This window comes from Catharus ustulatus, chromosome 9, assembly GCF_009819885.2.
Source record: "Catharus ustulatus isolate bCatUst1 chromosome 9, bCatUst1.pri.v2, whole genome shotgun sequence".
Lineage (NCBI taxonomy): Eukaryota > Metazoa > Chordata > Aves > Passeriformes > Turdidae > Catharus > Catharus ustulatus.
In genome coordinates this window covers 13,246,604-13,317,046 of record NC_046229.1, presented here as the reverse complement: position 1 = coordinate 13,317,046, position 70,443 = coordinate 13,246,604, and the positions used below count along the sequence as shown (strand labels likewise).

At 39.1% G+C, this 70,443-nt stretch overlaps 1 protein-coding gene across 1 annotated transcript; it reads left to right on the top strand.

Moving 5' to 3' along the window:
* Positions 1 to 11,345: 11,345 nt before the first annotated feature.
* On the top strand, positions 11,346 to 54,428 carry LOC117000262 (vitellogenin-1-like). The gene is made up of 36 exons (XM_033067761.1): positions 11,346 to 11,385; positions 11,697 to 11,717; positions 11,951 to 12,102; positions 14,520 to 14,771; positions 16,915 to 17,076; positions 17,759 to 17,910; positions 20,618 to 20,768; positions 20,864 to 21,021; positions 21,122 to 21,287; positions 22,355 to 22,477; positions 24,030 to 24,248; positions 26,255 to 26,472; positions 26,552 to 26,649; positions 30,964 to 31,088; positions 31,173 to 31,274; positions 31,359 to 31,478; positions 31,731 to 31,920; positions 32,009 to 32,102; positions 32,215 to 32,400; positions 37,507 to 37,651; positions 39,154 to 39,373; positions 40,239 to 40,408; positions 41,064 to 41,484; positions 41,716 to 41,978; positions 42,065 to 42,121; positions 42,816 to 43,025; positions 44,049 to 44,255; positions 45,394 to 45,536; positions 46,081 to 46,219; positions 47,384 to 47,519; positions 48,218 to 48,404; positions 48,791 to 48,888; positions 49,461 to 49,555; positions 49,661 to 49,820; positions 51,003 to 51,164; positions 54,124 to 54,428. Exons 1-36 carry the CDS (start codon positions 11,346 to 11,348, stop codon positions 54,240 to 54,242), a joined length of 5,661 nt encoding a protein of 1,886 aa, XP_032923652.1. The 3' UTR covers positions 54,243 to 54,428.
* Positions 54,429 to 70,443: the final 16,015 nt, after the last annotated feature.

Below are 70,443 nucleotides of genomic sequence, written 5' to 3'. Positions count from 1 at the left end.
TGACTGGGAATGTTTTTCTAGCCAAACACTCTTCATACTTTCTATAGGATTGTCCTGATGCCAGAGCTAGTGCACCTTGAAATTTGAACATGACCTGGGATGTGAATATAAATGGAATAAAAATTTAATAAATATTTTGGAAACTGATACCAAAAAAAGTACAGGAAAACAAGAGATTTCTGACCTAATTTATGCAAATTTTTGTCAAATATAATTAAACCAAAGTCAAGAGAAAACTGTCTCATATCATCCTCTAATACTTCTGTAGCTCTCACAGTGCTTCAATGTGAACAATATAGAGGCCCAAACTGAGCCTCATCCTAACACCACTGATGTAACTCTGAATTACCAAGTTAGAGGCAACATTGTGCAGAAATCTCTGTGTTACTGAGGCCCCCAGTTAGGTGCCATAATGGTTTCTTTTGGCCTGTGAACCTTTGAAATTATTCTGCGTTTTAAAGACCCTTAAGCATGTAGAGGTCATTGCATTGGGTTACAATTGCAGCTGTAAAATGACCAGTAACAAACCAAACACATTTCTTTTCTCTTTTCTGAAGCATGCTTCTTATGCTGCAGACACTGCTTCTCTCACTCATTATAGTGAGATCCCTCATTGCCCAGCATTGTACTAACTCTGTCTGGTCTATTGTATTGTGATGACACTCCTTTGCCCATTGTATTAGGTTAGCACCTCCTTGGCTATAATAAGTATGAAAAAAAAATTCAAGGTTTGACTTGTCAAATGGAACTTTTCAGTGACTTATTAAAAGAACCCCTGCGGTATTACAAAATGCAGGTTTTCTGTCATCTAACCAAAAGATCCCTTTAGAAACCTTCATTTTTTTATATGTGTAAAGACAATTTCTTCCAGTGAAACTCTTTGATTCTTCCCCGAATGAAATCAAGTGTTTTAAAACTTTTTGAGTTGCCCCAAAGGCTCACTTCTATACTGTGGAATGTGAAAGACTGTGAGCCACTCACATAATCATCACAGAGACACTTTGCAATGTGCTCCTGGCAGCAATCGTTCATTACATACTGTACTGCAGGCTTTCATTAAAAAAAAAAAAAAAAAAAAGGCACCAAAACAAATGGAAGAAAAACAGGGAAGAGAAAACTGAGCTGTGTCTTTCTTAATCATAAGAACTGAAAGAAAACATAACTGGAGAGAAAGCAGTTGTCAGAGATTGCTAATGGGGTTATGATAAATTGTTGCTAGAGAGATCTTACCTAATGAAATGGAATGAGAAACAGAAATTGAGGAGAGATGGCATTCCTGTTAACCTCCTTCAAGCAGATACACCTCAAGTAGTATTGTCTCTGGTACTTTACAAGCAAACAGCAATGTTTGTAGGAGTGGAGCTCATAAGTCAGCATTCTACTCTGTCCTTACATCCCTGCCTAGAACACCTTCCTCCCACCACAGCACTTGAATTACCACCAGCAAATGAACCAGGTCCTTGGACTCTCTCCTTACATATTTGTTATTCCTCACTTTCCCTTTATCCCTTGTGCTATAAGGCTGAGGTGAGGTTGGGGTTTTTTGCCTTTTGGCACCTCTGTGGCAGCTGTTAACGTCCCTGGTAATCAACACAGCACACACACATGGAGTGAGACTCCACTTTGGTCTTTCTGGGGTTCTTCGGTTGGATTTGGGTTTGGTTGTTTGGTTTTTTTCTTATTCATTTGTTGTGCCTATGGTGAGCACAAGACCAGTTTTGTGTGCAGTCTGGGAAGACAGAGCATCCCACATCTTGTGTGAGCACCCAAAGGAGGGAAGGGAAGCAGCAAGGTCAGTGTCTAAATCTGTCAGAGCACCACAGGAGGAGACAGCAGCACCTAAAGGATGAATTAAATGGAGCTCCCATTCTCTCAGGAGTACAGGAGTTCTCATCTTTCTCTACTTTTACTCAGTCTTTCCTGAAGCCCCCATGAAGTAAAGAATATTAGTGAGAGGTTTAGAGAACTGCAGGGTGGGCTTTTGCAGAGAGCAAAAAGCCATCTGAGGAATATTGCTGCCCTCATTTGACTTTGAGGCAGTCACTGTGTCTATAATGCAACAAAGCAAGAGACAAGCTAAAAATGGTGGGAGATGTTAGAATTAATTTTCTAGATAAAAAAGAAAAGCTGAATGGAAAAAACAGAATTTATAAAATTCAGGGGTCTTCCAGAAGTGCAAGAATAAGTAAAAGAAAATATCTGAAGCTCTCTTATATTGTTCCAAAGGATCAGTGAAGGCATCAAAGAGAAAAATAAAGTTTTTCTTGGTTCCTTTTTTCTGCATTGTACACTTGCTCCTGGCTTCAGATAAGAAATTGAAGTAGACACCTTTTTCCAGTCTTCTAATCTGAACTATATTAAATAGACTCCAAAATGGAAAAGTAGAATTTTCTATATATCTCTATCTTTTTTATTATGTAGCTTCAAATTATTCTCATTTGTTTCCAGAGTAATTTTTACTGTGTATTTATCTAAACTGTTTAAATCCTCTCTATCGTCTTTCATATTCAAGGGCAAATCCAAACTATTTTTCCCCAAGACAGAGAGACAAAAATAAACTACTTAATACTGAGGTAATAACATGGACAAAATGTCACTCGTGTCTTTCAGTTTAAATCCCTTTTTCCCTCATGTTATTTCGATCTTCCTATTGAGGAGACCTAAGAGTCTCTCTGTAAAAACAATAGGTTTCCAATTAAGTCTCATTAGTAGGACAAAAACACCTGTTTTGGGTTAAAGATTCATAAGGCTCTAGAGCAAAATGAGTGACAGTGAGGGCAAAGTGCTCTGATGAGAAATCGAACAGCTCCTTCACTGAGAAGTCCATCGTCCCTTCCCGCTCCCCAGATCAATCTGGAGCTCTTGTCAGCATCTTGTGTGTCTCGTGCTTTTTAGCAAAATAAAAAATACCCTGACCCTTATCTCCTAGGGTCAGAGTGTACCCTCATGAAAAACCTGGCTGTTTTTCTGAACCTGCACTTCCACACAGCTGTCACAAATCTCCTCACACCTTGTGCCACCTTTCATGGCACACAGCTCAAGCCTGTTTCAGGGATATTCCTCCCACTGTTTCTGAAGAATCACACTGCCTCCTTTTGCCTTCAGTTGTGGTCCTTGCACCTTATTTCTTATAGCTGGAGGTCATCATCTCAGTCCAGGCCCATTTTAAAGAACTGTCCACAGGTCTAACTGTTCCTGCATGAGGAATTTTACCCATTAAACAGCAATGAAATCTTATTTGCTGTAACTTCAGGATGGAAAGGCAGACTGTTTCAAACTCATTGCTAAATTGCTCCTTGGAGTCAGAGAAAGGTATCTAGAAACTCCTATAATGGTCTTCATTTCAATGTGCTCTGAACCTGCTGCTCCAGTAATCTTCAGTGAAAAGGTTGGCTCACATTCCTGTGGTTCCATGTGTGCTATAGACAGTTCTATAATTTTAGAGCCTATTAACCACTAACTTACAAGTCTATGGTACTTACATTTTGTGAATGCTTTGTGAGGCTTAGGCTGATAGCCTATTTTCTCGGTTTGCCTTTTTTTGTGCCTTTTTTTCTTGTTTCCCAGGTGACTGGCCTGGCTTTTCAAACTGTACTGTGAGATTGGTTTCTTTTCCATGCTTCATTAAGACAGAACATTTGTTACCCTCTCTTCAGACATTGCCTAAGTCTTTGTACATGTACTTTTATCTTTTTCTATACATTTCCCAATACATTGAGTGAGTAGAAATTTACAGATGGAGCTGCTGATGTGCTTTCATGTAGAGCATATTTTCTTCTACAGCTGTATGTCTCATATTTTAATTTTCCTTTGCTGATACCAGCAGTTACTTTTATGCCTGGAAGACGAGCTGTTCCCACACTCCTCCATAGTTTCTCCTAGCAACATTTCTTTGTAGATTGGTTGGTGAGGAGAGCTGAAAGGTCGTAGGGCTGCTACCTTCCAGAAAGAAACTAAATTATTTAACATCACCATTTCTACCTAAAATGATAGCATTGTTTAACTCCAAGTTCAGCAGTGGCACTGCCATCATCTGCTCAAGCACATTGCTGCTACAGAAAACCCAGGAGCTGTCAAAAGAATCTAAACATGGGCAGATTTGAAAGAAATCTTTAATGCTTATAAATAATAGTTGTACTATGAAAGATAGCTGAGCTTTATAGACATGAAAATCTTCTGTTAAGAGTCTTGGCTGTGTTAACAGTCCCTTCTGCTGTGACTCTGTGTGAGGTGGCAGCCACTGGCACCTGCACTGAGGAGTAGATGTCTGTGATAGCTGGACCAAGAACACAAGCGGTATAAAATATTTGTATAATTAATTAGGAGTTAAAAATATCTGTGCTTAAATACACATATTTATTACACCAGATTCTGGTATATGCTGCATATATTTAGAAGTGCAGAGTGGAGTGGTAAAGTTAACATTAACTTCAAAAAACTCACAGATCTATTAGTCCAAATAGTTTTATTTGCTGTAGGAAAGATCTTAAATTGATCTTTAAATCAAGAGGAAGACAAATTTCTATTCACTTGTGTCACAGTGTCCAGAAATTCTGGGAAGATGAATAGGAATGCTTGAATCATTTACTAGATTGTACTTATGGTTCTTTGTGTTTTGCAGTGTAAGTCCTCAATTAGAGGGTTTATGCACTAATAATCAGTTCAAGAGAACTTAGTTGCCTGTTAGAAAGTCTCTAGAAAAACAAGAAGTTATTATCAACCAACATCTTCCTATATTAAAAATGGTAAAATACTAAATACACAGCTGGAGTAAACTGAACCAATTTCATTTAATTGCAGCTACATCCATTTATTCCAGAAGAAATTCAGCCAGTGAACTAATTGCAAATAAATTTTCAGGGGGGAAGGAAAGTCAGCAAGACAAAACTGCAGAAAATATCCATGGAACCTCTCTGGCTTCATTCCATTGCCTTCTCCAAAGTATTAAAAATTTATAAATAAGTCCAATTTAAGTTTTGAGATTGACATTATTTGTTATCAGTGCAAGTATTCCTTGAAAATTAAATTTAGAAGTTTGTCCCTCAGTTATTTTCCTTTGAAAACCATGAAAATAACAATCTTCCTAGTGTTCTTTCCAAAGCTGAGAAAAAGGAAATTAATTTAGGTATTATTATTAAAAAACAATTAAATAGTTAAAAATTTGGATGGTTTCTGAAATAAAGTTCTCATATAGCATTTTTAATGTTCTGAGAGGTGCCCATGCTAGAGCAGATTTTGAAGGCCTGTCCGTACTGAGAACTGTTTTACTCCTTGAGTGTTTGCACTGAAGTTACAGTGAATTCTCAAAGAGCAAATTAGTGTCAGCATTCACTAGATACAGCTCCAGTTAAACTCCATGAACAGATTGCATTAACTTCAGTGCAGGGTACAGAGAGCAGGGGCCTGCCTTTAACTTCTTCCTATATTTCTATTTAAAAGTCGTGAAAATAGAATTTGAGTAGTTACACATCAAGGCTGCACATGCCACACTGGAGAATAGAATTTTAGTGATATATGTTCCTCTTGCAGGAAAAGAGAGTCTTTATCATGAGTGTTAGATGTGTAAGACCAGTCAAATGGTTAAGAGATTTTCTGCAAGATGGGAGGAAATGCAGCTGTGTAAATGTGCAAGGCAGTGGCCTGGACCTGCATCCAGATCCGACTCCTCCTGGATATACCAATTTGTTCAGACTTAATTCTTTATACTAGGGGGATTAAATTAAATCTTTATGGTCTTAGCCAAAGGTGTGTTCAAGAGTTAGTTTGCCCTCTGATTTTTATGGGCAATGTTGAACCATAATGCTGCAGTCCTTGATAAGCAGGTATGAATATCAGTGTTCCATTTAATACTTTATCTGTAACTGGCTTATACAGAAAATATTATCATGATTAATGCATATTGTTGTGGGAATAACTTAGCGACTTTCTTTTACACTGATGAAACATAGTGCTCAATTTATTGCTGAACTAACTTTCACACTAACTTAAAAACAAAATAAGTTCTTATTTGAATGTGATTAGGCCTTTTATACTTTGGAAGTCATAGTCATTCATTAAATACTGGTAGGTGATTTTGCCTTTTTTTACCTATTTCATGAGGGTAAAGTCAATGCCTGTTGTTTAAACTGGCTGGGTATTATCTGCTCCTTCCTTAGGAATAATACACAGCTTATCTTATCTGACCCATGACCTAATGTCACAGTGACCCAGTGCTGTGACACTAAGGTTTTCACCTCATATATTCCACACCGAGAGTAAATTCATAGTGAGCTTCCTCCTGACAACATAAACCTGTCTTACTCTGGCAGTAGAAAGGGATGATCCAGACCCATCCTCTTCTTGCAGTGGTTCTGTGATATAAAGGAATATGTTACTAAGATGAAGGTCCATGAAAAAACAATCATTATACCTATGAATATTAACTTCTAAGAAAAAGTCAGTGCTTTCTCCTTCATTCTTAAAAAAAAAATGCACATTTTGGGTGGGACCACAATATAAGTAATAATTTTTAGAAATCATTACATATTTTTGCAACTCCATATATTGAAAATAAATAAATTCTCCTTTCTTAGGAGAATCTGAAGTTTTGCAGTGTAACACTTGGACTGTTGTAAAGAAAAAAGAATTTTCTTCTTTTTAAAATTCTTTCACCACTGCCTTGGGCATTGTTCCTCCAGGAATAGAAAGGCATCCTCATGCAGTATGGCAGAGGGTCATTTTTCAGAAAGTTGTTTTCTGAAGTGGCAGCTCTTTTGTGTGTTCACAGTGCCTCCTAAAAAAAGGGTTGTGATGCTGAGTAGGCTAAACCAGGTGCTCTCCCTCTTCCTGAGGTACATGGGGTGGTCTGGGCTCTCCCCACCTTCCTGCAGCAGTGCCCACACTTTATACAGTCACAGTCCATCACAATAAACATTACACAAATTACACTTGTAGCCAAGCACACACTGCCAGCAGCACCTGAGGGCACAGAGCTCCCTGTGTCCTGTCTGTGCTGTCACCATTGCACCCCCAAAGTGACTGAGCTGGACTCCTGGCACGGCTGAATTTCAGGGCTGCCTGGTTTCCTGTCAGCACCGGCCCCACAGGAGCTAATCACTCTGTGACCATGAAGTCTAAGGGTTAAGATAAACTTATTAGTTATCTTCTAGTGCAATGGAATTACATAGCAAACACCAGTCCTCAAATATGACGTGACTCAAACTTCAGATGCAAGCTGTCTAACATTTAACCCTACTGAATGGCTTGGGAAATAAAATAGCCTGAAAGGGGAGGGGAAATCCTGAAGCCACTGCATCAGTATGCTGGCTGATGAGCCAATGATGATAGCCACAGAGGTGGACTGTCAAGCTTCAGGATGTGTTTTCCATATTTGAATACAAATAAAAACCTTTGAGCTTCTTAGTAAAACTAAGTGGTATCGAAACAATCTGTTTTCAGATTGAGAATGTCAGAGTTAGACTGCACATTCCTCTTTTTAATTTCATTCTTTTATCTGGAAATGACAGGCAATGCATGCTTGGCCTTAGGAAAAGTCTCACCAGCTACTTCACAAAATGCACCAAAATGTGGCTTTATTTTAGCAGCATATATTAGCAAAAATCAAATTTATCAAAATAAAACTCTACAGCTATTCTATAAATCTAGACCAACAGTATCTTTTGAACCATGCATACATCAAAAGCTAGACAACACATAAATGGCATTTCTACCTGTTTTAGTTTTCAAACTTTGTATCCAATTCTCCGTCATCACTCCATCGGTGGTGTGCCAGCATCAAACTGGGAAAACACTTAAAAAAAAAAAAAAAACAGCAAAAAAAAACCAACCAAAAGAAATACCCCTTTTAAAGCAATCTAATGGAAAAAAATCCTTTTGTGAGTGTACTAGAATCAGCATATGGCAATTTAAGCCAACCTAGAACACATTCTTATTCATTAGATGATGTCTCTGGAGAGAATATCAAACATAATCTGGGAGGCTATGCCACAGTTACAAATGCTGGATATTTTGAGCAAAAAATTCAAGGAGTGAATGTTAAATATGAAATAGGTGTGAAGCTTCCTTTTAAAAATCTTTGGAAATGAGGAAAACTGAAGGCTAAAAATCTCTTCACCAACTGATTGTATCTATTTTAACCGGCTATGGTTGCCTGGGAGCTGTTTGGCTAATCTCTGCTTTGTCATTAGGCTATACATTAGCAGGATGGAAATGGCACCACTGCACCATAATTCAGCAATGTGAATACAGAGCTAGGAGTGTGCAGAGCTATCAGTGGCACTACAACAGCAGATAATAAGACTCTGTTACTCAAGCAGAATGTGTTATGTAAAGACAATTGCTGTGTAGAAGCAATAGCTCTAATCAGGTTAATTAGGCTGTATTCATGTTTCATTTATGGTGCAAGTGCCCTGTAAAATCAAAGCACTCTACCTCCTCTTACTGTACTCCTTACACAGCCATCACATTCTCTGTAACACTCATCACCATATATTTTCTTCTTTAAAAGAAAAACATCCCAAGATACTTCCCATTGCTTTTTAACAATTCCTTATCTTCATTGTTTATTCCTAAAAGAAGAAAAAAAGGAAAATATACAGGTTTTGTATAAAACCTCTGCCCACATTAAATTTTCTTCCTCTGCAACCAAATTAGGCACTTGGAAATTGGTTGTGGAGGGCCTGTTTGATTGTGGATTATTTATTTTTAATGGGTTTTCTTGCTCACTAACATGACCTGTTGAATGTCTAAGAAAAATTGTATTGCCTTTAAAAAGCGTGGCTCTTACCTTTCCTCCTTTTATCCATTTCCTTAAAATGAAAGATCTCCTGTTTATTCCCTCAGAACTAGCTGGAATGATGTGCCTACTTTGAAGGAAGGATTTAGAGCTCAGTGCTGTGACCCTCACACTCTAGCTGTGTCTCCTCTCTACTTACTGCGTTTGTTCAGTAGTTCCTTTAAAGTAATAATGGGTACAACAATTCTGAGATCACTTTCCTTTCTCCACCAAGAAAACAAGCCTGGGTAGAGAGGAGTTATTAAAAAGAGAGAGTACATTCTCTAAATGAAGAGAAAATGGCAGCCTGCACCATCTTAATTATTATAGTTGTTATTTTAGCAATCAGGTATCCACCTGCTGATTGTAAGCTTAGATTCAGTGTTCTTCATTAGAAAAAAGAAATGCAGTGTTTTCACTACCCATTTAGAACAAATTTATTCATGCTACACCTTAATTATAAAACCTTTTATTAAACTTGGAAAATGCTATGGTTCTGCTTTAATATGTATGTGTCCCTCACACAGTATTTCAATGAGCTATTGGTAACAATGTTTAAATAAATATTCTTTCTCATACAGTTCTGTATATATCTAACTTTATCTTATACATTCAGCCCTGTGCAATGGAGGTAGTTGAGCTCAATACGATAGCACAATATTACTGCAGAGGTCAAGCTGTGGCATTGATGAGCAGTGTCACAAAAGCAGGGTGATCAAAGCAGGAGTTTTGCATGTTATCACTTACACTATTAATTTGCTGCTGCGTATTTACTTCCATTCTGGCTGCAAAAAACGTAACTGTTTGTGAGGAATTTCTGACTACATCTCACAGCACCAAAGTGTGCTGCTGGATTTCACAGGGCTCACAAACATGGTGTGTCTTGTCATAGCTCACAGGACTTAGTCCCCTAGGAGAAAACATCAAGGAGAATCTGTGTGCACTTAATTTTTCATCACCTGAGCTCACATTGAACCAAAACCATAATTATTAATCTCTTTTAATGGTTCATATGTCTACTGTATATTTAAATATTTTACTAGACAGTTTTCATTTCAGGGAAGGTCTGACTACCCATACAATTCTGTATCACTCCCTTCATGAAGGAAAGCTGTGATGTTAAAATCCTCGAGGTTTCAGGAGGTCTCTGAAGTGAAGGAGCCCTCACTTGCCTCTTGTGGAGCAGTGATGGAGTAGAGGGACCATGCAACTGCATCCCTGACTCCAGCTCAGGTGCTCTGGCACCACAATAATGAAGTTCATTATTCCTCAGTCAGATGGCATCACTCCAAGTAAATGAAGCAATAATGTAAAGGACTGTTTGATGGGGTCTGCAGCAAATGTGTCTCAGGACCCAGGTCTAGGTTTCATCCTTCTCCTCCCTGATGGATAGCACCAGCAGAGAATCCTTGTTCCCCTCCTGAAGGATAAGGTCTGGCTGCTTGACTTAGTGCAGTATTAGTGCAGTATATGTGTTGCAGCTTCCACAGCCTCACAGAAATACCAGGTATGCATTCCTGAGCTCTCCCTCCTGCCCCCTCAGTAACCTTTGTACGCAGGTGCTTTTTTAAATGATATTTAATTTATCATTTGAACAAAAGACAAGCTTAAATTCAAAGTAAATGTTAAACACTTGCAAAAAATTATGTATAACTGAAGTTAGGGAGCAAACTCCCTCCTGAAATAATTTTGCTAAGGATTGATCTAAATGTTATTGCTACAAGTGAGAAATTCTGGATATGTTTCCCCAAGAGTGACAGCAGCAAAAGCCCCATGAGAACCTACTGAGAAGCTCCCAATTCTCCCAACTCACTGAGGTCCTGCTGGAAATGCAACTCACTTCTTATTAGATTCTTCTTAGAAACAAAGAGATTAATTTCCCTCCTGTTTTCATAGTATAAACTTTCACTATTATCCACAGACTAATGTGATGGTCATACTGACAAGTTTTGTCTTTCCAGGTGTGGGTAACAAGATATGCTTGCAAAGACAGATGTGGCAGATACCACAGAAAGGCAGTTTCTCATTGCATGCCTATGAGCTGGAAGGTGTCTCAAGCCTAAACCTGTAAACTACTTTACTCCTCTAAAAGTAAAGTTTCAAGGTTTGTCTCTAAAGCAGTGACCCTTATGAAGAGTAAAATATCAGGAGATTGAAGACATGACTGAAAGAAAGCTAAATTATTTCAGTTAAGATGGAGGAACTATATTTGTATAATTTAAATTTTAGGAGGTTTTTTCTGTATAAATAGAATGTCAAGAAATGGGGGAAATTGCAAGCAGGATATTTTGAAAATGAAATCTCTTTTCAAGCATACACCTGCCAAGGTGTCCTGACGAATTTCACAGGGCTCACAAACGTGGTGAACTACATAGAAAGTAAGGGAGCTGAAATCAGGAGGTGATTTGAAGTTGTCAGCATTCATGACCTCAGAAATGTTTATTTTTTGGTTGATCAATATGCATTCTAGAATACACTTATTTGTCAAACCAATGTGCCAAAGGAAACATGTGATATCACATGCCTTTATAAAAGAGAAACCCATCACCCTCACCTTTACTTTATCCCCATCATGAGGGGCTTGATATTAGCCCTGGTTTTAACCCTGGTGGGTAAGTATCTAAATTATCTGCTTTGGTGAATTAAAATTGCATATTTAGGAAAAGGTCTCAGAATCTAAATATAGTTCACTTGCAGTCATGAACTTTAACATGTTATAGAAAAAATATTTTATTCTTTTGTTGTTTCAAGAAAAATAAAAGGATTTGGCTGACACTGAAATAAAAGTGAAGTTAATTAGAAAGGGTTATGCTATATGTGCAAGATGAGATATAGTCTTCTATACTACAATGCATTAACATTTTGGGGTTGTTGGGGTTTTTTTTCTTTTTTGTTTCATTCCTCTATTTTTCTTCTTTTTCAGGGAGCCAGCATCTTAATTACCGTAAGTAATTTTCCTATTAACTAATAAAATGATAATGACTGAAATTAAAAATAGAATCTGAAAAGCGTATCAAGGTTTAATATAGCTTTACAACAGCTAAATTTGTTCAGGTGCAATGCAAAAATGAACAAATTAATCTCTTTTTTTTTTGTTGTTCCATACATTCTAATGCAGATATTTTCATATGTTCTGTACATTCTGTATAATATTTTATGGGAACCATTTCTTTGCAGAACCTGATTTCAGTGAAAACAAGGTTTATATATTTGATTATGAAACCACGCTACTCAGTGGACTTCCAGAGAAAGGACTTGCAAGAGCTGGAATAAAAATAAAAAGTAAAGTGGAAATAAGTGGTATTGGGCCAAAACTTTGTCTTATTAGGGTAAGAAAATTTATTCAATTTGAAAGGTAAAATTCTCATCATATTTAGCTTCTTTTTTAAGCTTTTGTGAAGTAATTAGGTTTCATCATGTGTTGTGCTTACTCAGGGATAATATAACTAACACTGTTATTTTTTATCCAGTGCCCTAAATTCTATTTGCACTTTGCAAGGTAATTCTCAGCTCAAGCCAGCCTTGGGCTTGAAGGATTTCTTCTGCTTTGTGGTCAGGGAGACAACAGAATGTAATTTGAAATGCACAATAATTTATTACTGGATCAATCCAATTGTTTCAAACTGTACAACATAGAATTATTTAATCAACTGATTTCATAACCAGCAGACAAAAGGCAATAAAACATGCGACAGTAGTCGCATGTGACTCAATATTTAGCATAATTAATGTCATCCTTCTTTTTTCTGAAGGGTCCTGAGTGACATTCTTTGTCATCCTCAGTTGTATAATTTTACTGCTTGCTGAGTAATTACTGAGAGTTTTGATTATGTGAAATACACTTTTGTCTTTAACAGCAGCCTATACCTACTTATAATAGTAGGTTTCTTTACACAAACTCCACTTAGTCTTGTGTACACAGGAAAGCAAAGTGATGTTTTTAAAAGCTTTAATTTGTGGAAAACTTTAGATTAAAAAGACTGGTGACTGTCTGATAAGTGCTTGAAAATGTTGTAGCCTTGCAGCCTGAATTAGTCTGCTGCTACTAGATATTTTTGTAAGTTCAAATTATAATAGATCTAGATGGGAAATATTGCTTTTCCATAACATCTGTAAGGGGATGGATTTCAAAACAAAAAAAGCCAAGGAAATAAGAGTCATGCATTTGCAGTGGTGAGTAGAAAGTTTCCCTGCCAGACACAAGGCAGAAGCAGTCTTGTCCTTATCCCACATCCTCCTTCATTCCTGCCTAAATAGCTCTTGGTGTGCCAGGGTTGCTCTTCACCAAAATTGACTCCTGTTCTCTAAAACTTTCTAACATAATTTTACTGGTGTTACTGCATTTGTGAAAAGTTTCCATTTCAGAAATAATTTCAGGCAAGAAAAGGAGAAAAGTGAGGGGAAAAAAAAACATAAAAAAAAAAACTTTTTGGGCAAGTTCTGAGTTAAAGGTAATAGTACATTTATTCCCTTCTTCTCTGGGAAAAGTTTATTTTGCTGCTGTTATATTTAAATTAGACAGTTTGGAGGGATGGTTCAGGGAATTAAACTTTCATCTGCAGCCTACTAGTTCACATTCAGCCCAAACAAAAAGCTGTGTTCCCTGGGCAGTTTCCGGCTGACAATTTTTTCATCACAAACCTACAAGTAAGAATTGCCAGCTGTGTTCAAAACCAAGCAGACAGCCTAAGTCCTGCCTGGGCCCCAAGGGCTGGGGAAAACTACCTCGCCCTGACCCTGCAGAGCAGTCCCCAACCTGCCTGTATGCAATGTGCCAGAAGCATGTCCAAGAGGCAGCATGAGGGATTTGCTCTCTAACAGCCTTCCCTGTAAGCTTCAGTTACTGGGGTTGGCAGTGATCTCCACCAACAATAACAAAAATAAATATGAAAGTGCAGTCTCCAGCGATTTGCTGTATGAGGATTTAGTTTGTGTGGCTTTTTGAGAAATTAATCCGTGTCTTGCACCACATCACCAGCCTGAGGTGTCAGAGAAAAGTCTCTTTAAATTGTCAAAATATATAGAAGGGAAGGGTCCTCTGAGAAACTAAACTAAACATGCCTGTTCCCATGGGGCAGGAATTATTCAAGTTATGCATAGTTTAGCACAACTTTCTACATGTTTGGAGGTTGAGGCTGGAGCATGAAGTGCAGAGTGGGGTTGGAGCCTTGCCTCAGCCTTTGGTTCCACAGCAAAACACGTAGGGAGGGACAATTTCTGTAATCTGCTGTCCACTGCTCAAACGGATTCTGCATGTCTGGCTGGCCTAGAGGCCATGTGTTTATTAGTTTCAGATTGCTGCCTGCACTCTGTGACCCCAGTGAGGGAAATTACAGAGTTCACAACAGGAGTTAATGATGCTTCATGCAACATTAACTTTCTCCTGCAATTTCCTGCAGATCTTCCATACTACTTTTGAGTAGCAACCTGCTTCATGTGGCTCTTCTCTGGCTCATTTCTTTGCGCAAGTCAACCTTTGGCAATATGGATTGTCTGTGAAACAGAATAGAGTGCAGTGGCTGTGGAAATACCGGCCATTTGCAGTGCTCTCTTTCCTTTTGTATACAGAAATATGTGTATCGACACTAGTTATGCTAAATTTCAACTCCTAAGTTTCCCCTTCGAAAAGGCTTTGTGTTATTTAAAAGTGTATTTTTGATATCGTTAAAGCTGTAGGTGCTTATGTGTATTGAAAAAAGGTAACTGGAGACCAAAAAGGAGGAATTTTGCTCGCCCTGTGTTGCAGGTTCACTCGATCGAAGCCGCAGAGTACAACGGTGTCTGGCCCACGAGCTTCTTCTCCCGATCTCTGAAACTCACCCAGATCCTCACTGGGCAGCTCAGCAGCCCCATCAAGTTCGAGTACAGCAATGGCCACGTTGGGAACATCATGGCTCCTGATTCTGTCTCAGATGATGCTCTCAACATCTACAGAGGGATCATGAACATGCTGGAGCTGAGCATAAAGAAGACACAGAATTCATACAGTTTACAGGAGGTGAGTTTTGGGTTTGGCCATTTTGTTGGCTTTGTAAATAAACAAACTTTCACTTCAGAGTCTTCTACTACATTTTCTGAATTCATCCTTGACATAAATTTCACTTCTAAGAAAGACCTAAGCTTGGTCATATGATTAAGTTTCATATGGGACAACATTTGGTGGAGATATACTTTTAAACAAGACAACAGAAGAGCATATTTTTAAACTGGTTGAGGAAAGTACTTCAGAAAATGCATTTGCAGAATTAAACCCTTAGAAAATCTGGCTTGGGATTTCAGAGAAAATAAACTGTGAAAAATAAAACCTACATAAAATGTGAACACTGTATAAAACAAGCTTAAAAATACAGTTTAATATTAGAGTCAAAATAACAGTAATTTGACTTTTTCTACCAATCACGTATACTTTAATCTCTTCTAGCTCTTCTTTTAGGAAGAAAATAGTATATATGTCAGAACTTTACTGTAACAGCTTTGACAGTTGCAGTTGATGCTCTGTTGGAATTTTCCACTGTTTTTCAAGTTTTAATATATTAGTCAAGGTCAATCATCTGATATTACTATTCACCACAGAAATTGCAATGTGTTTCATTTTTGTGAAACCATATTTACATTGATTAGACTACATACAATTCAGAGATCAGCAAAAACCTTCAAATTATTGTCCTTTCATTTTATTTTTATTGAAACTATAGACCAGACTAACTCTAATTTTTTTTAAATTTATTTTTATGTAAGTGCAGTTGTTTCTGGGAAAGGAACTAGGTGATTTAATTTTTTTCACGCTGTTTTCTGCACATAAAATCCGGGTGGTGATGTTGGATATTCTGCAACACTATTTTCTCATATCTAGTTTCACATCTTAATTCTTTCTAATTCAGTTAGCAATATGTTCTACTCTCACTGCTAGGCAATAGATGTGACTTCACCTCCTACAGTAATTTCCACGCTTTCTTTGCTTTTCTCAGACAGAAACTGATTAATGAGCTTTAGCACTCTTGCTTGACAATCTTGAGTCACTCTGCAAAGGAAGATAAACATTATTAGCCCCAAAATCTGAGCTGCAGAGAGGTTTAAAGGACTAACTTAGCAAAGTGCGCATCCCATCCTGTGGATTCAGGGTATCTGAGCTAGCCATAAACTGCACACAGCCATGAAGTTCAGCTAGGCAGGAGTCCACTTCATCCCACTGAATATTCTGGGCTGGATGTTCCCATTTAGACTCTGGATGTCTCTCCCATACCCTGCAATGTGCAGAGACCCACACCTGTATTTGCAGAGTACAAGACTTTCAGAAAGCTTGGGCAATTCCTATTTGTTGCCTTTGCCAAGGACACAGTGTCCCAGGGAATTCTGTTGAGCTGAAGATGAAGTGGGTGCGTCTTGTTTCGTAAATGCCACGTGACCATTTGAGTGCTCTCACAGAGCCCAGAGCTGGTCTCTGCACTAGCTATGCTATGAATAACAATAATAAAAAATCATGAAAATAAGTCTTCCTCCTAAAATGCAATCAAGCATTTTTCGTCTACAAAAATCTCACTGACTGTGGAGACTTAAAAGCTCTCATAAATGCATATGCTCAAAATATTATTGAAGAGCTCAGCTAAAACTGTGAGCTCAAGAAGACCCACAATCAAAACTCCGTTATCCTGAAATTCTCTTTAATTATTGCTGGTCATACTGTGACAGAACACTTGATATTGCAAGGCCTGTTGCATAGGCATTTGTAAGCTGTCTGTAAAAGCAAGATTTGAAGGCAGAATGTCATCTCCAACCTTGAAACACTTTGCTGTTCAGATTTCATTCTAACTCATCAAATTATTTTTACACTTTTTTATTAATATTCCTCAAATCATAATTCATCAGTATCAGCTATAATGAAAATTGTTACTACCCTTTCCTGAGGCTCCAAGTGAAATTTTGGGGAGATTTAGTTCTCTCTGTGTAACTCTGATTTGGCTTACTAAAGACCTGTACACTGAAAAAAAGAGGCAAAAGCAATGGTCATCATGATTTTGCTTCTGAAAAGTATAAGGAAAAATAAAGCATTATTTCCATTAGTAATTTTGAAAATGCAGAATTAAACAGGCAATTTCATGTGCTGAAGTGAACTTCTCTGATCCTCTTCTCATTTTTGGCAGGCTGGGATTGGAGGTATTTGTAACACAACTTACGCAATTCAGGAAAACAAGAGAGCAAGCCTAGTCTATGTGGCCAAATCCAAGGACCTGAACAGCTGTGAAGAGAAGGTTCAAATTGTCACAGGTTCAGCATACACTCAACCATGCAAGATCTGCCAGCAGGTAAATCAGAGTGGTATTATGTATATGTATTCTATATTCTTATGCAGAACACCATTTGGTATCCACACAATCTCTTCATTTGAAATACTAAAAATGAGAGAAGAATCAGATCTGCTATATCCAGTTGTCAGTATTTTCTTTCTGTATGAAAATGATCCCACAGAGAAGCAGAGGTTGAAGTTGCACACTGCCATGTGCTGCAAGCACACTTGAGCTAGCTCAAGCTATCTGGCTTGGAAACCATTAATTATCAGCATGAGTTCAGCTACTCTGTTGAGTAAAAAAATAGTCACGATGTCCATTTTCTGCTATTCAAGACAGGTACTGCTGCATTTTGTTATAATCCTGTCTTTGAAATAAAAAATTGTGTGGTTTATACAGCTGCTCTCCTTGGAAAATTTGTCTGCTTCTCAAGGGAATGACCAATTACTTACATTTGGGAAAAGGAAAAAGCAGCTAACACTTCTTAGCAGTGAAAGTAATGGAGACAGGCAGCGTGCCTGACCTCTCCCATGGAAGTGAGCACACAGAATTCACATTGCTTGCTCTTATGGCCAATGAACAAAACAGCCCTGGAAAATAAATGGGTTGAAGTGGGTGATGTAATAGCCTCTACTCACAGAATTTCAAAGTTCAATGACTTTTTATTTTCTTTGTTTCATTGCTTTTTTATATTATAAAGAGGAACAAGAATTCCCGTGCAACTGCTACTTACAATTACAAAATTAAATATACACGTAGTGAAGCTGTAATTACACAAGCTGATGTCGAGGAAATCCACCAGTTTGCACCCTTCAACGAGATAACAGGAGGAAATGCTATCGTAGAAGCAAGGTACCATACATATTCCTTTAATTCAGCAACTCAGAAATCTGAGTGAAGGTCCATAAGTGAAATAAATCCTTTACTTCCACAGCCTATTGTTTGCCGCTATTTAATTACATGAAATCCCAAACACCTCATAAAAACAACCTTCACTGTTAGTTGTAAATCTGAAACATGCACATCACTATCCAAATTTTGTTAGCTAAACTTGGCAGGACTTGACTGTTTTATTTCTCAGGGATATTTGATTTATGCCATAAAAGCCAAAACAAATGTAATTCCATCTGAGAAATTGTGAACTAATATATTTGAAGTAAAATACTTTGAAAGACAGTTACTCAGGAAAGAGAGTTCCCTGGAAAATAATAATGCAGTAAGAGATCCATGGAGACTAGTTCATAAGAAACCTAGATAGGACTTTGGATTCCTAAATACCATGGGCAGCTTGCAAATCTCCCATCAAAACTGTTTCGTGATAGGAAATTGAGTTTTATTGCAAAACAATTGGGCACAAGGCATGTTAAATGCATTTGCTTTTTCACAGCAAATGTTGCATATTTCTTAAAGAAATTTGGAGCAAAAGAAGAGTATGGTTGTCTATGAAATTGTGTCCCTAGCTCAAAGTGATCAAAGTTTCAGTATTTGAAAATTTGTTCATCTATCAAATTCATTTACTGAGAAAATTTTCAGTTGCCTATTTAGTTATGGACTCTCCTTACTGACGGGAGAGGCTTTTTGCATAAATATCACAGTGCAGAAGGTGTTCTTATTCCCACTCTGCAGCTGTTGTAATCTTCACTGCCCCATTAGCTTCTGCAAGGATCTATTGGTATAATATACAGTTTTGGAAACAGCAAGATCAGAAAGTTTTTGTTCACTGATTAACTTCATTTATATAATGAACATGTTCAATTTCACTAACCAAACAAAACTAAACAAAAAGCCAAAACAAACAAACAAGCAAATAACAAACAAAAATGAAAGTGGCTTTACTGTCTTATGCAATCAAGGTGTAGATAGACACAACTGCAGTGCTTTTATGAAATTATAGGTTTTTGTGAGTCACCATTAGTCTGGAGACAATGGACTTATGATGCTTTACACTCTCCTGCTGCAACCTGTAGAGATTGTCTTCACTAAGATTTTTCTCAGCTCTCGGAAGGGTAGTACCTTTACTTTTCCCATTTTCTCTGCGTTTTTATCATTACCCAGCTGAAGGGGACAAATATAAGATAGTTGGGAAAATGTGACTATCTCACTCAAGTCTCAGAAGTTATTTCCACAATGCATTCTCTGTTAAAAATAATAATCGATCAAGGCCTTAAAGCACTTGGAGCTGAGTTTCAGACCTGCTCAGCATATGACTCTTGCAGCACCTTTCAAGGCCAAGAGAGGTTTTACTATTGCTTCACCATTGTAATCCTATCTTTAGCATTCATTTGCTCTTCTCTTCAGAATACAGCATTTTCCCATCTATTCTAGACAGATATATCTCTTCCCAAAACAATGAAAATGAAGACATAATGGATTCATCATGCTTTGAAAGGGGGAGTTAAAATCTGCCCAAGAGTACCTGATGTTATACTTACTAACCCAAATGCCCTTCAATAATATTGTATAAAATTTCAAGAGAGGAAAAAATCTCTACTGATTCTGTATCAGTATCTATTCAAATTCCATTGGCTTGTCTGTAAAGCAGTTATATGCTATTTTTCTGCAGCAGTTCTCTGCAATCCATATGGAAGGAGTGAATAGAAATGATACAGAAGATCATAGAGATTCCAAAATAAACACACCAATTTTCTACAGAGATTTTGAGCGACTCTGCAGCACAGCAATATTGCTTTTGGAATGTTTTCAGTTGTTCAGTACAAATGCCTAACTTTATTATAGTGTCCTAAATGACCCATTTTAAACATAACTGGTAGGATAGGCTGCATCTCTTCAGCTGTAAATGTAAAAAGATAGCTAATATTTACAAAGACAGTCTCTCATTGGAGTTATTCTTAATAACAGATGATAAAGGTTCGTTGCTTCTTAAAAACTTTTCAAAAGGTTGAGCACTTTTCCAAATACTAATCCTGAGTTTATGTGGCCCTTTTTGTTTGGTAAATCCAGTTTAAAGCTTCATGAGAACCTTCTTTTGTAGTCCCCAGGATATTCAACTTACCAAATAAAATGGGGAGGGAATTGTAATAGTTCAAGTAAAAAGATTGTAGCATTTCTTATTGTATCTAAAAACTTTCAATTCCATTTGAAGCTTCCAGGAGAGACATAGACATAACAACTTTCATTAACTTCTCAAAATGTTTATATTAAATTATAATTTCTGAGCAAGTTTCCATCTGTGTTTTTCTGCAGTCCATAGTTTACTCCTTAAGACACAACATGTACTTCCTGTGGTATTCTTCAGGTCCAGCTTCTCACCTGCCTCTTCTGTAAATTCTCAAACCAGGTTATTCCCAAAGGAAGGCAAAGCCTGGCTCCGATCTGAGCCCTGCTGTGCAAGTGCACACCTCAGAGTATGGTTCTGAGCAGCATGTCCAAATGCATCTGTCTGTAAATATCTTTGCCCTCAATAAAAAAAACATTTTATAGTTGCATTACAATATGGGGAAGCAGAATTACTGTGGTTTGGTTTGTTTGTTTTTTGGGTTTTTTTTTTAGTTTGTACCCTGTATCTTGTGATGTTTTCTTCCTGGGTTCTCCATTCCAGGCAAAAACTTGTTTTGACTGATGTGCAGAAGCAGAGAGCAGAGGTTCCACCAAAAGAGTACCAGAATCGTGGGTCTCTTCGGTATCAGTTTGGCAGTGAATTGCTCCAGCTTCCTGTCCACTTATTCCAAATAACAGATGTGGAAAGCCAGGTAAAGCCCAACCACTGGACAGATTGTTGGAGATTTAAATCTATGCATGTGGGAAACAATGTGAGTGAGCTTCCTGCATTTTCATCTTTCTGCAGATAGAGGAATGCCTGCAAGAATTAGTAGAGGCCAGCTCTGACCAGCTGCCCAGTGATGCACCAGCAAAAGCCCTCAAGCTTCTGCACCTCTTCCGTGCAGCAAGCAAGGAGAATTACGAGTCGGTGTGGAAGCAATTCTCCAGTCGGCCAGCGTACAGGTACAGGGAGTAAAGGTGGTGCTGCTTCTGCTGGGGACCCTCTGGAGGGCCTGTGCTCAGAGGCAGAATTGGAAAATGCTGCTTGCCTTTCCCGTTACAGGCGCCACATTTTGGATATAATCCCTGCAGTGGCCAGTCACCGCGCACTCAGGTTCCTGCGGCATAAGATGGAAAGGCAGGAGCTCTCCAGCTGGGAAGTGACTCAAACGGTGCTGGTGGCTCTGCACTCCAGCAGCCCAACTCAGGATGTGATGGAGGAAGCCACGGTAGGATTCTCTAAACACTCCCAAATCACTCATTGCTGATTCTAGCATCCGTTGTATTTATTTCTTTGACAAGGTAGCAAAAGCTTTGAAAATATAAAGGTTTTATATCCTCTAGCGAGGTTGAAAGAGTTTTGTTTCCTGAGTGTCTTAAGGAGAGGAGAATGCAAATCAAAAGGGCAAAAATTAGTCTGGAATGAAACAGGAAATAAAGACTAAAATACCCCTCAGGGACAGAGGTTATTGATGCAAGCAGTGGCTTCTAGTCTCTCTTTTTCCAAATGTACTTTATAGTTCTATCAGATTAGATATCTGTCTACAAAGACAAGGGAGCAAGAAATACATATTTGTTATATCCACATATTTGTCCTAATTGACCTAGAAGGATGGGTAGGAATTTGAAATGAACTGTCGAAACCAAGGGAATTAAGTCAATGTGAAGGCCATGTAGGAGAAAGTCTGATTATTTTTGCAAATTTTTTTTGCATATATAGGGTTTAATCCCAGTCTCAGATGCAAGAACTTATCTCTGCCTACCCCAGGTAGAGACAATAAACTGCAGACGGGAATTTTAGCCTCAGTTAAAGCCATGACAACCCAGCTGTTACTGTGTGCTGGTGCTCTGCTTCCCACACAAGAAACCAGTGGGTTGGTGCTTCCTGTCAGCTCCTACATTTATAAAAAATATTCCTGTCTGCCCAAGTAGTGAGGTCCATTCACAACAAATCTCAAATTCACTGTACCTATAGCTGAGGCAATCATAAAACATGATGAATGTTTTTTCAGTAATGTGCATTTTTCCATTCCATAACTGGGTGATCTCTTCACTTTGGATTATAGGCTATGCCAAATTTAAATCTGAAACACAGTAAAAGATCTGCCTTCCAGATGTTACTTGGAATTACTTTACAATTACACTGTCAAATACAGTACTATCCACAGATTAACTGAAAATCCATCAACAAAATAAATATCAAAAGCCTGGTTTTGTCTTTCATTGAGCAGAAACACATTTTTCCATAGTGTTTCTCTTCATTAACGGTAGTAATGAACAACTGCCTTCTCCCCAGCTCATTGTAAAGAATCACTGCCCTCGCTCCAGCTCTGTGCTTGGGAAGGTTTGCCACCTCAGCTACGCGTCACTGTGCCACAAACAGTGCTCCTCCTCCGACTCCTGCTCCGAATGCCTCCAGGTAACCGCATTGTTATTCACCATTTTAAAGAAAAATTAGGCCTTGAGTTCTTTTTTCATTATTCAGAAAGCTGTATTTCACTTCACTACAGTGTTTCCTTTGGGGAAAGGAACCCCAGTTGGTTAAACACAGCATTTTTATCTTTAGATTAGCACACAAAAGAGAGTGAGAGGAAGAAGCAAACAATTCATAGCACTTTCTATCTGAGTTTCTCTGAGTGCTTTATTGCCAATTATTAATGAAGTCCCGTGACATTGCTCAAAAATACTTTAAATATAGGTATTATGCATATTTATAAATTAACTGACACAAAAGCCCAGGTTTTTGTCAGAATTAATGTATCCCAGCCAGAAGCAGAGCCCAGTCATCAGCATAGGCTACAAGGCGGTTATAACAGCAGTGACACCCTCCCTGTTCTACACTGCTTTTAATCAGCAACCCTCAAAACGATTTGAGTAGTCATTAAATAGCATTTCCCAGTTCTAAAAATGCATGTCATGTTTTATAGGGGCCAACCACTCAGCCAGTAACAGGGAGGGAAAGAGAAATGTGTGCTTGGCACACGTCAATCCTCCATCCCCAGCGAGAGCAGGGTGTTCCAAACACACTGTGTGCCTGACATTATGTTTTCCCTGTAGTACACAGGCATGGCCAACATTCCTACAAACGTCTCCTGTGTTACAATTGCTACCAATGCTCTTGAGCTAATTAAATCTGAGAAGCCCTGTGCCAGAGAACAAGAATTCTTTCCCAGAGCAAATGATTGTTTAGGCTTATTCAATGCATTTCAGATGTCCTTTCATTTCATTAGTAATATCAAGACGGTTTCTGCACCACCAAGGGATCTCAAATGTGGTATTTTAAAGTACATAATCTATATTGAAATTATTCTCTAACATCTCAGTTTCTTTTTTAGAGCCATTTGTTATCATTTAAAACTGGTATCTATTTAGATTTAGCTCTTTGCTCTTATTCAGCCTTCAGACAGCTACCTCTAATGTTGCCACACTAATGGAAATGTGATCCAGTTGCTTACAATGAAGGCTGTAAAATGACCTGATTTTTTGTCAGTGATCTCATTTCCCATCTATTAATCCACACTGAACAGAAGCTGTCATAGCTGCTTAAGGGCACCACCACCAGCCATACCTTCAGGAATCCTTTTTAAGGGTCTGAAGATTTAACTGTATCTGTATTTTTGCACCTGTCTTCAACCATGAGAGAGATGTTCAAGCAGCATTATTTCAGGGTTCCCAACTTACCCTGAAAGGCAGTGAACTCTAGGTCCTGGCCATTTTATTTTCCTTTAAAAATCTTTCTCAATAACTTTAAGGTGTAGTTATAAAGAAGCTGTTCATTGCAGCTTTCTTGGCTATACTTGTTCTATGAATAAAATGTTCTATTCATGAGGGGAAAAAAATAATTTGAAAATATTTAAAATAAATGACTTGAACAAACTGAATTTATGGAAGTCAAACCCCAGAACAGGCTGGTGGATGGAATTTAGATAAGAACTGGAATTGAACTCAACAGTTTTGTTTTCATTTTTCAGCTTCTTCATGGTTTTGCAGGAGAGGCATTGAGCAAGTCTAGCACAGAAGACATTTCCCTGGCTTTGAAAGCCCTTGGGAATGTAGGACATCCAGCCAGCATCAAGCACATCAAGAAGTTTTTGCCAGGATATGCAGCTGGTGCTTCAGATTTGCCACTCAGGGTCCATGCGACTGCTGTGATGGCCCTGAAAAACATAGGCCTGAAGGACCCCAAAATGGTAAGGAAAAAAGCTGCCTCCTTTGCCCTTGTGACTTCCACTTACAAGGCTACTAATAGATAATGGGCAGTGTGGGAAAAACAGATCTTTTTTTCAAACATTATCTTTTTAAAAATACTTAGCCATTCCTTGGTAGGCATGTCTTATTTCTTTTGGCATTAACCTCCAGTATTTCAGACTGCAACAAAAAAATCCCATTAAACGGGTACATTCATTGTTATTGAAGACAAATCTGTATTTCCATTGGAAACATTTCGTTTCCAAGGACATTAGACATAAAACTAAATTATTGACCCAAATGTGTTTAGCGCTACTTCACCTTCTGTATGTGAGAGAACCACAAAACAAGGTTTTCAGAGAATTGACATTTAATACTGAGTGTCACATCTAATTGTAATTCAAGACTAGATTTTATTGTAAATAGATACCAGGGGTTTGCATCCTAATTACAAATTTACAGACATTGTGCGGGCTTAAGTCATAAACAGAACATTTACTAAATGTGACTTTTGTCCCTGAGATAATTGTTAGAACTCACACACAATGCCTACACCAGCCTACTCTCATCTACCACAGACATCACTTTACAATCACTTCCACTTTGAAGAAATCTGCTTTTAAAAGGAAACCTTTTTGAGGTTCACAAGACTTTTTCCTGATGTTGAATTGTTTTGCTTTATATAAGTACATTCTTACTATAAAAAGTAAAATAAAAGCTTTCATTAACTATTCACCTACTAATCAGTGTTTCCATTATACTCATTTTTTGCATGTGCTTCCCAGTTTGAGTGCACATATTGGTCCAGAGATAATAGTGTGCCAGGGTATGCTTTTAACCAAAAGAATAAAGAAACAATTTAGTGGTGTGCAGGAGTTGGATGGGGAAATATAGGCAAGGGAAGGTAGAGAATTGCTAGTTAAAGTGTTTGCTGGGGAAGAAAAAAAGCTAATTTGGTTCTTGAGAAGAACATTGCATATGTGATTGCTTTTGGCCTGGTTTTCCACAGGTGCCCCAGACCACTCAGTTTTGTTTTCTATGTATTTTCTTTGGAGAAGATTGATCTGGAACAACTTGATGATTGTGACCACTTTTTATTGTCCAAAAAACAGTTTAATGCCTGGTTGCAGCTAGGTACACACATATTTGGATTGAACATACTTAATTCTTGACCATTTTCATTGTTTAATTTTAAAAGGCTCAATTAGGCCTACTGCATCTTTGTCACCTCTTCCACATTGGCATTTGATAATCAACATACTCAAATTAATAACACCAGTCAGTTTCCAAAGTTTGCTGTAGTTTCCTAGGTCATTCTTCACTGCAGCTCATGGATGTGCACTCTCCCAGGCAGGACGGGGCTCTGCAGAAAGTTTGCCAGAGCAGTGGCACATGATCCACACCCATTTCAAAGTTAGAGCCAAAAGCTCCAGTGCCTCCCTGGACACTGCAAAGGTTCTAGTACAAAATTGATCTTGGTAGTGAATATTGCTGAGGGCAAACACATCAACCACAAGTACTACTACGGAAATTACGTTTATTGCATTAAATTTTGGTTTACACTGCCTATATGGCATAGAGATGTCTGGTAATAAATTGGGTTTTGTTTAATTTTTATTCTATTATTTATCAGAAAGTACCCCAGAAGAACACATTATTAGAAATAAGATGTACCTTTATGCATAGGGATAAGTGATCACTGAAATCACTTCTCAGGTATGCAATGGATTCCTGAAATCTCTTTTACCTACAGTGGGATAGCTCAAAAAGGGATAAAAGACTTTGTGTTATCCAGTGAAGTTCCTTGGCTTTGATCATGTAGGAAGACAGACTACATTACCATAATGCCTCTTCCAGCCCTCAAATCATGAAACAGTGTTGCCATAATAATTAAATAATCCAAATTTTTACTGTGCTGGTGATGAAACAGATCATTCAGTGGTGTTGGTTGGTTATTAATAAAATGTTCAAAAACACAAATAAAACTGGATATATCTATTATTTTCAGGTCCAGACTATTACCCTTGAGATTCTTCTGAATCAAAAAATTCATCCTCGAATCCGAATGTTAGCTGCAGCAGTTTTGCTTGAAACCAAGCCAGGTGTTCCAGTCGTGATGACATTGGCTGATGCTGTGCTGAAGGAACCCAGCATGCAAGTGGCAAGTTTCATCTACTCTCACCTGAGGGCCCTGGGTAGAAGCACAGCTCCAGATCTTCAAGTGGTGTAAGGGAAATTCCTTTCCTAGAAGAAACACTTGTTGCAAGCTAATGGAGATGTTAATGAGCTCACCGAACTTTTTCAGGGCTTCTGCCTGCAGAATGGCTGTCAGAGCACTAAGTCCCAAATTTGACAAATCTGGATATCAGTTCAGCAAGGTTTTCCGCTTCAGTATCTTTAAAGGTAAGATCCAGAAGAATTTGTAGGGAAATATATACTGGTGAATATGTGGGAAAAATATTGTACAGTATGAGAGTTCAATTCTCCTAGTCAGCTGGTGGGCTGCATGTTGTTCCTCTGTATTTTCCTATCTTCAGTGAAAAAAATATAAGAATCTCAGGCTCTCCATATGAAGAGTGTTTAGGTCCCTGTGTGTTTTGCATTGTACACTGCCAGCATGAAATTACCAGAGGGCTCGTGGGGCTCTAACCCTCTGTTTTCATTAGTCAGGGAGGCACATGCTCCTGTATCAAATGCCATATTCTCAGTGGTGCTTAACAATTTCATACCATTGTTCGCACCAAACAAACAGAAGGGACCTAAATTACTGCTGAAGTGGATTAATTTCTACCCATGTTGAACATCTAATACTCAGGCTGCATTCAAATGTGATGCTAAAAACTCTCCACCCCAACAGTTGTGCCCAGTGAAATAGAAACCTCTGCAAACATTCAGATGTGACAATTCATTGCACCCATGAGTAGCTACACCAGGTTTATTGTCTAAAGATATTTCTTGCATCTTCTTACCAAGATTCTTTACTAGAATGAGCAGATCCATGTAGGGTATCTGGAGACTGGCCAGTTACATCAGAATAGCACATAAAAATGTAGTTAAAGCAGGGAAGGACCAGATTAGAAGACAGGTTCTTGCTTAGCCACACGGTAGCTTTTGCTATTTCCCATGTATGTTATTTTTCTCAGTATATTTTTTAAAGCAATTCCCCTATGTAAATGGCCATGACAGCCTCAGTGATTTGGCATATGTAGCTGGCAGACTGGGGAGATTATAGCTCCAAACACAGTCTCTTTACACATGCTGTTTATCTATCAGCAGTTATATGTTTTTAGCACTTCTGTTATTCACTGGTATGTGTTAAGATTCTTTTCAAAGTAATCAATATTAAGAGACTCTGAAACATCTGAAATCAACAGTGATGAGAGTACAAGTACTTCTGCCTCCTTTTTGGAGACAGGGTGTGGTTTGTAAATATCATTATTGTCTTGCTCCAATATCCTGGGTTTTACATGACCATTTAATGTACTCTATAATAGAAATAAATGTAATACATGCTGCAAGAATCACAGTAATATACTATACATGTGCTTGCTACCTCAGTGATGGAGACAGTAAGTGCCCAAAGAAACACAGTCACTAATATATATCATGTGAACTTTTGTACTACTTAAAACACATTCAGGGATAGATACATTTTCTGTTAACATGAAGATATGTGTTTCTTGGTTTATGCACACATTTTGTCCTCTAATTTTTGCTTTTAAAATTAAGCCATCTAAATTTTCACACAGTGAGAAAGAAGGGTGCATTATGTATGAGGGATGCTGGCAGGGAGCTGTGTGAAATGGAATACTTTATTTTGGCTGTAGCCTGGAAATGCAGAACATCAGGGAATAGTTGTTATTTCCTGGTGAAGACCATTGTCAGTAATTTGGCTACCATGGATAGGTAGGTCCTCATCCTGAAGAATAAAAAAAACAAGATCTTTTTCTCGCACATGTTAATCTTAGACTTGTATAACTCAGCTAAATTAAGTCAATCTCCTACTACACTAGTATGGGAAGAGGATCCATCCTCCAGCTTTCTAATTTGATTTGTCTCCACTAGCCACAGGTAAAATGTGTTTCTGTGAGTCCATTCTGGAGGAGTTACCATAGTGACGGCTGTAATGCAGTACCTATTTCCTTGATAAAAACAAAAATCTGCCCTCAGCATCACAGATCTTTGTGGTGCTCAATGCTGAATTTTTAATGACCGGCAATAATGTCAGCTGAATCTCTTTCTAATCTGGAATTTGTCACACATGGCCACCATAAATAGGGCTTCATGCTCTACTCATTGCTACTGAAATCAAAGGCGTGACTCAGGTTCTGCTCAGTGTCAGGACTGTGAAAATCTGACTCTCAATATGCACAGATTCATATAATTAAATGTATACTAATGTTTATATGTACCAAAGACTACTTTTTTTGCTAAGTTTTCCCTCATCTTTGGGGCAAGATATTTAATCAGACACATGCAAGTGTCATCAAAGTCTCACAGTGAAATGACAAATATATTATTGAAGCATTAGCATTATGTAAGGCCTGAGGTATGGAAAATATTCCTGCTCTCTTCATGTCAATGAATTCTATACAATCATTTAATCATTTATAAGCAATACTTCTTATTAAGTATCAGGAAGTACCATGGACTTTTTAACTAATGGGTTTTGTGGTAAGGACATAAAAGATGGCTTTAACAAATTCACTTAAAGCACTGTGCCTCAGTTTTAGTGTCCTGTCCACGAAACACCTGGCATTGTTTTGGCTAAGCTCATGCAGAGAAAAACTAGTCTTTGCATTTCCAAGTTTCCTGTCAACTCACTACTAATGTCCCAATGTGGAACCACTTTGGTTTTGGTTGGGGTTTTTTTTGTTTTTTTTTTTTTTTTTCAGTAGGATCACCATTACTATCTACTGAATGTTCTCCAGTTACTACTCTGACAAAAGTGGGGTGGCATAAATGCCTGTCTTGATTGCAGGAGTTGTTTCTGAATCTCGTGTGTTGTAGATAGACAATGCCCAGCACTTTGGATAGCACAGTAGATTCATACAGCAAAACAGTGAAAGCAAGTGGTAAATTACAGTTCATACAATGGTGTAGAAACAGGAGAGGAAGGGCTAGAAGGAAGCACAACACAGATTCCTACAAATCCTCAGCCTTGTTCCTCTTGGAACCTAGGGAAACTTAGAAAAGCAGTGGGATTACTTTAGCTCATAAAACAGGACAGGATATAACTATGCCAGGACTGGGAAGAATTCCTGGCTGTGCTCTGCACTGGTTATCTCTACCTAAGAACATTACAGATGATAAATCTAAGTAGAGAAATAAATAGAAACAAACAGTTTGCTCAAAGTTCACTCAATAGTCAACAATAATTTAATAATTGGTGCATTTCATGAAAGGGTTACAGCACATGGAGCTAGATTTATTAAATAGTCATTGACTCATTTGAGAGACAAATCTGTAGCTCACCATCTGTCCTTATAGGACATCTGCATTACTTTCCCTAAACTACTAGCAAAGGATGGCAACTCTGTTTTAATTTCTTATCTCCTTTGTGAAGGTGCTCTAAATGATGTCTCATAAAAGCATTTCATAAGCTGATTTTACAGGGTGTGACTAGATGTAAATGGTATGGACAGGCATATTTTCCATACTTGGAGAAGCTCAAGAGGTGGGCCCATAGGAATCTCAGGAGGTTTAACATGACCAGTGCAAGATGCTGCGTGTGGGTCAGGGCAACCCTCCGTATCAGTCCAGGCTGGGGAATGAACAGATCAAAAGAAGCCCTGCCAAGAAGGAGCCAGGGTGCTGGAGAAAGAGAGCCTGGACATGAGCCAGCCATGGGCACTTGCAGCCTAGAAGCCAATCGTGCCCTGGGCTGCTGCAAAATAAGCCTGACCAGCAGGACAAGGGGGAAATTCTGCACCTGTCCTCTGTTCATGCGAGACCCCACCTGCAGTGCTGCATCCAGCTCTGGGGCCCTCAGCACAGGAAGGGCATGGACCTGCTGGAGAAATTCTGAAGGAGACCAGCAAGATGATCAGATGGGTTGAGCACCTCTCCTGTCCGGAAAGGCCAAGAGAATCATTCAGTCTGGAGAAGAGGCAGCCCTGGGGTGGCCTGGTTGTGGCCTTCCAGCACCTGAAGGGAGTGTGCAAGAGACCTGGAGAGGGGCTTTGCACAGACACATGGAGTGACAGGATAAGGGGAAATGTGTTCAATCTGAAAGGGAGTCAGTTTATATTAGATATTAAGAAGAAATTCTTTACTGTGAGGGTGATAAGACACTGGTACAGCTTGCCCAGAGAAGTGTGGATGCCCCAATTCTAGAAATATTCAAGGCCAGGTTGGATGAGGATTTGAACAAACCGGTGTACTGGAGGGTGCCCTTGCCCATGGCAGGAGGTTGGAAGTGGATGATCCTTGAGGTCCCTTTCACCCCAAAACATGCTATGATTGTATGATATAACAGAAGCAGCTGGAAAAATGGCATAACCTCCATGCAATGATCAGTGAGCTTGTAGCTTTGACCATTATTAGTTTAAAAATTCAGAATATTTTGTTTATAACTGTTTTAGAACACCAGTTTTATAGCTGAGTTTTCTGGCCTTGCTCATATGATGCTGATTATTAAATTAGTAAATGGACACAATCTGCACACTCTGACCTAAAAACTAACTGTGCTGTGTCTCACTGCCTGTTTCTCTGCAGAGTTCCTTATGAGTGGGCTGGCAGCTAAATATTTGGTATTGAATAATGCGGGTAGCTTAATTCCAGCTATGGCAATGTCCCAGCTGCAGACACATTTCCTTGGAAGAGTGGCTGATCCCTTGGAGGTAATTTGGTCTACCCACAGCTTGCCTGTCATCCCTTCTTACAACTGTCATCCACTGGCATCTGCACTTTACTTCTTCCCACAGGTAGGAATAGCAGTTGAAGGACTGCAGGAGATATTTGCTAAAGGTTACTCTCCTGACAGGGACTGGGAGACTGACTATGACTTCAAGAAAATCCTGAAAACGGTAAATTCTGGGGGAGAAGAAAATCTCTAATATTGCTTTCTCAAATGTTATGAAGAATCAGGCTTTTTTCATCTTCTCACACAGCTCTCTGACTGGAAGGCATTCTCCAGTGACAAACCTTTTGCGTCAGGTTACTTGAAGATGTTTGGCCAAGAGCTGTTTTTTGGTGGACTTGATAAAAACGCCATCCAAAATGCACTGCAGGTATCATTTTTAAAGCACCACTACCCAAGCATCAAAAGCTCTAAAATACTCTTACTTTCATTCATTCTCTCACTTTTATAAATTCATGGTTGGCTTTTTTGTCTCTAGTATTAATCAAGGCAAATAAGGTCAAGCTTTGATCAGGATTATTTATAATCATTGCTGGCAGAATTTCCCTGAGGCATAGTTAACGACACGGATCATGATATTCAAGTTCTGCTTATTTAGACATGTTGAACTCTGTAATTGCAGGCATGGTATGGATCTGATGAAAAAATCCCTTCACTAAGGAGAATAATCAGTAGCCTTCAAAGTGGTATAGGGAGGCAGTGGACCAAAGCTCTCCTGTCCTCTGAGATCCGCCGCATTGTGCCCACCTGCACTGGCTTCCCAACAGAGACCAGCTTCTATTACTCCTCTGTCACAAAAGTGGCAGGAAATGGTAACATATCTCATTGCTTTAGCAATACAAACATTCTTGCTAGGACTGGAGGGCTTTTTTAACCCTTTATTTGCTTTCTTTGTAACAGTTCAAGCACAGATTACGCCTTCTCCAAAGTCTGATTTCAGACTGACTGAGTTACTAAATGCCAACATTAAGCTGAGATCCAAAACAAGTCTAAGGTAAGTATTATGCATAAAAGAAAAGAATAATATTTTCAATTGACAGAGGCCATAAATATTCAACAGCTGTTTGCTGCATGAACGTAATTATACCTTCATTCTACCTTTTCAGCATGGCCAAGGAGGTGACCTTTGTAATGGGCATCAACACACACACAGTCCAGGCAGGGCTGGAATCACGCACCAAAATGAATGCTCATATACCTGTGAATGTTGTTGCCACCATCCAGACAAAGGAAAAAAGTATCAAAATTGAAATTCCGCCATGTAAAGATGAGACTAACATAATTAGCCTAAGGTAAGACATAGCACTTAGAATCTTTCTATTATAGCAAAGCAGAGTCTCTTAAATAAACCCAAATACATTTAGGAAACTTGTCTTTGAATTACAGTTTGGATGAGTGGTGGTGACTGGTATAGTCCATGTTTATTTTAAATGAAGTGACATGCACTAAAGCTTTGCTTGAAAATATGTGTTGTTTTCTGTGGTCTTCACCTGAAAATCCTCCCCAGGACTACATCTCAGTTGTTGAGATCCATAAGCTATCTGAAATATAAATGATACAGAATTTCTATCTTGATACAAATATTTGAACTGGAAACACTAGGTAAGATATAAGCCAGCTGAATCCTACAAGTTGGAACAGTTAGCCCATCTATATGTGCATTAGATGCCTTGAAGCATAGAGGGTTTGGTGTCTCTTATGTCTTTACCTTGTTCCCCTGTGGCTGCCATTTGGTATTCTTTCCTGTTAGGTCTCCTTGATTTATTATCAGTGCATGCAATTACAATGCTCTCTGGAAAACTGTTGTAGCCAGATGCCAAACAAATGAAAACAGATGGAAATACAAACGCAAAGAGTGGGAGGAAACAGAAAGAGTATGTCCAAGGAATCAAAGCAGTAGACCAAACTTAGAAAACCTTCACGCACACACACATGAAAAACCTGAGAAAGAGAAGCTGGAAATTCATCACAAAGGAAAAAGCTTCACTGACAACAGAAATCGGCAATTACACAAACACTGAAATGTTAACAAGTTTCTGCTCTAGGAATGCAGCCGTAACAAAAGAGCTCAGTTGCTTGATCCAGCTGCAATTAGCATTCATGGCTGCTGGCCCAGAGATGCTCTGCAGGTCTCCTCAATTTAGCCACCAGTTAGGCTAATCATTATTTTCCCTTGTCCTTCAATAGTCACAGACCATTTGACGTGCATTTGACATCTCATCCTCCTCCCTAACACAATTCCTCCACTCCATCAAGTGTGGCTGTGATAAGGTTCTCTCCATGCAGAGGTAGGGAGGGTCTCAGCATTTCAGAGATGAAAAGTTAGCTGCATGTTTTTTTGGTTGTTTCTTATGGAGGCCAGGACAGGCTGCTCCTAAGGTCATCAGGGACATCAGGAAACAACTCTCACTAGTTCCCACTGGTAGGGAGGGTGAGGCAGATATTAATGAACTCAATAAGCCCACTGAACTGAAATGAGAATATTGAATACTGATAGAGAGTTTAGAGCCTCAAGCAGAGAGAAATATTAGCAGAAGGATCCTCCCTGCAAATAAATAAAAAATATTCTCCTCCTTTGACTCAAGGGGAGATCAAATGAGACACAAAAAGGGTTAAAGGCATTGCCATAAAGCATAAAGCAAGTCAGTATCAGAAACAAGGTATTACAGCAGAGAAGCCCATGAGTTCCAGCACAAGCCCTGCTCTAGACCCTGCAGCATTACCATTTATAAAGTGAAGTAGTCACTTGGAAATAGCTCCATAATGTCAAGTATATGAGAAAGCTAATACTCACTAGATGACTTCTAGCACCATCAATTTCTCTCCAAAAAGCATTCCCATTCACTGTTACAAAACAAATGGCCAGTGGAAACCACACAGAGCAATGAAACAGCAATGAGTGCAAGTGAAGGCAAAGCAATAACTAGAGAATGTAACATTGAACCACATCACTGAGGAGGTCAAAGACCAAGCAAAGTAAAATCTTAGAGGTATGAAGAGAAACAACCAGGCATGGTAGAGAGAAATGAGATAGATATATAGATACAGATATATAGATATATCTATATATAGCTATATAGACTGAGTTAAAAATTTTAGTTCAACATAGTCTTTTTCTTCCTTTTGCATATATCTACCAAATAATAAAGATCCAATTGAAGTAAATATTTTAGAGATATTGTGACACCTTCCCTTGTTAGCTTTAAATTCCCCATTTAAAGAAGTAGTTTTAGAAAGCTATTGATTTTTCATGTGTTTGTAAGCTCTGTTCGAAATATTTTAGTATTGGGCACTGTCTTGGTCAACAGGTTACCTTCTACAGTCCCATGTCATTAAAGCTAGACAGAATGTGATATTTTCCCCATCATCTCTCACATTCAGACATAGGAAGCAAACAGTTTTCAATAGCATTAAGTTCATTTATATCCTGCACATCATAAAGGATCATAAAGGTTATAACCTGTCACAGCAGTGGGACTTACATAAATTTTTCAAGAGCCAAAGAGAAATTCAAGTAAGTAATCACAGGCAAAAAAAAAAAAAAAAAAAAAAAAAAAACCAAAAACTAGAAAACTTTGGTGATAGAGAGGTTGCATTCCCAAGACAAATCAGCACATTATGGGCTCAACTCTCTCTATAGCAAAAACCAGAGTACAGTAATTAATTCTACTATGGAGAGAATATATAGCATGTGTTTCAATTCAATCCTATCAAAATTTAATTAAAAATAATGGTTATTTTTAAGGCTCTTTTAACATAATTATTTAGTATACTACAGATGGCTACTTCAACATACTTTTAAACAAAATTCACAAGAAGTAAAAATCAAATAAATTTCAGGGGAAATTAGAGCTCTGTGATTAAAGTATAAACATGGAGAGCTGCCAGAGAATGCACTTTGCTAATATACCACATATTCATAATGACAGCCTACTGAAGTATGTACATAATCATGAATAGAGCTTGTATCATACATAAGGTTTTTTGCTTATTTTAGCTGTAAGATAAGCAGAAATTGCTTCAAATAGGCATCTTATGTATAAGATAAACCAGGTAATTAGAAAACTCTTTGTCCAACATGATTACACCATGTATAGCAGAAAATGCAGAAGAGGCAGCATAAGCTGTGATCTTGTTGAGGCAGCAAGGTATGTTTGGGGGGCAGGAAAGGGAAACAGGTTGGGCTCCAACTCTCTGTTTTTATAACACCTTTGCACCAAAGTTGGAAGGAAGATGTGTAGGAAAGGCAGAAGATTTTGTTTCACCACATCAGAAAGAGCGCTAAAGATCTGGCTGGCTGATTGCATCTTGTTTCTCATTTATTTACATGTGATGTCACACTGTGTCTTAAAACCTGGGAAAATAGTTTTTTGTTGATTGGTTTTTTTGTTTTAAACAGACATTGGAGCTCTTCTGTCCCCATGTTAGAGATGTGTGTAAGGCTACTCTCTGAAACATCAGTGGGTCCAACATAGCGGAGTTGCTTGTCCCTTACCCCTGCAGTGAGTTTGGCTTACAGCACAGCTTCTCTCATCCAAAAAATGCACTAATACATATTGGAAAATCTCCTTTTTATTTTTTTCTCTCTTGTGTGGGATCAGAGAGAACAGATTCTTTCATACCATAGCTTTAGGCCTTCTTTGTGACTGTTTTTTCTTGTTAAAGCACCAGAGCTGGCTCTTGTAGCCTATTTTTACTGTGCCGTGTGATTCTGCAGACATTGACATGTGTCACCTGTGATGCAGCTACATTTGTCGGCTCTCTGTGCTCAACAGGGAGGAATCGATCCTTCGCTTTCATTAGGTGGCAGGAGTAGACTATTGGCATAAAAATACTAAAAAATTGGAAAAGAAACCCCAGGGCTTTCTGCTTGGAGATCCAGCCTGCAGTTCAGTGGTCATTTGAATTATTGAATGGGATTAAAATAAAACTATTTCCTTTTTTGTCTCTTTACCCAGATGAGCCATCTGAAATGCAAGTTGATTTGTATTTTCTTTTATCCCTTCAGCTTGTTAGGGAGAATATTTTATTTCAGATTCCATTCTTCAAGGTTCTCCTATCACCCAGCGTGGAGCGTTGCTGTCATGTCCTTATCTAAAAAAAGAGAGAGATGGAAAAGAAAACAAAGCCCACAGGTGACACACGTTTTATTGAGGTGTTCCACATGAAGAGCAATTGTGTGCTTTACATTGCACACAGCACGGTAGGAGCCTTCAAGAGGAAGAGAGGGCTATCAAATGAATACAAATTCATCTTTCAAATAGGTTAGATTGGAATTGCTCAGGCTAGTACAGTGTGGACTGTATTAAAATAGAGACCATTTTGAGACCATCTTTCCATTCACTGTCACAGCGGCCAGCTCCATTGGCAGACCACAAAAGCCCCAGGGCAAAGAGATCAGCTCCATCCTTGAGAAAGAGCACGTGGGGAATTTGGAGACGGATGTTAGCTGATAAAGAGCTAATAAGGTAGAGCCAGCACAGTGTTAATAGCTGAGGGAAATAGGTTTTGTCTCTCAAAGGCGCTTCAGTGTTCAAGATGTTTCTCTGACCCAAAACAAAACTCACAGTTCACAGCACCATAACAAGCTCCCTGAAGAACGTTGGGTATGAATGTGGGGTTCAGAATATTTAGCCACGAGAGCCTCAGTCTTATGCTGCCCCTTCTGTCTCTTATCTGCGATCCTGCCTAATACACCCAGAGTTCACAACACTGGAAACAATGTACTGCACACATTTACATAAATAGGCTCTTAACCTTCCTGCACAACTCTCCTGACCCCTTGCCAAGTCATGGCCAAGCCATTAGTACTAGTGAATTTAAATCAAGCTGGAGACACTTACTTTCATGATTTCATGCTCCTTTCTCCAATTCTGCTTTAATAAAAATTGCACAGGAAACAGCATTCAGTAGCCACCAGTCCCCAGGTTGTTTTTTGAAGTTATGGCAGTATTTTTCCAAATATAATGTCAAAAGAAATTACAACTAAAGCTAGTGCAGTGAAAATACAGAAGATGAGTTTAAAAATTTAGAATTCCAGGAGCTCAAAATAGGAAACTCAAAAATTTAATAATGTAATCCACAACCAGGCTTCTAAGAAAGTGTGCTATTTTTCATGAAATTAGGGTATGAAGATCCAACCAACCATAATGTTTTTAACCTGTACACATGATTTTAAAAGCCTAACTGAGCTATCTGTTCCCTGAGATTGGTCTGTGTCTTTATTGACTCCTAGCAGTCCTTGAAAATACAGCTAACAGGAAGGATGCTGTAAATGTCTGTAAAGCAATTTGCAGGGTATGATACTTGTTGCTGAGTGCAGGCTACAAGGCATTATTTAGGTCTTTTCTTCAGTAGTGTTTTATCAATACAGGTTTCCTCTGATGTTTATTCTCCAGGTCTAAGACATTTGCTGTTACACGAAATATTGGGGATTTGGCTGCTAGTAAGACAACTCCAGTTCTTTTACCTGAAGCAGTGCCCAACATAATGAAGACGTCCTTCAATTCAGATTCTGCATCAGGAGAGACTGAAAACATTGGGGTAAATGATGTAGTGTCTGACTATTATCTTTTGGGCTTCTAAGCCGTAGGAAACCATTTCTTTTCTCTATAGGAGAGGGTACAATTCATCTCTGACCAATGTTGCTTCACTCAAAATAAGTCAGGTTCAATCTAATAACACAAATAGCTTTATAGTAACATTATTTTAAAAACTGGAGTGTAATACATCAAACTTGAAACACTTTTTCTAAAGCAAAAGCATTTTCTTTGGTAATTAATTTTGCACTGCCATCTACAGGCCCACAATCTTTAAAATTGTTTGCAATCATTATGCAAGCATCACATTCCTGGGGCAGTCACAAATGTTCCACAAGATCCTCCACTTCCAGAGCCGAATTTAATGCTTATAAGCATCCTGATTCAAGGATGGAGTGCAGTTTGTGTCAGGACTGCCTGAGCCAGGTTTCCGTAAAAGCCAGGATAGGCTTTCTGAGATGGGCAGTGTTGTGAAGGCATCACTGTGAGAATTCATTCAGTGAAAGACTGACAGAGGTGAGGAATCCTGTTCTGGTTTCATTGTTATCCTGCAACTCTGAAGGGTTTTCAGATAAAATAAGAGATGAACAGAGGACAGGAACAGCACTTTCCTACAGAGAAGTCAATAGACAAACGTGCTATCAGTGAGAGCACTTTCCAATATCCTGGAACATGCTTTCTTCCACTTTGTGCCTCTGTGCTGCCCTTCTTGAAAACTTGGCAATCCAAAGTTATTCTTAAATGAACAGCAACTGAAAAATGGCACTGAGACGGGCATTTCCCAGTATCACTGGAAACTCCAGGGTTTTTGGTAGGGTTCATGCAAGGCTGGAATCTTGTGAGGCATGATAAACTGCATAAAAAAACTAATTGCAATCCTGAATTATACGTGAAACAAAAGCTTGTGATTATTGTGTCTTTAGGTATTTGCTTCATTGCTTCAGGAAATCATAGTTTTCGTTTCATGGATTTGATTCCAATTTTAATTAATTTTTTCTTCTGCAAGCATTGCTTATTACATGTAAATTACAGTTTTTAGTGAAAATTTCTAATAGATTATATGCTTTGAACATTTAATTGATATAGTGTCACATTCATGTCAGACCTCATCTGAGTCAGAATTTTTGTGGACATAGTTGAAAGTTCTGTTGTCTGACACATCAAAAATCAAAGGAAAAAACTCCAGTCAGTCTAAGGCACACTCAGTTTTATCAAGAACCTGTTAACACTGTCTAAAATTCCAGGAAAACAAAATTAAATATTTAGAATTAATTTGTGATTAATTTCCCATTCTTATAACCTGAAGCTCTTTTTACAATAGGTAGTCTAATCAACCCATTCAGATGATAATTTTTTTCCAATTTAAAACCAAGTAGTCCTATGTTACAGCCTTGCTATCTCAAATAAACTGGTTAACTCCCCCTGCAGAGTACAGGTAATTTTCTCTATAGCATGCAGGTATTCCTCTCACTGTTGTCTGAGTTAACTGGACATGTGTGCTAACAGGATAAACAGTCTGCAGAGGATGTTTCATCTGGAAATCCCTTTTCTTCTGGACACTCTTCTTCCCAAAAAGAGCCATTTGTTCAGTCCATGTGCTTCAATGCAAGTACATTTGGAGTTCAAGTGTGTGTTGAGAAGAAAAGCGTGCATGCAGCATTTATCAAAAACCTGCCTCTTTATTACCTAGTTGGAGAGCACGCCCTGAGAATAAGCTTCAAGCCAGGTAAATACAAGTGGGCACAAGAAAGAAAATAGTGGGTGAAGGTATACACACACACACATAGATAAATTGATACAGATGTCTATGTACATATATATTTTTTGCATCATAAGTACCACTAAATCTGTAATTAGATGTACCCGGCCTGCCAGGACTGGCAACAGACTATGCTCACAGCAGGCATCCATTTCTACCCCACTCGCCTGAGCAGCAATTTCCCAGCTCTCCCAGCAATGTCACTCAGCACGGCCAGTGTCAAGCAGAGCTGATCTGTGCCTGCAGAGTGTGTCTGATGCATCCTGAATCATTGGATTTGGGATGCAAGCACGGAGCAATTGGACATGGGCAACAGATCTGATGCAGTGTCCTGTAGCTACATTCTAAAACCCAGACTCTAAAAGGGAATTATGGATTAACCCTGCCAGGATCTAGTCCTTAATGTCTTAATCCATGATCATAAGAAATAAAAGCACAGCAGGCCACTGAATCTAGGTCTCCTAAGTACCAAACTAATGGCGAAACCATTGGGCCATTCTTTAGTGTCCAGGAGTTGAGCCTCAATTCCTATCTGATGTTTAATTCACTAGCCCATGGTTTATCTCTTTAAGCAATCCAATTCACTTGACTTAAATCTGCTGATTATTTTGTTTATTGTCTTGAAAAGAATCCAGTATCCTGGTAATATTTTAAAATGTGGTTGCCATTATGTGCTCTAGCTCTTAGAGAAATTTTTAAACGAAGTTGCTTGATACCAATAATAATCATTGAGCTTTTATATTTGAGAAAAAATTGCTAAATAAATTATGGTAAAATTGGCTTATTCTCTCATTCAGTTGCTAATAGTAACAGTAATGTCATGCAATTTCAGTTTACACTGAGGCACCTATTGAAAAAATACAAGTCACAATTCAAGCAGGAGACCAAGCTCCTACAAAAATGATACGTCTAGTAACATTTGAAGATCCAAAGGCACAAGCATCTTCCAGAAAAGAAGCAATTAAAAAAGTGAAGAAAATCCTTGCTGACACTGATGATCAGGTACTGCTGCGAAATTCCACTTCTGGATTTGTGGGAGACATTACACAAAGCTTGTTTTTATTCCTTCTACTAAGTAGCTTCCTTTGTGTAGATATTATGTCAAAGCGGAAAATAAAGACAAATTTTTGGGTACACAAGTCTTTCAGCAGGTGTTTTGTTAGCACTTATCCTTCTGCAAGTGAAAGACATTAGAAAGAGCAGGTTGGTTTTGTATGCTTTTCTGAAAATATCTTGTAAGAGACAAAATAGCTGTTGTGTGGCCAAAAAGTAGTCTGTTATTTACAGCTCCTGCAACTGCAGCAAAATGCTCTGACACCAACTACACAACCTGCCCTGAGTCAGTGACAGCGCCAGCATTGTCATTACTGATAGCAGTTACATGTCATTGTTTGGTCAACAGCTGCTGCACACACTCCTTATCACCTAAGTGTTTGGGGTATTGTTCTGCTTATGTGTGGGTTTAACACATTGTTATGAAATAGCCTTTGAATTATTGTGATGTGTTGCAAGAATGTTATCAAGCACACACCTTGGCTTCTCCGGCAGCAGAGATTCAGAGGTTACTTATGTTTTTACTTGTGTTGTTCTGATTTTACTTATGTTGTTCTGCAGGAACATAGAAAAATAACTTTTTTCCAATGTTACCCTTGACTAGGGGACAAGAAAATACAGGAGCTCTTCATCCAGTGCCAGCAGCACCAGTGCAAGTGCTGAGAGTACAACGAGCAGCCCCTCCAGCAGCGACTCTGGTGACAGAGCATCACAGGAAGGTGCCCAGATAAATCTGAAAGCAGGGCTCTCCAAAGCCAAAGGAAAGAAGTTCTACCCCTTTGGAGACAGTGGCAGTAGCAGCAGCAGTGGCAGCAGCAGCAGTAGCAGTAGCAGCAGCAAAAGCAGTAGTAGCAGCAGCAGTGGCAGTAGTAGTGATAGTAGTAGCAGTAGTAGTAGCAGTGGCAGTAGTAGCAGCAAGAGTAGCAGCAAGAATAGCAGCAAGAGTAGCAGCAGTAGTAGCAGCAAGAGTAGCAGTAGTAGCAGCAAGAGCAGCAGTAGTAGCAGCAAGAGCAGCAGTAGTAGCAGCAAAAGCAGTAGTAATAGCAGCAAGAGCAGCAATAGTAGCAGCAAAAGCAGTAGTAATAGCAGCAAGAGCAGCAGTAGTGGCAGTAAGAGCAGCAATAGTAGTAGTAAGAGCAATAGTAGCAGTAGTAAGAGTAGCAGCAGCAAGGACAGCAGCAGCAAGGACAGCAGCAGCAGTAGGAGCAGCAGAAGCAGTAGTAGCAGCAGCAAAGGCAGTAGCAGAGGCAGCACAGGTAGCAGCAGCAGTAGCAAAGCATCTGGTACAAAGCATAAGGCTAAGAAGCAGTCCAAGACCACATCATTCCCACTTGCCAGTGCTGCTGAAGGAGAGAGAGGTGTCAGTGAGCAGAAGCCCAAAACACAGAGCAGCAGCAGCAGCAGCAGTGAGAGCTCTGGTGCTTCCCATTGGCACAGCAAACCTGACAAACGAGCTGAGACCAACCACGGCAAGCCCCAAGTGAACAGTGGCAGTACTCATGACATTTCCACAGAATGGGTAAAATGTCTGTCTAATACTTTGACTTCTGCCAGGAGGTGATCTTGACTGAGCTGTGGGTAATAACTTCTTTTGGAATTTTGCAGAAATCTCACCTTCCAAAAGTGTACAGTCTCCGCTTCAAGTCTGCTCACGTCCATTGGGTAGGTGCCTAATTCAAGTGCACATTGCCATGGTAGCTGCAGCTGATGTGATCAAGCCTGTTACTGAAGGGCTTTGTTTGGGCTATTTCCCTTGACCATTCCATAATGCCCAATAACAATACTGATGATCAACAAAAGAAGCAGATTTATTACTAATATTTATTACACTGCAGCTTTTTGGTGTTGCAGCACTTGCAATTCTCAAATTTGGGTCAGGACACACAAATGCAGTCAAAGCTAGGTTAACAAAGACCATGGGGGAATGACAGAACAGTGGGGCCTTCCAATGGGCACAGTTATGTCCACAGTTCTTAGGCAACCATGGCAAAACTATTACATGGATTTTTTCAGAAACCAGGTTCAGTACACATTATGGCAGTAAGGTATTTTTAGCATGTATTAGAAGGGTGATAATGGAGTGGCTTTTGTGGGTGTTGCCTGTACAGCTATTATATATCCTGCATGTGAAAGAGGAAGATGATTTATACTGTTATTCATAACATAGTATTATCTTTATTTTTCTGGATGTGGATGTATTTGACTACTTATGAAATGCCACTTTTCATTTTCCCTAGCATTACACCCAAACAGCGTGATGTTGTCATTTGCAATCAGTGTCTATGCAGTCTTTCTTTCAACAGAGGCTGAAACTAAAAGCTATCTCATAGACTTTTAACCTATTTTTATTTCATAGCATCCACATCATAAAGGATCAAGCAGCTCATCATCATCTTCCTCTGAGTCAGGAAGCAGCCACAGAAACAGCAGCAGCAGCAGCAGCAGCAGCAGCAGCAGCAGCAGCAGCAGCCACCACCATGGAGAAAATTCTGCCCACAACTCAAACAGAAGCAAAAAAGTCAGCACCCACCACCACCACAGCCATGGCTCCAGCCTGACACATGAGGTACAACCCTGTGTGTGGTACCCAGAGCAGCCAGGCTCAGCTGGCTGCTGAGCAGGAGCTGTACATGTGCTGGCACTAACCAGCTGAGGGGCTAGGCTCAGGAGGAGCACTAAAAGTCAAGTCTGTAAATTGAAAGTCAAAGTTCATTGAGATATTTCCCCCACAGAAAAAAACCCAACTTTTTTTTCTTCCAAATCCCCTTGTGTTCAGGCTTTTGTTTGCCTGTTTCCTTTCCTTCATATCTGAAGGTATTTGTAGTATGTGAAAGCCTGGATTTGGAAATTATACACATTGAAGGGAATGTAGCTGTGAGTTAAAGAGGAAAGAATTTTCTTTTCCCTGTGAAAACCCAGAATACAAAATCAGTTGCTTTAGGTAAAAATAAGGAAGAGATAAATAAGTCTGCCTAATTATTTTTAAATGTGTACTGGAGGTCACAAGTGCATGTAGAGTATAACTAAAATCAGACTTTCCATGGACATTACTGATTGGTAAATGTGAAGGCCCATTAAGCACAGATCGTCTTTACCTTTATTATGCACTTAGTATTCTATAATTGAACTGCATAAAGGTATCTACATAATAATAGGACAGATAGCTCTGCAAATTCAGGCAATGTTTAGGGAAAGTCTATTACTAAGCAGGATTTCAAAATATTTGATTGGCTTGATGAAATTATAATATAGGAAAATAAGTTGTGAATGTGTATACTACTCTGAATGTCTCTAGTACACATTGTAGGCAGCTATTTGAAACATTAAAATAATGAAAAAAGCCTTCTGTATGCATAAAGATAGCTTGGAAGTGCCTTGGATCCCTCATCAAAATAATCACGTTTTTGAATAATTAAGTTTCCTACCGAATCCATCCTTAACTATTGTGGATATAGAAATATGTGCTGCAAAGTAAACTGATGAAGGACAAGGGCTGCAGCCTGCTATCAGCACACATGAACTGGACTGCAGGCTCTCTGGTGAATACACAGAAATACTTAAGCACAGATGGTTGGGGGCTCTTTTTCAGCGCAACTTCCTAGGAGACGTAATTCCACCTGGCATTACGGTCGTGGCACAGGCAATAAGGAGTGACAACAAAAATCAAGGTTATCAAGCTACAGCATATGTTCGTTCTGATGCTGCCAAAGTTGATGTGCAACTAGTTGTGGTTCAGCTGGCTGAGACCAACTGGAAAGTGTGTGCTGATGCTGTGATATTGCCTCTGAAAGCACAGGTAAGTGCACAGGCAGCTTCGCACAGGGACACATCTACAAAGCCCAGAGCAGGCACAGAGAATCTCCTGATTAGGAGTATAAACAGGAAAGGCATGCTTATTTTTAAATGTTTCATAAATTTGGGGAAGTTTCAGGAAATGTTTTACCATTCTTTTGAATTAAAAATAGATAATAGTGAAAAAAAAAATAACGCACTTCAAAATCTGGCAAAAATATTGATTTTTCAAGATAAATCAAAATATAAACAATAAAGGCATAAAAATGTTTGAAAAAATGACTTCTTCATCACTATTTATTGTTTGTTCTAATATGAGTTTTCTTGTCTGGGAATCTGCCTGTTTTCCTGTGTATAATTTATTGACCCCAAGATTAGCTCACTTGGTTACAGCATGGTGTTGATAACACTAAGGACATGGATTTGATCCCTGTATGGGCCATTCACTTCGGAGTTGAACTCTTTCTGGATGGAGTTGGATGATCCTTCTTGGTCCCTTCCAAGACTGTTCTGTGATTTCAAAAGAATTATCACTCAAATATATTTACAATGTTGTATTTCTTAGATTTTATATGAAAAGATGGAAAAAACAAAGTTGGCTAACACGTTGATGCCAAAGAGAGCATCCTAAATGAAGGAACAGGTCCTTACTTGTTTTGCATATCCCTGTGCTGTGCTTCCCACAAATTTTTTAGAACAAGAGATGTTTGTGCAAAAATTTAAAAACCTTAGCTTTTTGCAGCTGCAATTGACAAATTCAACATGATATTCAGTATTGACTAAAGAGGGGGTGGGTTCAAATAAGGAGGTCTTGGGGAAGCCAAAGAGAAATTATAGTGCAGTCCTCTTCTAGTAAAAAACTGCATATTGATTAGGAAGTTACCACGTCTAAGGAAATCTCAACAGGTTTCAGTGGCTGCTTTGAGACAGGATATGCAGCTCTGCACAGACCAGAAAACTTTTGCTATTATGCCTCAGATTTTGCATGAAGAAGTCAAAATTTCTCTGTTTAGAGTAGAAGATTGGAAATATGAAGGATCAATGCACAAATTGGTGAAAGAAAATTTTGTACTTTGAAATGGTCAAAGTTCATTCTGGTATTCTTTTCTGAATTTTGGGTGACTGTTTCCCTGTTTACAAAGGCCAGGCTGAGATGGGGCAAGGAGTGCCAGGATTACAGGATAGCAGCAGTGACTACCACAGGACAGCTGGCAAGGAAGCCAGCTGCACAGCTGAAGGTGCAATGGGGAAAGCTTCCATCCTGGATAAAAAAGACAAGCACAGCGTATGTAATTCATTATTTCCTAAGTTTTTATTTGACTTTTTTTTTTTATAAGTTTTTTATTTTACTTTTTTGCCCTACTTGGCTTTTGAAAAACACTGAAAGAATTGGATGGAATTTTTCATCCCAAACTGTCCAGATAGTGCTTGAATGGATACCACAAGTTCAGTGGTACTCAAGTATTGTGTGAATGTGTTCTACTTTTTCCACGTGTTTCATATTAAATGATAGCCTCCAAATATTTTAAAGGTATGCTTGATTTCGTTTTCAATATTAAATTATTTGCTATTTCAGTGCAAAATGCCTTTTTTGTTTTTAAACTTTTCTTCTATTCAGTCTCAAAAAATAACCATTTTAAATAAGCAAAATAGAACCAGTGTGTTTCTTCTGGATAAAATAAATCATTTAATTTGACTCAAGGTATTATTTCCTTGACTTTTCAGTTCTTCCATTTTTTCCTGGTTTTTTGGATATGCCAGTAGTGCTCGCGGTCCCATGTGTGCTTTTGTTCATGCACCTGAGTTTGTCACATCTTGTTTATCTCTAGATTCATGCAATACATTCCTGGTGCAGCACTCGTGTTGGGCTTCTCAGAAGTACATCAGAGAAATCCATCTCATGAATTTATAGTAAGAGCAGCTGCAACATCTCCACGAACAATTGATACAGTAATTAAAGCTCCTGAGGTACGTTAAATTTTTATTTTGTTTTTCCTTACCTTGAATGATTTTCAGCTTGGAATGTTTTGACACTCAATGTAAAGAAATAAAAAGCAAAACATTCCCTTTTAGAGAAGCTGCTATATACCTGACTATATTAGGTGAGTGTTCAAATACATACAACAGTTCTCCTGATTTTGTGCTGCTTTGGCTCAGTGCAGTAGTAAGTTGAAAATCAGACTCTGTAGTCAAATAATTTATTTGCATTCTGAGAGCAGTGGTGAGGCCGAATTGTCTCACGTGTGACTGCTCTGCACTCACACCTCTATGCATTTTTACCCAGCGTGGCTAGTCCTTGCATGAGGCTCTCAGAGCAGACAGAGGGGGCCTTGAGGACACTTTGCACTCTGCTGCAGCCACAAACAGCATCTGTGTGTGCTGGCACTCCAGCCCCACAGCTGCAGTAACCTTGCCTGATGTGACTGCTCTGAGCAAGCCACAAATACAGCTCTGCTCTGACCAAACTGGAGCAGTTAGCCACCCTCCCACAGCAGCCTGCAGCAGGGTCTGCACAGTCCCAGCAATTCATTGTCCACCAAATCCCTATGCACCTCTTTGAAAATTTTCCCCTATGGACCTCTGGTAAATTAATAACAGCCAGCTATTCATAGACAGAAACCCGTGTGTCTTTAACCCTCCATAGTGCTTCAGTACTGCAGGATCTTTAACATGTGACAATGAAGAAGTCAGTGCATTAGACATTCATTTGATTCTCTTGGCAAATATAATTTGTAGCTCCAGTGAAGGATCTTACCCCAGTGCTGAACATGCTGTTTTTCAGCCCTTAATGGATGATACTCATTTTTCCAAACACGTCCATCATCTCAGTTACTCAACTTGTTATCTTATTTTTTAAGAAGTCACTCAATTATCACTTAAACTTATCTCTGTTACTTTTCAATGTTCTTAACAACTTCTCAAAAAGTCAAGTATGACTAGAAGAGATGATAATAATTCCTCACAAAAGCTGAAGGTTAGGATGCATTTTGCAGAGACTAACACAACTTCAGTTGTAGAAATGCATCTTCAAGAGTTTTTTTTTTCCCAAGATAAGAGTGGGGGTTTTTTGCAGTCATATCTTGAGCATATGGTTCAATTTATCTTAATGTATTTTCATTTCTGCTTTTTCAGGTAACACTTTATTGTCAGGGATTCCGATTGCCATTCACTCTGCCCTTAGGCCCATCTCCAGCTGACAAGACTCGAGATATCACTGCCTGGAATTTATTTCCTGAAATAGCTTCACAAATAGCACAAGAAGATCAATGTAAATGTTACTTATATGTTTGTCTCATGAATAAGCAATGTGTGTAGATCCGTACTCTGCCATGACTGGGCCTTGCCTTTCCTTCTAATGGTCTTGTGAGGAAGCACAGCATCTGCAGCCCTGCTTCCAGCAGTTTGTTCCCTCACAGAGAAGCAGGTTTTTTGGCAGATGAATGAAGAGGCTTCAAACTGCTCTAAACATTCAGAGTTTGGGAATCACTCCTGTCTTCAAGGACTAGAGGTTGTATTTTGCCCCTCCTGAGAAGGTGCCAGCTCTTCATTGAGAGGCATCAGGTGATGGGCACAAGAGAGTCCATGTATTTTCTGGCCAGTTTATTTTATTCAAAAAGGAACTATGTGAGTCTCTACCTGGTTGGTGCCTAGCACTCCTGTGGGAAAAGGGGAGTTTTTATCATAGTTTGTTATGGCATCCAGTTTCTCAAGAATTTTATATATTTTAGTCCCTGTTAGCTTGAGTTTTTTTGTTTGGCATGTAATCAAAATCAATACTAGTATAGTGTAGAGCAGGTAGTTATTTTCTAGTGTTCTCATGTAAGGTTCTCTCTGGCTTCTGCCAAGGAAGTAAAGTTTTCTTCCTGTTTGCTGAGTAGTTCAGTCTCATAGAGGTGTCTTTCAGTTCTTCACAGTAACACATACAGTGCTCATATCTGCCATTTCTTTTACGGTTTTATTTTGCAGCCACGTGTGAAATCAGGGAGAGAGATTTCAAAACATTTGATCGTGTGAGCCATTCATATTCTTTCAATAAAAGCTGCAACCTGGTGGCGGTTCAAGACTGTACTGAATACCCAAAATTCATCATTACTACAAGAAAGGTTGATCCTCAATCTTTCTCAAGAAAGGTTCACATAAACACAACATTAGCGTAAGTGTGGTTTATACTGAGGTATAAAGTTTCTCAAGGAGTTGGTCTGGGAGTGGGACATATCTAGTTTCTAGCTGAAACTGGTTTTCAATGAGACATATGGGGAAAGAGAATTTCCAGAAAGGGTCCTCATCTGAGACCCTATGGTGTAGTTTCTCTTGTCTTGAATTCCACAGCCACCAATGTGTGATAACTTGCTTACTAAGTCCCCATGCTGTGTTTTCTTTAAAGGTTGAATATCAAAGCCCATCATCCCAATGAATTTTGCACTTTGGAAAGAAAACTGTTGTTCATTCATTCAAATTCAGATAGTCACATATATCTATATTTTTCACATTTTAAATTAACCGCTAATTTATTCTCTTTTATTTTTGCTTTTTCTGAAGGAACATCACAATCTGTCCTGCCTCAAATTCATCTCTCCTTGTGGCATACAATGAAAAACAAGTTCTATCACACAGTGGAGAGTTTGAGTATGAAAAAGGTAAGGTGTGATACCCAGTTTTTCAGGACTGACCTGGGAACTAAATATCAAGATTTTATAAATTTCACAGAAAAATCTCAGTGTAAAGAAAACACAATTGGAATTAATTGAAAGAGAAAACTAAAGACTACTTTCTTAAGATTTTCATTGATTATGTTCATGTTTCCTATAGTATGTACACTCTTACTTTCCTGCAGCATAACTGACAGGTGAATAAAGCCCCTTCTTATAATATACCCAGGTTGGTGATTGTTCAGAAAAAAAGTTCATGTTACAGTCACAGAGAGCTGCTTTAGTTCAGACATTTTGCTGGAGCAGCACCACTGTCATTATCATTTCAAAATTTAGCACACAGGATACAGAAGTCAGTTCCAGCTATGGGTAACAGCAGTAGAATATTTTTGAAAATATATTATTTCTTCTATTTTTGTTTTTCCTCTCCACTTAAATATATATATTTAACTGCAGCAGCAAAATTATCATCATGAAGGAAAATGCATTGTGTGGGCTCTGTGCTGCAGTTTCCCCATTAATTTAAGACAATCACTGTATGATTCACCATCTCTTTCCAGGCGATGTTAAAATTTATAAAAATGGCAAAACTGTTACTGTGGAAGTTCCAGCACTTGGATTGAAGAGGGTGACTTTTGATGGTGTAAATCTTAAGGTACTGCACTGACTTTCAATGTTACTGCTTTCTTTCTGCCTAGTGCCTTGCTGGTGTGACAGACCAACACTTCAGCACTCACTACAAAGGTGTGCTATTTTGCAGGTTACAGTTGCTTCATGGATGAAAGGAAAGACCTGTGGAGTTTGTGGCAATAATGACAGAGAAAAGGAAAATGAATTCCTCATGCCAAACCATAGGCTGGCACACAGCTGTTCTGCATTTGTTCATTCATGGGTATTGCTGGAAGAAACCTGCTCTGGTGGTGAGTGGATCTGGGAAAACTTTATGCTTGGATAGATTACAATTTCACTTTTCCTCTGCCAACATCTAGAATTTTTATTTTTTTTTAAATCAGTAGATACCGTTTACTTAGAAACTTCAATAGCAATGTGTATCCATTTTAACTTTATTAACCACTGACTGTTTAAAACACAGCTTGTGAATATAGAGAATATATGCTCCAGCAAAAGTCTTTGTCTCGTGCAATTCAGTGTTAAATAATTGATTTTTGTTTCTTACACTGAGGAGCTTTTTTCTTGCAAGGCAAAATCAGCCCTAATCTTGCTTCCACTGAAAAAAGTGTGATTTTCACCTTTGTATCGAAACAGTTTTAGCTGTTGTCTGCAGACTTAATTTCACCACACAAATTGCAGACTATGAATGCAGTGTCAGATGCTACATTTATGTAAATTTCCAAAGCACAAAAAATTTTATTTTTGTTCTGCTCCATGTGAGGGTGCAATCTCAGGAAAATATTTAGAACTATTCCTACACTAAAAAGCTTCATCTTACATGTAGCTGGAAAAACAATGTTAGACTGCCATAATATCAATACAATTTTGTTTGGTAGGTCTCCATTTACCTTGGACCCGAAATAATTTTATTGAAGTTAATGGTTGCTTTCTCCTTGACTTCAGTGGCAGCAGAATTGTACTTATCTGTGTGTCAGGAAACAGAGTCGTAGCTGGGATCCTGTTAAGTTACATTATACCTTTCTAGTGAGATAATTGCAGCATTATAAAAATCATCCAATACAAAAATTATCCTTGTTGTTATTATATAAATGCTGCCCTTTTTTTTATCCATTCACTACGGTTGACATTTTTCCTAATGCAATGAAGTAGCCATTGTGCTTGCAGTATCTATTCTTAATAGCTTTCAGACAAGAGAGGTTATTTTCTGTGTATTATGTAGTTCTAAAAAACTGAGTATACATGATTCCATTTGGGTTATACTGTGCAATTAGATTTTAAAAATAGCTCCCCTTTCAGACTCTTTCCTCAACTTGTTATTGTCCTATCTTGATAACCTCACTACTGTGAAAATGGTTTGTCAGATACCTGTGTTTTAATAAAAGCCAAGGAGAAAATATAGACCTTTATTATTGCAAGGATCGATTGGGATTTATTTCTACAATTTTAACTACCTTTCCTTTTCCTCTTAGGGTGCAAGCTGCAGCGCAGCTATGTGAAGCTGAATCGAAATCCTACTGTTGATGGTGAGGAATCTACGTGCTACTCTGTTGACCCAGTCCTGAAATGTATGAAAGACTGTACTCCAATCGAAAAAGCCTCAGTAAAGGTTGGCTTCCACTGCTTCCCAAAAGGTACAGTATTTTTCTCCCTCCATGTGTCATGTACTGCAGGAGCTGTCAGAGCCCTTGAAAGAACAAAAAACAGCACAGCCATGCACAGACCTGTATTGCTCTGGCTCCTCTCTGAGCTGCTGTTTTTAATCCCCTTAGTATTTGCTATAACTGCTGACAGTGCTGGCCAGCTAAAAGCTAGGTGAGGTGATGGCAGGTAGCATCATCTGAGAAAAACATTTGAGGAGGTAAAAGGGGCAGCAGCGATCAATAAAACCACAAAATAAAATTTGTCATGTCTTCAGGATCTCCATAAAGTTGAGATAACCAACACTGAGTCCTTTTATGTACATTACAGCCTGCAATTTCGTGTAGACCAGGGCAGGCAAGGCAATTGAAAGTCAGTCAAGTAGTGTGACATGAGTGCTGTAATTAGACTGCCATGCCATGCCACTGTGCAATACATCAGCAAAAACACATTGCTGGAAGTTTCTCTAGATTGTTCCAGAAAATGGTTTGGTTTTTAAGGTTTTTTTATATACACATACTCATGCCCTAGATTTAAAAAAAAAAAAAAAAAAAAAAAAAGCTTTTTGCTCATTTCATTTATACCAGGACATGAAGCACTGTCTAACACAGTTTTACACCGAAGTTGTATAATCATGAAAGAAAAATCCAACCTGAAACGTACAGATATTTCTGGTTCATTCTTTCCTAAGTCTTTTAATTAATTACCTATATAGCTTACAGGGAAACCTACCATTAGGAAATATCTATTGAAGTGATTTGCTCTCTGCTAACCATTGTTGGCCAAATCCATTGTTAGCTGGAATAAGCCAGTGTAGTTTCACTGGATCCAATGCACCCGGTGTTGAGTAGTACTGGAAAGGACAGGGTATTTATGTCTGAATTTAAACATCTGTGTAGAACTTTGCACTTTACTTGTGTTATTAATATCTGCAATGTGCTGAATCAGCCCAGAAAAGTCGAGAGGATCTCTCTATAATAGTCAAATATCTGCAACAGCCTATTCAACAAGTAGCACAGAGAGAGTGTTAATAGTTTTCTGATGGCTCCCTGAGATGAGAATGGATGCATTCTTTCATAAATAGAAAAACCCACCCTCCACAAAAAATCCTTCCAAAATCTTGTTATATCCATGTTTCACAGATTTCTATTGTGTATCCAAGTCTGTATCTCTGAAGTGTCATAACCCCAGACCACTCACTGCCTCAGAATATTAGGCTATAATAAAGCTGTCTCATTCTCTCACAAAACTGTTTGAGAAAAGAGGAAAATCAGAAAAAAAGATGTTAGTTGTTGCAGCCAGTGCTGCTTTCAGAGCAACTGCAGGCTTCTCTTGTTCATTACTGAAGCAGAGACTAAGTCTGCTTGCAATACTTCTAATCAAGGCCTTATTTATTTGTTTATTCATTTATTTGTCCTGAAGAGGAAGCAGAAAAAGAGGAGGAGGGGGAGAAGAAAGAAAAAAAGATGCCATTTATTGTTCTTCAGCTTGCTAAATTTTTCTTAGGCTAAGGATCAATATACAACGCTAGTACTTTAAAACCATTTTTTTTCTTTCATGTCTGATCACTTGGAGAAGCAGTAGAAACTGTAGAAATCTTCATCTTTCTCTATCTAGGAACATGCATGTACAGGACAAAGAACTTTTCTCAACTTTTTATACGAGAATTCATACATGATAGTTTTCTGTTTCAAAACTGAAGGACCCCATCACTGTCACCAGTGGAGCAAGGACAAAATGAAGTACAAGAATGCATAATTTCTCCTGTTGTCCCCAAATCAGCAAGACTGTGGCCTTAGGAACTTAACTGAGGCAGGCATCAGTCCAAGTTTAAGTCCACATATTGGTTTATATTTCAAACATGCCACAAGGGCTATGCATGGGGATCAGTTACTCAACCATGATCCAGTTTGCAAGGAAACTATTTCCTACATGGATATGAATGTGCTCAGACCCACAGAGTGCCAAGAGTAAGAGACATGATGTATATAAAAAGCAGAATTCAGACATTTTATAGCATTTCTCCTTTCACAGCCTGAAAACATAATACATATTTTTAAAGGCATCTCCTGCATCTTTCTGGGAAATATTTATTATCCAGTTTATTATCCAGTTTAAAACCTGTGCTTAATGTTGGACAGTAATTTAGCCACGGAGAGTGTTAACCTTTCAGAAGATAAGTGACTGATGCAACCTGAACTCATACAGCAGTGTCCATATTTCCCTGTGATGAGGGATGGCATGTTATAAATATACTGTCCAACTAAGGAATAAAACAAATGGAAGTAAAATTATGAAAGCTTTATGCATTCTCATTATACAAACTTAATCTAAATGGATGTCCTAATATTCTTCCAGATGCAATGATAAACCTCCAACTAGCTAGGAATATTTATTGGGAGGATGAATATCATTATTCCATTTAGATTATTTCAGCATTAAGGAATATGGCTTATTCAAGCTGCTGTTGATAAAGCAGTGTGGTAAGGTTAATACTGCAACTGACAATGCTCTGCCAGATTTCACAATATATGGGAAACTTTAATTAGAAGTTTATGAACCTCTGAAAATTCTCCAAAGGGCTTACCCTTCAGAAATGAACCTCGACAAATAGCTGAAATACCCAGTGATAGGCAGCACTAACAGAAGTGATTGCTGATGTGGGTTGGTACGTGGTGGTCTTACACTGACAGGGGCGACCTCCAGCACTTTCACAGCCTCCTTTTGTCTTTGTGCTTCATGAGATGTAATTCAGTTTGGTTTTAGGGAAGTATTACAGTAATTATATCATGGATGAAAATCCTGTTCCAAGTCAATGAGTCAGATGTCAGTCGTGAGGGCAGGATTTCACTCTTTACTTGATGAGGGAGTTGACAGCCATCAAAACAGTATTTCTTTGAAATGTGTTAATTTGCTTGATGTTAGTTAACAATGGCTTCACTCTCCTGACAGAAACTGCTGTAAGCCTGTTGGAATGGCAGAAAAGCAGCGATAAGAAATCTGCGTTTGAGGATGTTGTGGAGTCTGTGGATGCTGACATTGATTGTTCCTGCACTGGCAGCTGTAGTTAAGCTAAACGCTTCAGCGTTGTGCTATAGACATACTACACAAATAATTGAATAGCTGGACAGATAAGAAGGGAACATAATAGCTGTAGTAAAATATTAAGAAAGGTGCTTGAGGAAAATAAGCCTACTGCAAAGTCAAATGCATTATGTACAGTCTGCACTGCTTAATAAATATGTTCATTAAATAAGTATTCATGTGGTCTCTCTTTATTTTTCCCTATCAACAAAACAATCAGGCCAACTATAATATTATACAGAAATTCCGCTCCCTTTTATCTGCGATATAATTACAGCAGTCTGCTCTTAAAATTATGTTCACTAGGTGATGAAAGGAAAACATGATTACGGCTACTGCTAACATTCCATTGTGCAAAGAATTTCATATTTAGCATACTAAAGACACAGTAAGCATTTGTTTTCTTTTATGTTTTCTGGTAAAGAGCAACGTCTGTTCCTGGAATCGTTCTGCAAAAAAAAATATATTTTACTCCCAGCAAGACCATTAGCCTTAGTACATTCTACAAAGGAATGAATTGGACTGCTAGACTCCCACTGTAGCTTTCCAGAGAGCTATAGTGTGTGACACAGTCCCTATTTTCATTTAAATTTCAATGGATGTGCTGTTGCTTCATGAACTAACTAAAAGTGTGAATAGGAACTTTTTTTGCTTTACCATCTCCTATTGTATATTTATGAAAATGATGGCTTCAAAAACTTCAGGGAACAATAATACATCAAGTAGCATTCCAAATACTCCAAAAAAGCAATATATAGAAAGATATGTAAGATCAATAGCATTATAAAGGTAAAATAAAATACAAGCAGGACAGTCAGACTGTGTTTAACCAGTGAAGAGTCAATCTGCTAGCTCCCACTGTGCAGAAAGGTAATTCCCTCCCACCCCAGGGGACCAGGAATAGGTGGCACCTTCAAACCCCCAGGCAGTGGCACACTATCTCTTCAGCCTGTGTCACAAATCAGCCGTGCACTGAACCATGCTATGTTTTCCATAACAGTCAATAGCAGCCAGCACTCTCTTCCAAGAGAAGCCTTAGCGTGGGCAGGTACAGCTGAACCCAAACCCTGGCAGGAAACTGTCATTAAAGAAAATACTTTTCTTTCTAACTAAAACATAATCTATCAGAAAGATGATTGAAGACTAAATAGTTGAACAATTACAGCATAACACTTCCCAGTGCTCTTCTTTCAAGAGCAGAAGCATTAGAATTTAAGGACATGCTCCTTTTACTCTCTCTCGAGTTGCAGCTTGCCACCCACTTTCAGAAAAGGCCCAGTTTTTCTCTGTGTACAGCCATAACATCATTACCTCCAGAAGTAAGCCATTTCATGTTTGTTCATGCCTGGTGCATACTCTGGGACTAGGGTATTTGCCTCTGCCCCAAGCCTCTCTCCTGGGTATAACCTATAAAGGCAAAAACACAGTTACCTCATTCTCTTCCCCCAGCCTTAATTTGGTTTACATATTGTATTTGAAAATATATGCAAATAACCAGTGCTCTATTCAACAGATTTTTTTCATGCATGTGTCACCAAACTAAGACCAGTAACATGAATTCTTGCCCTGTATTTTTATTTGTAATAAAGCATTCACAAACTCCCTGCACAAAAGCTGTGTTTTACTAACTCATCAGAAGTGCTAGACTGCAAAACAGCCTCAAACAAGAGGGGAGTTGAAGAATATTGCATTCCACTTTCCCTTAAAATCACACTAGTCTTACACCTGGAGAGTTCTTTTCTGGTATTGTTTTCACTGTGGCTTATGGGAGATTTGACATTGACTTTCATAGGATCAGACTGTCATCTTTAATCCAACACCTCTCTCTTTAATCCCCTTGTTTACAAAAGAGAAACTTTTGCCAGTCAACCACTTCAGAAAAGACAAAGGTAGTAGGGAGAGAAGAAAAATGAAGTTTCATGCTCAACTGCTAAAACAGGGATTTAGTAACTGCAAAGAGCCATTAGTAAGAGAAGAAATCCTGCTGCCAGGGCAGGGAACTCACTCACATCACCCCACCAGTACTGCAGCCTGCTCTGGGGGCAGGCTCAACAGGGGGAAAGCAGTCACTGGTAAAGCCCAGGCACTGACCTTCCTCTGGTCTGCACAGGGCATGGGTGGGACACAGCTCTCATTATTTCCACTTCGAAGGGGCAGCTTTCCTCTCCGTCCAACTCCTGTTCGTTAGTGCCCTCTTGCTGAGACAGCTGAATGCCTTTGACTGCCTGAAAGGCTTCACTGCAGCTGTAAAATCACAATGTAATGAACGTTAGAAAAGCCTGAGGTTGGTAGTGTGCACAGCAAAGCAAAAGACTTAGAACCAGCTCATTTTGCCAAAGGAATTAAGAACATTAGCAGTACAAGTGTGAAAAAAGCCCTTCTGGAATTTCTAATGCACCACACAGACATTTCCAACCCATCTGGGAGAATATCTGCAGTCCAGATTTAAACCTCATTTGGAAATCATGCCTGTCCTATCTTATGAAGCAAGCCAAAGCTATGTACCCAACTGAGTATTAAAATGTGTGCTACGCAGGCTGAGCTTTTATGCACTCTACTTTTCATTCCTAGTGCTTCTCAGTTCTATGTATTAATGAATTCTGGACTTTACTGCAGTAACCAAGTAATATAATCTTGCAATTATGGTACTCTAGTATTGTTTTTTTAAAAAAACATCAGAAAAAAAGATGCAGACCTAAGCATAAACCAGGCTTGAGTCCTAATCCTGCCCTTGCAGCTCCATAATGTGGTTTTACATGAAGCTGGGGACTTCTGCATCTCATTTTCTGCATCAGAAAGATATGACTACTTACCTACTTGATGGAGTCAGAAATGCTTATGAATTTATAGTCCCATATGTCTTTTGCAAGTTCTTCAGTGATTCTAGAAATGAAAAGTAAATTTTTCCACTAGATCTCCTAACCACATGAGTATATTTTATTGCTAAGTTGAAGGTTTTCATTTTCAGATTCATCCAGCTGTAAAATAACTATACATTTGGAAAAAATCAAAACAATATACTTAATTTGTTCTCGGTCAGCTTTGGTTAAACCTTAGTGGATTATTCCTAAAAGCCCAGAATTGGATGGTGCTATTACAGACAGATAGGCAAAAAGGCTATCGGAGACACAGCCTTTTGTGTCCTGGACAAAGACAACAAACCTTTTGTCCATCAGAACTGGCTCTTTTGATTCACTAATTTTAAATGACACAGTGACTCAGGAAAGCATGATCATTCTGCTCCAGAGAAAAGAGTGGCAGTGTGATAGGAAAGGACAAAACCACTAATACCAGACCCCTCCTGGAAATGAAATGCCGGCTCCGCAGCGTGAGCATTAAAAAAATAGCATCTACTATTCTAACCCCACTGAAACCAATGGTTAAACTCAACAAAGCTAGGCTTTTACTCAGCATGTTTGAATGAGTTATTAAATGAACTTTAGTTGTCCCTAAAAATAAATGTACTGTGCGGATCTAAGCACAGCTGATGAATAAGAAACCTCAGGAATCTAGCAAATACAGTAGTTAGGGCTAAAACCAGAGACAGCTCAGAAGGTTGCAGAAGTGAGTAGCTATTAGTGGCCATCTGAGTTTTATGTCAAATCTCAAGGTCTCTCATGCCATCTACTGGTTTTTTTATTTAGTTACAATGGTTTGAATTTTTTTCCTTTATGTTTTTTTATAAGTCTGATATATTCCAGGTAGTTTTACACAAATTCTAATCAAGGTTTGGGGTGGGATGTTTTTCCCTCTTATCTCCACTCTTGATTACTATGTGATTTTTTTATCCTGTAAGTACATTAGAGTTTGATACCCTTCTGAATAGCATTTCACGTTGTCCCCAGAGGAAAAAGACACTGTGTAAGATATTCTTATTTCTGGTATTGCTGGATAGGCAATAATTATACTGCAAGTACTGGAAGAACAGTTTACTAAGAAAATCCAAAACTGTTCAAAAATAGTACTTATAGTTCTTCCTGAATCAGTGAGAGAAGGTTGTTATTTTGGTACCTGAAAATGTTTAACATACAGAAAAAAAATCTGGTTATTCCTCCTTTTTCACTTGCAGTTCACTTAGCTGTAATTCACAGCAAACACTTCTATGTCCTAATATTATTAAGTTGCCTTTCAGATGGGGTTTGGGAAGCAGGAATTATCTATATTGACAGATCTGATCACAGAGCTTTCCCTTCATTATCTGTAGCCTGTCTCTTCCTGCTGTCCCAGTTTCCCTTCCCTATTTATGCATCTGCTGGTCTGGTCAGGACAAATGCAGACACCTCAGCACACCCTGTCCCTGTTCCTGGGAGAGCACAGGGAGAGCAGGCAGTGCTGCAGCTCTGCACTGTGCACATCTATTCAGGCATCTTCAGAATTCACATTGTACCCCAGGCTGAAATATCAGTAAGCTGGAGATTTTGGAGATTTACAAACTTGCTCCCTCTCCTCTCTGGACTTTCCTTCTGCAGTGCCTTTCAATCAGGCTGAGTCAGGGGCATGTGTAACACCATAGTTGTTGTAAAGGTGATGTTCATTTTAGGCAAGGTTGGAGTTCAGGCCCCAGAACACCCAAGTTTGAACATCCAAAACTTCTGGATTATTTTGGATGACTTCAATTGCCATCTGCATACTATAGACAAAATTAAATCAAAATCTTTACAGTAGCAGCTAACCCAAGTATACTTGGATCCTCTTACTGAGAAGCCATATTCTCCACCATCTCTGATGCGTTTGATCTTTAGAGAAATTGAGAGTGCTTTGGAGAAAAATACTAATCAGAGTCTTGCACCTCAAACCCCAAATCCTGCATAAACTCTGCAAGGGTGACTAACAAGTATAGTGCTAAACTAGGGTGCTGAAATAATAATCCCCAGGCTTTTGCCACATCTCTGTTTTGTTTCACTTGGAAAATGATCACAGTTTCCTTTCATACTGAGGCTTCAGGACATTTACATGACTCTTAAAATGTTCTTACGATTGAAATTAATTTCAAAACAGAATAAATGGTGAAAAACACATTAAATGTTGTGACTAGCTCCCTCAAATTTATCTCCATCCTTTTTACATTATTTCCTCCATGTATCTTCTTAATCTTCAAAAAAAGTAACTTACCATTCACATTATATGAAACAATATTTAAATGCCTAGTGTAATTGTGGCCATATCTGTCTCTTATGTAGTTGAGTATTTACTCTAATTAGAGCTGTTTTGATGCTTTGCTTTTGCCAGTTGATAAAAAAGATATTTACAGAAAAGAAAAAAAAAAAAAAACAGAGCCAAGAATTTGGGCTGAATAAGCTAACATGCTAGAATTTTACTCAGATTCCTGCTTCTGTGGTCTAAACAAAACTATTAATATTCAAGATTTGTTCATGACTTGGGGGGTGATATACAGATTAGATACACTATGGGCATAAGAGATTAACACAGGCTCAGGCTGGAGCTAGAGCTGGCAGACAAGTGCTGTCTCACCGTGGCATTAACCTGCCTACATTACTGCAGACTCAATGCAGATACACCAGTCTCTGAATGTTTCACCTCTGAGAAATAACAGCACTTCCTTTTGATCTACACCATGAGTCATGGTGGCCCCGTTGTCTCTGGCATCCCAAGTCTCTGTACTACAAGGTCTGACCTTCCTGTGTCTGAAGCCAGAGCACAGTGTCCATCCCAGGGCATTGTACTGAATTCCATTATCAAGGAGAGTAAAGCACTTCAGGTGGGATCCAAGGCATCTTTCCCTCCAGCCCAATACCTACCAAGACTTCAATAGGAAATGCTGAAGATGTCATCATACACACCCCATTTCACAGGGCCCTGGGGTCCCTGGCAACAGGTTTGTTTACCTGAAGTCACCTTCTAGGTTTTGGCACATACATTGCCCATTCTGAAAAACAGCTGGAGATGGTGGGCCAGGGAAGGAGACTCACATCTCCCATGATTGCTCAACCCGCTAAATCAGTGTCTAAAAATAGGTATAAGCATAATCACAGGTGGAGTATAGAGGGAAGAGCAAGTTTTGTGACACTTTTCATACCATACACGTGAGAAGGGGCTGAACCCTGCAGATTTTCCACCATTTCTGAGCAAAGGCAAGGCTGCTTTTTAGGATGCTGGAGAGCTCTACAGCTTGTGAAAATTAGTCAGTGAAAGACTTTCCTATTTAAAAGTATAGAAGGGAGTATTAAGGATTTCAGTCTTGAGTATAAGCACCTGCATTGTATGTAATTCTTTTTCTTTCCTCTGTGAAGCCGGGCATCAGTCTCTACAACACTACAGCTTCACATTGGAAAATCCTAATGCAACCAAACTGAAATGCTCCAGAGGAATTAATTGGTGACCTTGCCTGACAGACCAGAATAAATCTGGCAGGCAGGCTGCCCCCTTTGCCAAGTGCTCAGATCCCCAGCTGCAGCCATACAGATTACACTGCTTCCTGGGCTGGGTAAGGTTGCCAGCTCCCAGTCCAGCAGCAGCCAACTCCCCGCGCTGCCTCCTGCCTTCAGCTTGGCTCTGTAGGCTCCTAAGCATGCCCAGGGCCAGCTGGTTAGCACCAGGCAGACAGGGAACCTGGCACTGCCCCCACCTTTTGGCCAGCTGGTGGATCGACAAAATGGATTGCTCCACTCATGAGAAGTTCTGGGATGCTGACATGCCCCTCCTGTGCAGAGAGAGGCACAATGTGACAGCCCCAAAACTGCCCTGGGAAGTGGCTTCTTTCTGCAGCATCTGCAGGCTGCTCTCTGCCTCACCTTCTTCTCTGGGGCAGGGGACAGAGGAGCTTTTCAGGGATGTTGTGATGATGTTATTTTATTTATATTTCTCAAAGGATCTGAGGCTCAAAGCACTAAATTTTTGCACATAATTTGGTATCCCATTTCAGCTTCTTCTTAGTGAGTTGGCACAGACTGGCTGGATTAAAGGTCATGGTTTAGGTCATAGACACAGGCAAAGCTCTGTGCTCTGTGTTTTACCAAATCTGCAGCTTTACATGAACAAACACCTATAGAGTAAACCCTGTCCTGGCCAAGCAGAATCATAGCTCAGGGTATAGGATGGCTCTACATCATATCAATATAAACATAAAAATAATTGAGAAGGATTTCTCATTTCTTTTGCAGCTTCTATTATTAATTCTAAGGGTAACTCCTTCAATTATTAATTCTAAGAGTAACTCCAAACATTTGAATGTCACCTTCTGCATGTTTTCAGCATGGTACCAAAGAGTAGTTGAAATATATATATATATTTCTGAAATCAGTGATCAGGACTCTAAGCCTGAATGGCCCCCTAACAGCAATAGAAATATTTCCTGCAATTGCGTCCATCCCTTCACCATTGTTCCAGTCATCAAGTCCCCTTTTAACTGCAGTTCCATATGGAGCAGAAGAGACAAGCAGTGCCACAACAGTTTACATTTGCATAACCTCTGGGTTGGAGACAGTGTGAGATTTTCACAACTGCTAGCTGGAAACATATTTGTTTAGCCAAGCTGCCAAAACTCATATTTTAGCTTGGGAAGTCTCTCATCCAATAAGACTCTCATTACACTTCCACTGTTCTACAGGCACTTCATCCTAAGGCAATCAAGACAATAAATAGTGCTTTTTAAAAACCAATGGCCCTGAGTCATAGGTGTTTGGAATACAGATGGAGTGGGATCACCCAAAGTCAGCCCTTGAGGAAGATACCTGGTAATTTTCTCATTACATCATCCTTAAATGTCAACTATTTCCTCTGTAGTTGCACTAACACTGAAAACATGAGCCTTGCTGTTTTCCTCCACGTCAATACGCACTTAAGGAAGAAAGTTTAAAAGTTTCTTCTGCTGTAAAAATGTTGGTAGATCTTTTAAAACAGTATATGAGAAATAAAATGTGTGGCAGAGTCTGTCTTACTATTCTAATATCTCAAGACTGAAAACGGCAATAATTTTTCTGAATGACAAACCAAGCACTTTTCTTGCTTGGTGATCACACAGCAATTTCACAGCTACTGGGTTTCATTACCCTCTTCCCTCCTCAGAAGATTTCCTTCCTATGAAAAGACCTTTCCTACTTTAAGTTCTTCTCTTTGCCTGAATTCTGCATTATGCTATTTGTAGGGCTTATTTTTCCCTTGTTAGTCAGGAAGCAGGGCTGTCAGAAAAGCACTACATAATCAAGTGTGTCTCAACAAGCTGAACAGATTCCTACAGCAAACCCTCAGGAAACCACACTGCAGCCCCCTCTGCTCCTGCCAGCTGCTGCTGCATTAACCTTCTAGATAAGAGACTTGGTGATCTCCTCTATGGTTTCCCCCTTGAGGGAAAGGAGCAGCAGGAAATAGGTTTACTCACACTTCACCCTGACCTCTAGGTGAGAGGAAGCCTTCCCTGTGCAGTGATATGCTCACAGTGGAGGCTGATAAATAGACAGAACCACAAAACAAACAACAGAGTTAAATAAAATCCCTTAGTGATGTTCTCTGCTCCTCTTGGCCACTCCCGGGGGTCCATCATTTCCAAATTCACTGCCACTAGAGGGCAAACACGACCAAGCCATTTAACAAAATTAATCCCAGTACATTAATAGATAATCAGTTTTCATTATGGCTAATTTTGTGAGAAGAAGCCTTTTCGCCTACTTGTACCTTCAGAAAGCATACTGTGATGCTGTCTTCTACCAGAGACATGGATGTCAGACACACTAAAAATATCCATGGCTGGAACCCTCCCAAAACACAAGGATACTTTATTACGGGCGTCCCTAAAAACTTTTATAACTGCAAGCAAACAAAACATTCTCCTCGCATATTAAACTAAAAAATATGGTATGTGCATTGATGTTCTTCAAACCAATACAAATGAAAACAAACTAGATATTTTACACCCTATGGAAAAGAATTATTTTGAAAAAATATATTCACAGTAACCAGACAGAAAGCTTCCAGAAAACTGTTGAGATCCCACTCTTGGTGTTTCCTAGTAATGCAGGAGGTGATACAATGAGACATCCAGACTGACTCCCTGTACACGGCTCTTGTCTGGCTTTCATCTCATTCTGAAGGAGCACATTGACAGCTCAAGTCTTGTTCAATAACTCTTCATAATGGCTTCAGGGTCTGTATGTGCAGTTAGTCATTATCATATCATATGGGTGTTTAGCTATTCAACTAGTCGAGATACAGCAGGTAGCTCCTAGTGCAGCGAAGTGAAAGGAGAAAGTGAAAAAAAAACTCTGTAGGGAATCATTCAAGATATAATTTAAACTATGAAGAGGAAACAGTATTCATTTGATAATTTCTTTAAAGATTTGCACAGGTGATTTTTCTAATGGAAAGAAATGATAGGTTTAGAAAGATCCTGCAGAACTGGTATCAAAGTTCAGAGTCTGTTTTCCCTTTAATGTAAGCAAGGCAATATTTTTTGTTAACAGGAGGTCCAGCTCACCAGCTGCAATGAAATGCAGTCTCTGGAGCTGCATTTGCCTCTGGTATCAGTAAGTGACCTCCCAACATCAGGATTTTACAAAGATTAGCCCAGCAAGCACATAAAATGTCAAAAGCTACAGGAAATTTTCAGCATTTTCCTCCAGCTTCTCAGAAGGAAAGTTGTCAAAGTAGCTGTCTGCTAAACATATCATCTGACTTACTACAGAAAGAAGGATGTCAACACTGCATGTCAAATCCAACACTGAGATATATTTTTTAATGGGCAGGATCTGACTTAGACAGATCCCAAATCTCTCTGCAATTACCTGCATCTGTAGGAAAGGCACAAAAGGATTTATCTTAAACAGCTCTCAAACTATCTTCTAGCCTTGCTTTTTGTGACAAAAGCAAAGTAAAAATTTTAGGAAAATATTTTCAAAGGCATTTTTTGAGGAGACTGTAAGTGTTAGCTGCTCCCCTGTCTTCACACCAGCAATGGTGCCACATGGGTAGAGTTTGGTTGATGACATTTGCTTTCAACCAACACCTTTCCTGGGGGTCTGGTGACTCTTCCCACATGAGCTCCAGCCCTCTGTCAGCAGCCAGACACCAGGACACCCAGTAGCTTTCAGGAAACAGTTCACAGGTGGGCTAATGCCACCAGAACTATTCATCTACTACTGCAGCCTATTGCTGTGAGAAAGTGTTTGGGACAGCACAGTGAGAATTGAAATTACACTCTCCCTTAGCCAGAGACCCTCCAAACATAGGCAGAGAGAGAACAGAAATGCAAGAACATTAAAATAAAAAATAGCTGGGCACTTTCAAGATGTTTCAGCTTGATGAGCCTAACCTGTTATGTCAGTGGTCCCCTGACATGGCCACCAAGGCCATGCCATGGCAGTGGGCACAGACACTGCTTCCTGAAGCCAATGTTCACACAAGTGTAACAAGCAAATTAATTCATTCCTGCCAACATGGACTATCATCTGGTCCCTGCTAGGTTTTCTTCCTGTTCAAAGCATACTTCAAAAACAAGCAGTAATGTGACCTGAAGTCTAAATTCAGATACAAGAGTTTCAGCTTCCAGAAGCCCTTCCCACAGGTTAAGGGAAGTCATGTCAGTCAGGTGTGAGTCACCAGGTTTCATAGCTGGTTTGCCCTTGTAGATGGTCACCTCAGAGCTATAGTCAGTCACTACATCTAATTAATCACCCAGTATTAGCCCAAGAGCAGGTCTACAGATGCAAATCACAAATAATGCCACTTTAAGATTATGACATGTGATCCTTTACATCCTTCTTTTTGTGTGTCATTTTTACACCCACACAAGGTATCTACAGAGCCCTAGTGTCTCTTTTTACAAAAACTTCATGAATGTCCACAGAAGGGGGAAAAAAAGGAGACACAGCCCTTAAGGTTAAAGCAAAATTTTTGCCTTTGTAACTAAACCTTATTCCCTTCTGGATTAGATTCACCAAGCATACAAAGATGTGCTTTTGTGGCCAGCAAACAAAAGCTCTGGACAGGTTTTGCAAGTGCTCCCATGGAATGTTAAGTGGAACATAAGGAACTGCTCACACTGAGGCCAGCAGTGTGCAGGTGTTAGGGAATGAGACATCACATCACCTAACAGCAGCATACCTCACTCCCTTTCTCCTTCTTCCCCTAATTATGCATGAGAAATGAAAAAAAAAAAAAAAAAAATATATATATATATATAAATAGAGGGAGCTTTGTAGAAAGTGATTGTCTGAAAAGTACATGAACAAGATTTTTTTTCCCTTCAAGGGAACACCTCAGCTGGGTGGGCAAACTCCTGCTATTCTGGATTGGGCTGGATGCAGCAATTCATGCTAGCCCTTACTTTTCCTAAGCTCATCCTTTTTTTCTGCCAACAGAAGATAATTTATTCTTTGAGGAATATGTATCATTTCAGCACACCTTCATTTTTAGAAGGTGAAAAAAATTTTGAATTGTCCCATGACTTATGTATTCAGAGTATGGTGATCCCTGATGGGACAAAAGTATGGCAGAAATGGAGTACAACTGCTTTCTCCTCAGCTGATCTGCTTGAGTATGAGGTCTGAGCACCTCCCTCCAAAGAAGGAAATATTTTCCTCATTCTAGAGAAAAGTATGCTCTGGCACCAAACAAATGGGCAACCTTCTAGGAACTGCTCCCCAGGAAGCCACTCTCAATTGCTTCTGGTTGAAGCTCACACGAGAATTCAGTTTTTCACAAAGGCATTAGGTAGAATAGCTTTAATTATTAAAAGACTGAATTAAGCAGCCAGTGTGCTGCACCTACAGTGCCTTGGTGAGAAGGCACTCTGTAAACAGAATTATTATTTCATCAACACAGTAGACTCCTCACTTAATGGCTCACTAACTGGGCCAGAGATGAGATTCGATGTGAAGAAATCAATGGCTCAAAGCAAGAGATTCAGCAAATATGAAACACCTAGTGCTTAGCTCTTAGGATTGCACATTGTCTCCTGTGGAAGTGACTCGTACCATGCAGGGAGAAAATAACACTCCTGCTGCTGCATCCAGCTGCATCCATAGGAGATAAGACTGAACTGGTGCTTGCTAGCACTAGAGTCCCATACTTTAGAGGGGGGTTATTTGCTTTTTGGTGTTTTCCTTCTGTGCTATATCTGCTAAATTAGTAAGCATTGCTACTTCATATTTTCAAAATGGTCTTACTGCTTTCTTTCTTCTTTTTGTAATTCATGACTTCAAAGTAAGTATTTCTTAGTAATGGTAGCCTTATTTTGGTGTCCACCAGGTGTATGCATCAATCAGAATGACTCTGCTGTACCGCAGAGCAGAAGCACCAAAGGGCATCCTGCAAAATTAAATGGGGAGAATAATGAAGTCCTTCACAATTCTTCTCTGTTCTAACCATTATAACAACTCGAGAGAGCAGAGAAGATATTTTCAAGATGTGGCTATAGGTGCATGACTCTTCTTCAGACAGCTGGCTAGAGGGTAAATGGCAAGAGCAATAAGTATCTATCTCTCCTCCCCGGGAGTGAGCATGATTCATGGATGAAGAATACTTTATTTTCCTACTCACCAGCACACTGAGGCTTTTCTGGGAAATTACTTCTTAAGTTTTCCCCTTCTCTTCAGTGCTAATTTAGGGATATAAAACTCACCATGCTGGATCACTTTTCACTGAAGTGATTTCAGCTTCACTTCCAGATTCTCAGGGAAAATCTCAGCTTTTGCATTCATCAGATCCTAATAAAAAACAGCAAATCTGACTCTGAAAAGAAAGGTTCCTGGTGTAGTGAGGATTGTCTGTGCAAAGAGGGAAAGATGAGTTAAATTGCAGAGGAAATCCTTCATTAATAGTACCAAAGGACTGCACAAAACCCAACTAATTCTCTGAATGAAAGAAGGATTAATATCCCATTTTATAGGAAGGAAATTGAGATAACAGAGCAAATACTCAGGAAAATTAACAGACAGGACCACTGCAGCTTCAGTTCCACATCCATTCCCATGGGTGGAGAGCCAGATTTGGGCAGAATTTTGTCTATTGGTATGGCAGTTTGTTTATTTGTTGCAATAGAAGAAACAGCCCAGAAAATTTCTCACAAGCAATTTTCTTTAGAAAATCCTGCCATTTCTCATTTGGATTTTTTTCCTATCAGCACGCATTTTTACCAAACAGGACAGTTAACAGTTAATGTGACAGAAAACAAATATAAATTGCACAAAACTGTGTTAAAATCAGACTGACACCTTTCATGTGTTTTTGAAGATAATGTCTTTCTGACACACTTTTCTGGCTGCTTCTTGTAGAGAGGAATAATACAGCACAGAAATACAGTGCTGAAAAATGACAGTTTACAGTGCCTTCCTCAAAAACAGTAACAACCTTTTTCTACACATAATTGCACTAAATTCACCAAGAGCACATAATGGACAGGAATACAAAATGAATCACAGCATTTCTATATGAAACAGCTGTTCCATGAACTGGCCAAGATGATTTTTGACTATGTGATTGCATCTGTAGTTTGGAAACAATTAGCCAGGAGCAATTATTTATCTTGAGTTGTCACAGTTGTTTTATCAGCTCTTTAGGGGGTACTCCTGTAATCATAGAAGTTGGAGAGCTGAAAAAGCAGGATTTTCCTACTCCAGTTGGACCAAGAAATAAAATGCAAATCAATGACAGCGTGTTTAAATAAAATTTGTGACATCCAATTTCATCCATCATTTTCTTCCTTTCCCTGTTAAGACCAAAAAAAAATATTACATTCTCACTAAGACTCAAGGGATCTCAAAATATATTTAGTAGTCACACCAGTATACAGGAATCAGGAGAATGCAAATAAACCCCATCCTTCATTGCCTCATACTTTCCACTCCTCTAATTTGCAGTGGTAAATTTGAAATCTGAATAGTGTCATTTTTCAGCAAGCACTGAGCACTCCTGGGTGCCTTTTGCTGCCACTGGGACATGCAGCTGTGACATCCAACACCTATGTAAATCTGGGCCGAGTTATCTGCAGTGAGACAACTAATGCAGCCGAGAAAAAGAGTTGCTTTGCCATCTCACAAGGGAATGAAATATCAGTAGTGAGCTGCTGGCTCTGTTAGAGGTAACTCAACAACTCTACAATAATGTAAGCAGCCCAAGGAACAGGCTAAAAGTCATTAGGAGGTTGGTTTTCAGAGTATATCAGCAGACAATATAGGGCACTGTCACGCACTCAGGAAATCATGTTCAGGTTTTATAAACCACAAATGCAAATAAGCCCTGGCAATCCTTATACTATGAACACATAAATAGATTTAGTATGTATAAACCATTGTGTAACTCAGTTGGGGAATTAATGTTGTCTGGAAAAGATGCCAGAGAAGTAAGAAGTTTCTGAGTGCCCAGGACAGACATATCAGGCTTTCCAATTTCACATGTCTGAGACCAGAACCAAGACACAAATGTTGTTGACATTAGACATCATTTTCCAGGACATCCTGAGCAGTTAAGCAAGTGCAGAATAGCTGCACAGGAGAACTTGTTGTCACTGTTATTAAGTCATCTGGCTGCTTAGGTATTGGGCACAGCCTCTGGACAGCTGCTCTGAGTGCTCAGTTTGTAAGCGATGAGCATCACCTTTTGGGAAGCTAACAAGGGCGAGACATTAACTGCTCAACTGTGTATTAAAAGGCTGTTTCCTTTCAAAATGGAATTAAAATTTGGGTTTATACAATTCTTTTAAAATTAACCTCTTTGTTCTATGACCTTTTTTCTCCTTTTTTTTTAAAGAAGCTACTTTTGAGCATGTAAGCAGGTTGGGGTTCTGTTTGTACTTTTCCTCTTGATACGGTCGCCAGTCTCCTGTTCTGAATTTTGATTCACTGGGTGCTGTCCCCTGCCAGCCTTGTGCCCTCAAACAGTCCAGCACTGCTCCTGCTCTCACTGTGCTGTTGCTCTTTGGCCACAGATCCTTTTACAGGAAAGGGACTCTGGGTGCAGCTGCTATGGGTGCACAGGACAGGCAAAGCACCTCATCCTGAATGCCAAACACGAATACTCCACCTCATAGCTCAGGGGGTAATGAAAACTGAAGACACAAAGGGATTTTGCACTAGATTTCTGAAAAATCCAAGCTGAGCTGACAATCTAAGCACTTCTCTGTCAACAAAGGCTGCTTGGGATTTACAAACTAGCTGTCCCTCCTGAAGAGCCTGGTTTATTTGGTATGCTTTGAGCAATCTTAATGTATGCCAAGTTTTTATTCACAGACATGGCCTTTCGCATAATACCCGAATAGAGTATTTGCTCAGGAAGTGGTAGACCTAAATTCCAGGCTTTTCCCTGCTGAGAAGGGCTGAAACTATGGTTTCTACTTCCTGGGGGAAAATGCAGAGTCTGCAAAGAAGGACAAACCTGGATTTGAATAGAAGAGACTTGGGACTCAGTTTCTGCTCCCCAGGATGTTCAAATATCTAACATCAGATGGCATCTGGATTAAAAAACAAATACAAGCCAGAAATAATCAAGGACAGTGAGACTGGGACCAGGAATACATCACTCTTGGCCAAGCTCCATAATCACTAGGTTAGATAATGATGCCAGTCCTCTTGGCAAGCCTTATTTGCAATGTGCTAGTGCAATTATAATATTTCAGTTCTGCAGCAGCTTGAATGTCTCTGCACTGCCCCTCCATGGCACAGTGCAGATATTCCTTCTTCTCTTTCACTGAAGTACAAGCTAATGTATTCCCTGGGTCAGAGAGAAGTTACAGTAATTTCATGATTATAGCTGCACCTTATTATAAGCCGCACGTCCAAGTGACGAGTGTCGAGTGTCGGCAACTGTCTTGCGTCATAATACAGGACGTGATAAAAGGTATCTATTCTATCACCATCTGTTGAGGGTGGGGGCAGTGATCCTTATCTCAATGGCAGATAATGTGCTAATGGGCCATCCATTGAAACCAGGTTGGGCATTGTTCTTTATCTTTTCACAACCCATCCTTCCTCCAGCCAGTCATTTTCTGCTCATGGCCATTGAGTCCCACTGTGGGACTGATAAAATTACTGCATCCCACTGGAAGTTGCTCCAGCCAGGGGGAAGAGCCCAACATTTCTTACCAAGATAAAACAGAGGTTTTGGGACGCTGAGGGAGCCCCTTTCTCCACTGGACTCCAGAGGAAAACTGGATTTCTGCACATCACCACTGGACCTCCAGAGGGAAACTGCACCTTCTACAGGAGCACTGCTCCAACTGAGCCACATCTGTCACTGCAG

Bases quoted from the DNA above. Each gene is read 5' to 3' on its own strand.
- LOC117000262 (XM_033067761.1), top strand. From the start codon at position 11,346: ATGAGGGGCTTGATATTAGCCCTGGTTTTAACCCTGGTGG. The intron at 11,718-11,950 runs GTAAGTAATTTT...ATTTCTTTGCAG, and splicing joins GAGCCAGCATCTTAATTACC to AACCTGATTTCAGTGAAAAC. The intron at 31,921-32,008 runs GTAACATATCTC...TCTTTGTAACAG, and splicing joins CACAAAAGTGGCAGGAAATG to TTCAAGCACAGATTACGCCT.